This window comes from Pyrgilauda ruficollis, unplaced genomic scaffold, assembly GCF_017590135.1.
Source record: "Pyrgilauda ruficollis isolate IOZ18807 unplaced genomic scaffold, ASM1759013v1 scaffold9, whole genome shotgun sequence".
In the NCBI taxonomy this organism is placed as follows: domain Eukaryota; kingdom Metazoa; phylum Chordata; class Aves; order Passeriformes; family Passeridae; genus Pyrgilauda; species Pyrgilauda ruficollis.
In genome coordinates, this window is record NW_024531043.1 from 13,765,092 (window position 1) to 13,827,437 (window position 62,346).

At 46.9% G+C, this 62,346-nt stretch overlaps 1 protein-coding gene across 1 annotated transcript; it reads left to right on the plus strand.

Moving 5' to 3' along the window:
* Positions 1 to 6,371: 6,371 nt before the first annotated feature.
* Positions 6,372 to 57,567, plus strand: MMP17 (matrix metallopeptidase 17). The gene is made up of 10 exons (XM_041489095.1): positions 6,372 to 6,884; positions 36,177 to 36,309; positions 37,994 to 38,120; positions 44,152 to 44,435; positions 47,287 to 47,463; positions 47,591 to 47,690; positions 49,300 to 49,382; positions 52,836 to 52,988; positions 55,123 to 55,380; positions 56,596 to 57,567. The coding sequence occupies exons 1-10, from the start codon at positions 6,756 to 6,758 to the stop codon at positions 56,919 to 56,921; spliced, it is 1,770 nt and encodes a 589-aa protein (XP_041345029.1). The 5' UTR covers positions 6,372 to 6,755; the 3' UTR covers positions 56,922 to 57,567.
* Positions 57,568 to 62,346: the final 4,779 nt, after the last annotated feature.

Consider the following 62,346-nt stretch of genomic DNA (forward strand, 5'->3'; position numbering starts at 1 on the left):
TCAGTGAGGGTTTGGTACCAAATAACCACACTGCCCCTGAGTAGATAGGAAGTGCCTCTGTCCCCAAGCCATGGGAGCTGTGGGGTGGTTTTGGGGGCATCACCTGATGAACACCAGCCCTGTGGCATTTGGTAAGGCACAAAATCTTTGCCCAAAGTGCCTGGCTGTAACCCAGCCACACTCCCATTGCTGGGACAGGCTGTCCCTTCCCTTTCCTCAGTGACACTGTTCATCCTGTCTCCTGGTCACGTGCTGGCTAAAGGCACAATATTGATATTTTGGGGTGTGATAATGCCTCTGCTCCTAGTTGGCTGGTGTAAGTTTTTCCAAGTGTTTCACTTGCTGTCCAGCTGAAACAGGCTGATAAGACTCAGCCAGGTCCCTGGGAGCTCCTGGGCTCAGGTGGGCAAAAAAAACCAACCCCTGCAAATCAGCTGGTCTGGCGTATCCAGACACCACATGTTTTCCAGGGAGTGATTTAAGAGGGAGAAGGGGGAAATTAGCATGAAAGGCTAATATTTAGGCAAACTGTATGGGTTTTGGTGCTGGAGATCTAAATTTACTCACCCAGCACTGCCTAAGGAGGCCAAAGCTTGTGCTGGTGTCAGCTTCCAGTATGGGGCTAGTCAGTATGACTGAGGTGTGTGGTAACTGTGCTGCTTCTCTGTAAAACAGCACTTCAAGTTATCTGTTCCTCTAAAGCGTCCTTAGGGCTCCAGTGAGCCTCCTACTTCCTATTTTGCTACACAAGGAAAAGACTTGCTTTTTAGTTGGCTGCAGTCAGTCACTTCAGTTTATGGTCCATTTGGGAAGGTGAACGTTGTCTTCTAGCTCTCCCCTTTAACCTCTCCTCAGTCTCTCAGCTGATGGCACATTCAGCAGCTCTTCCCACTGCCCACTGGCAATTACTGATGAAATTACAGATATAACAATATAGATTGTTACTGCAACCTTTTGAAAGAAATGGGTCTATTGTAACTTTTAAATCTGCATGGCTGTCCTTTCAGTATCAGAATGAAAGCAAAGTGTTTTGTTTTGGTAAGATAATTTAAATGGAGGGGAAATGTAATTTATTATTTTAATTTCTCTAATTATTGTGGATGGTGGGTAGTTTGGGGTTATTTTTGCTAGTTTCTACAAATAAAACACTGTCTTATTCACTGTAGATGCTGTGCCTTTCTCCCTTCAAGGGACCACTTGCAACTAGGCACCAAAGGGGTCTTTTTTACCTTTAAAGTCTGCAGATTCCCCTGTGGTCCTTGGCTCTTGAAGCAAATATCAGAGTAAAAGAGGCAGGGCATGACTAAGTTTGAGAATATTTTTATATGTTCTGAAGTATGTGTCTTTATGCATATCTCTGGATCAGGAGGTGAGATGGTGTGTTGAATTTTAAATCAGCCCTCCACATGTCTCCTGTTTTGCTAATAGTTTGGGGTGGGGTGTTGAGGTGAACTCTGTGTTTGGAGACATAAGGCTTGACTCCATTTTTGTCAGAAGGCTGATTTATTATATTATATATTATACTAAAATACTACATTAAAACTATACTAAAAGAACAGAGAGAACAGAGAGATCAGAAGGCTACAAAGAACAAGAATAGAATAGAATGCATAACAAAATCCTGTGACTGCTCCCAGCCTCGGCACAGGTCGCTGTGGTTGGTCATCAATTGAAAACAATCCACATGGAGCAATGGAAGATGCACCTGTTGCATTCCACAGCAGCACACAGCTATTGTTTACATTTCTTTCCTGAGGCTCCCAGCTCCTCAGGAGAGGAAAAATCCTAGGAAAGGATTTTTAATAAAATATCATAGCTACATTGGGGTTTTTTGAAGCCTAAGGAAATAGTGTAATTTTTTTCCATATGAAAAGCTTGTGAGAGGGATATAATATTATCTGTGTGCAGAGGAAAGGATGCAAAAGATGTCAGGAGATCTTATTTAGTCAAGAACTGGTACCTAAGATGTTCCTGATCCCACAAGACATAAAAAGAGTCACCTGAGTCTTGTAGGCTAGCAAACCTCCTGGGTGGGGGCCCCTGGGCTGGTTGCCACAGCGTTGTCTGTGTCAGGTTTCTTTTGTCAGCTTTTCCCAGTTTTTTATTATTCCTTTGACTTTTCCTTCAGTCTCTCTTGCCACCCACCTCTAACTGACTGAGGATTTGCAGGAGCTAGACCCTAGTCTCCTTGTTCAAGCTTTAATAACACAGGGAATTAGTAGGTAAAGTATTGGATTACTTAAAAATAATAAAACATTTCTCTAGTGAAGCTTTAAGTTTTAAAAAGGCATTTGGTTGTGCTTTGATTAAGAGAGAGGCTGTATATAAACCATCCCTTTGAATACCTCGTGTTCAAATAATAATAAAATTTTGGTTTATGTAACAGCTTTCTATGTATATGATGCACTTTAGTCTGTGGTATAGACACAGAGCTGAGCTGTGCTGTGAGTGACAGGAGCTGTGGTAATCTGTTTTTCTTAGCACACGGGGCAAATAAGAGCTTTTCTGTAAAACAGGGAAACTTTTCAGTAAGACCTTTAATAGGGCAGTGAGATTTGGTGCTGTATATAACTGGCCACCATTGCAAACAGGGATATTTACTGGTAGCTTCAAGCCAGAAGGTTCATGAGCAATTTACTTCCAAAGCAAAGCACTGTGCTACCACATGTTTGTTCTTGGGAAAACCATTCAGAAGTTTATTTTTCTCGCTTGTCATGCTGCCATTCTGCCTGCTGCAACTTCAGCTTCTAATGCAGCACGACAGCAGTAGCTGCCTAAGATCCATGGAGTAGAGAGGAGTCATTAAAATTGTATCCTGAGAAATAATTAAATTCTCATGGTTGCTCCACAAATTACGTTGCTTATTTTACATGACTTTGACATACAGAAGCATAATCCTTCCAGTCCAAATGGAAGGATTCATTCCTCACATTCTTTAGTCCAGGGGAGAGCAAAGTAAGATAACGTCGTTCCTCCTGGGACTTGGTCTCAAATTTTCACTAGTGAATCCTTCCTCTTCCAAGAGAATCCACTTAACTTTCAAGTTAAGTGGAAACTACTAGGGGTGAGAATAGCTGCAAAGGCAAAATGACTTTTGCCACCAAGAACAGTTTTCATAGTAAGGGTTTAAGTGATGTTCTTCCTTCAGGCTTCAAGCAGGAAGGACTGATCAAGGGTGTGAAACGTTCCTTTGGTTGTAGCTTTGCTAAGAAGACAGGTAATGATTTGTCTGGATTTGATGCATTGAAATATCTTTGTCTCAGAAATGCAGGGTTTTCCCATTAGGGAAACTGGGCAGCAGTGGCAGCTGTCCTTAGGCTGTGCTTAGCTCTGCTAAGGGCCACATTAACTTCATGGACACTGTATTTCCAATACATTAATTGTTTATAGCAAGAAAAAGCCCTGAATTTGCCACACTAGCTCCAAAATATCCCTGGGTTTTTGCTGATGTTTCAAAACAGGTTCCATGGTTGCCAACTGGGCTTTGTAAGCAACTGGTCTGGGAAAAACACCTGGACAAGTAATTTGGTAAGTGTTTAGCTCTGAATGCAGACCTGTGGCTCAGACATATCTTAAAGGTTGTTTGCTTACTGAAGAAAAAGTTGAATTTATAAACTCAGGCTCCAAAATCCCATTATATGGGGGAAGAAGCTTGGACTGTATCTGTGTGAGTGCAGTAATGGCTTTAGCCTAATGGCTGATTTTCCTCACCTTTTGAACTTCTTAATGAAAATCTTAAATGCAAGAAGATACAGGTCAGATGAGGAACAGAATAAATTAAATGTAAAACAAGATTAGGAAGGCCATCAGGAGACTGTTCTCTGTTCCTACATCAGATTTGCCTGAGCTGGTCCTGAGAGCCTCTTGGTCTGCTCGTGGGGATTGCACAGCCCTTCCAGGCAATTTGGTTAAATACTTTACTATTTTTAGCTTTGTTAGCTTTCCAAAGGTTAGCTTTCCATAACATTTATCTCACATCTTCTGTTTTAACCTCCTCTCTGCCTCCCATCTTCATGCATGATTTCTGCCCCTTTTCTGATAACGTTTTCCCTGAGAATGGTGGGAATGGTCAGTCTGAAGTTCGTTCCCATAAAATGTCTGAATGCTTTTTGTCGCTCTCTGTCAACACCAAGTAATCCTTGCCTCAGAGAGATTCACAGAACTGGAAGGGGAAGGACACCAGAATTTATCCAGAGTTCAAACCCAGGGCTCTCAGCACCCTAAAGTGTTATTGCCCTCCAAAAAACTAAACTCAGTGGGGAGCAGAGTATGGTCAAAAAACCGTTTAAGAGGGACTTCACAGAAGTGGCAGGATATATATAAGAAGGGCTGGGCAGAGGAAGATTTTGGAAGTAAAGCAGAAAGAACAGAGCAAGAAGCCAATGCCGGGGATGTGCTGTTTGCAGGAGGGTCCCACAGCACAGAGTGCAGGTGAGATCTGTCCCCTGGGGCTCCATGATGAAAATTGCATTGCAGAAGAAGCTTTCCTGACTTGCTGGCAAAATCCCCCAGTTGTCTGGGCCAGGCCTCCAGATAGGTTGTCAATCAACACGTCACAAGCTGAAAGAAGAATATAGGGCCAGATTTAATTGACAAGCTGTTCTGACATTGCTAAAGTGGGTATCTGCCTCTGTAGGGTACAGAGTATGTGTGCTTATAACAGATTGCTGGCTTTTGACATAGGCCACGTAATTTGGTGTCTTCCTGACTGACAGAAAGCACAAACATGTATTAAAGCATTATAAAATACAGGTCAGAGGACTTGTGGTTCTCCCTGGCCAAAGGGCAGTCTGTAGTGTCTAAGTAGTGTTAAAATTAGTACTATTTTCCACTGGAAAAGGCAATTTAATGATACCTTATAGCTTTAAAAATTTTTGTTTGTTTTTTTTTCTTGGACTTTTTCTCAGTAAAGTGACTGTGCTCTACTTCTCGTTAATTAACCTCTGAACTTCTCATCATTGCTTAAACAAGACATCAACATCCTTTCATGGAGTGTTACTGAAAAGTGATGGGAACGAGGATAGGAATGCTGCTAGTAAAGAGAAAATTACACTTTGGTTTGCATTAACATGGCAGTTCTGACCCATCCTTCTGCCTGGCTCATTATTACAAGACCTTGATGGAGGCTTTTCTGTACTGGGGACACTGCAGCAAAGCTAAGCCTGCAGAACATGAGCTTCTTTTGTATTGTTTTATAATTCATGGGTGTTAATGCCTTAAACACTGTTCTGTGAGAAGAACATGATACAGCAGGGAGGCAGAAGTGGCCAGTGTTGCTCCAGATGGTCTGTGCTGATGTCTGCTCAGTAGCAACATGGCCTTGAGCTGAGTCTGTGGGTGTTGTTGGGTTGCCACCAACATTTCTGTAGTGCCAAGGAATTCCAGCAGCAGACTGAGATGACCTTGTGCTAGGTGCATCACAAACCTGGAATAAAGAGAAGAAGATGGAAAATGAGACATGTCTGCAAGCAAGAGAGATAGAGGAAATTACAGAAAAATATAGTTCAAATTCTTGGAAAACAGTTGTACTAGAAAAAATATACTGGGATTGAGTGGTGGTGTCCTGGCGTACAGTGTATTTATAAGAGGCAAAGGGAGGATAGCATGGCTGCCTTGAGCTTGCTGAGAAGGAAAGATTTCCATGCAGAAGAGGCAGCATGGAAGAATGTGAGTGTGGGTGTTTTTCATCTCTGTCCATTCTTCATTACCTCCACTTATTATTTATCTTAAAACAGAAACTCCAATTTTATTTTAAAAGCTCCCAAATTTAAAAATCATTTGCAAAGCTGTTGAATGTATTAACATGCCAGTAGGAACCGGGGAAGGCAGATGCGGAGTAGGAAGTACATGTTCATCCTGAACTAGCAGGAGCTCGAGCTGTCAGGGTGTCCCCTGCCATATGGCCTGTCAGAGCATGTGGCAGATTCACAGCTCTCGAGGGAGGACACGCTGTAGAGGCCATAGGATCCCATTATGCTGTTTATGGGGACAAGCCAGACATTCGTCTCGCTGAGACAGGATCAGGATGTCAATGGGGGATGCTACAACCAAGCGGTCTTTCCCACAGCCCCTTAAAAACTCGGAGATGAAGGGCGTACTTACAGAAATGTTAATGTTAATGTTTAGAAAAAAATCGAGTCGGAACCCTGAGGGATTTCAGCCAGACACAGATACTAAAACGGGAAGAGACCGAGCCCGCTCCTGCCCGCGCGGGCATTGATCGCTACCGCTCGGCGCTGCGCCGCGAGCAGACCGCGCTTGCGAGCGCCCCCCAACACCAGCTGAGCCCTGACACCGCCTCCCTCATTAGCATCCCCTCCTCCTCCGCCTGCTCCGCCGGCCGGCCGCAGAGGGGTGCGCGACAGCGGCGCCGGAGCCGCGGCGACTGCCGGCAGCGGCAGCTGCAGCTGCAGCTACCGAGCCGCGCTCTGCTCCGTGCCAGCGCCCGCAGCAACTTTGCTGCTCCGAAGGCTGCGGAACTGGGGCGATGTAACGGCGCACCCGGCAGCGCGAAACAGCGCGGAGCAGAGTCCCCCCAGCCTCCCTTCGCGGTGGGGCGGAGCGGAGCCCACCCGCTCGCCCCCCCTCCACCCTCGGCGGAGCAGCACGGAACGGAGTGGAGCTCCCCGCCTCTTTTCCTCCTTCCCTCCCCGGCGGCCGCCGCAGCCCGGGGCGGGAGCGCGGATGCGGCGCGGAGCCCGGCGGAGCCCATCGCGGGGCCGGGGCCGGGGTCGGGCGCCGCGAAGAGCGGGGGCATGCTGAGCCCCGCCGCCCGGCACCGCGCCCGCCTCCGGGAGATGCTCCTCGTGCTCGCTCTGTGGCTGGCGTGGCAAGAAGCGCCCGCGGCGCCGACCCCCGCGGCGGAGGACATCACTCGGGGAGTTGTGAGTTACCCGCGCCCCCCCGCTCCTTTCCGCTCCCCCCTTCCCCGCCACCCGACTCGCCGGGTACTCCCCACCTTCGGGCATCGCGGGCTCACGCGGCGCTGGGCGAGCTTCGGCGGCTGGAAACGCTCCCTGGCGCGTCCCGCTGCCCAGTACCCCCTTTGCGCCAGTGCCCTCCGTCCTGCTCCCGCTGATCGAGCCCTCTTACACCTGGTGTCCCTCCAGCATTATCTACGTGGTGCCGCTCGCTGTAGCTGGTGCCCCCCCCCCGCGCAGACGGAAGGGTCTGTTTTTTCCCCCCGCACCCAGTGCCCCCCACCCCATACCCTCTGTACCGAGCCCTCTGGAAGCCAGAGTCTCCCTCCCTAGCACCCAGTGCATGGTGCCTCTTCTGCACCCCAGCCTGGTGACCTAACTTTCCCCCAGCCGAGCATCGTGGGGCGATGGCCTCCCCAGCTTTCACACATGGATGGTGATTTCTCAGGCGCTGGGAAAGGGCTGGCCTGTCTCGAGGGCTCCCTGCCTGCCGTGGAGCCGCACAAACTCCAGCAGCAAGCAGGGTAAAACGGCACGTTTGGAGTCAGAGCGATCCCCTAGGACTGAGACATGCCTCGGGAATGTGTTAAGGGCTGCTCTGTACCGGCAGCGGGTGGAGAGTTGGCTTCATTGCGGGGGTCTGCACAGCGCGGGCATCTTTGTGGTCCTGCTTCTCCCCTCACAGGTGCCTGCTTAATCTGCAGGGATATAACAGGTTTCAGCAGGCATGGAGAGCGTGGGTCACGTCTCTGCCAGGTCACGGTGCCAGCAGGTCTATACAGCTTCACCCCTCTGAGAGCAAAGAAATTAAGGTTTTTCTCCTGAAGGAGGAGAAGTTTCTTGTAGCTTATACCAGGTGTAGCTCATACCAGGTGTAGCTCATAGACGCCCTGCGACTATATCAAACCTGCGTGTCGGAAAGACATCTGTGGCTGGGTGTGGGCGAGCAGTCCTGGGGCTGGACCCGCCAGTTTGTAGAAATTCCCTGAAATTTAGTGCATTTCGAAATGCTGCCGGTGCATTGCTGCGAAGGCGGGAGGGAGGAAGCGTTTGCCGCACGGTAGGGTTATCTAACGAGCAGGGCTCGCTTAGAGCAGTGCGCCAGGACGCTGCCTCCGCCGCCCAGGCTCCGGCTCCAAGCCTGTGCTTCGGCTCACAGGCTCCGGCTCAGACACCTGCCGGGGAAGACAAAGCCTATCGTTCCCCATCTGTTCCTAGGAGAATAGAAAATGTGGTGAATATTAAGTATACCTGCATCATTATGGTGCGTTCATTTTCCTCTGTAATCAGATGTTAAAGCTGGAATTAATATTTCATGCAAACAGCACACAGATTGATGTATTCTGCCCCAGTCAATTTAACTCAAACTTTGTCTTTGACCTGCTTTTACCCTCGCTACCGAATAAGCTGCACTCAGCTTTTACAGGGTAAATGTTAATACTCGAGGGGCTTTTTAGTTACTGATGACAACTTTCAGGCATTAAGGTACTTTTTTAGTCCTGGAGTAGATTTGAGCACTCTCTCCAAACCCTGCTGAAGACCTGGGGCTGCCTGGCAAAGCAGAAGGTGCTGGGGATGGTGGTAATAGAGCAGAAGTGAACTGTGGGAGACAGGAGTTACATTAAACCAATACTTATTTAGGCTGGGAATCTGACATTTAGGATGTATGATTGATGTCAGGGTGCTGTCTTCCTCCTGTTGATGGTCTTGCTGGGGCAAAGAATCTCTCCAGCTTGAGACAGCATTGGTGGCTTTCCAAAGGGGTTGAATGTAAATCAGGTTTATGCTTATGCCCTCTACTGAGCAGCAGGGAGCACAGAAGCCAGATATTTTCAGAGGTCTTGTTAGAAAACTACCACTTTCAGGGAAGTGAGAGCCTAAAGAATGATTTGACATCCACTTTATGAAGCAACTACGAAATTAAAGATCTGTGAGGCATTTCAATCAAATATTTGAAATCTAGGAAACATGACACCGTGCCAATAGAAAGCTCTGCTAACCTTGGAAAATTATATCCAGCAATTCTCTGCAGTAAACAGAGCACAATGTCAACAAAGCTTTTATATCCCAAATGCTTACCCCTTGAGGTTTTTCTAGAGGTTTTCAGTGCTGAACTGGACTCTGCCTCTGAGCTCTGTCTTCTGCTCCACTCCTGCTTGGAGTCTGTTTTAAATGAAACAGTGATGGTGGGCCAGATTAAAGTTCAGCAAAATGAAAAAGGGCTAAAATTCTAAGGCAGTTCTTGTTAGCACGCTGCCCAAAGCATGCTCATGGAATGGAATGATTCTCCAGATTTCATTACTAGTGGAATATCCTGCCCAGTTTATAAGTCTTAACTTATTAAAGTTTTTATTGTTCTCCATTAGCTGCCCTGACAAAGAGAACATAAAATAGCATGGAACAGAGCTTGACTTGAGTGATTTAATTGAATTTTAGTACACTGCTTTTGAGATTTATGACTTTGCATTTTGCACTGCTGCCTCTACAGTAAACCCCCAACCCCTCCTCACCACAGCATTCGCAAATTGCATCTTTTTATGGCTGTTGAGCTCGGACGTCTCAGGGGTGCAGGCAGCAAAAACTTCCTATACACTAGTAGTAACTTAGTAATGAGAGCTCTCATTTCACTGGGCTTTGTACCAGGTCTGGGGAGAGGTCTACCTTCAAGCTGTGCTTTTCAGAATAGCTGGCGTGTGGAGCCTGAACACTGAAGGTGCTGACGTGGAGATTGGCTGGTTTGTAAGCTAGCCGGCTGTTTCTGCCGGCAGCTCCTGCTCACTGGGCTGCATTGCTGCTGTTGTGGGGACATGGCTATGCAGGGCAAAACCAGTGGGCTTGGCGATGGACTGATGCCTGAGGCTGGGCTAGCTTGGCCCCAAGGGAGATGTTTTGCCTTAGGGAGTTGCTTTGCCTGGCACAGAGGTTGCCAGAGAGGGGTTGACAGTGGGGTGGTGATGATGGCATCACTGAGATCATCCTGTGTGAACATGGGCTCTGGCATCAGTGGCTGAGGGATGCAGGAGTGCCAGGAAAGTTTTAGTTTGGTTACAAGAGCATGGGTGAAAAAAAGAAGACTGTGAGCTGCTTTCTCTTGACTTTGTGGCCGGGGGTGAGAGGGAAGATCTGTGCATGCCCCCAAGGCGCTTCTCCAGCTGGGGATTGCTGGGCATTCCTGGGGGCTTTCGTATGCACAGCCTCCTGCTCACAAAGCCCTGTCTGTATTCCCAGAAAAGTTGCTTCCAGGGTTTGGAGGCATTTGCATTCATCGGTGGAGACCGGGACCCGCTGTCCCTCTCTGCCGTTATCCCAAGTGGCTCTTTGTTTAGGGCAGGGCCCTCGCCTTTGTGGCCGCTTCTCATTTGAATGACAAGGATGCATTTGTGGGCATAGTGTGGTGGCACAGAGCCCTTCGAGGCTGTGCCCCCCTCTCCCCCGCCCCCTTCCTCCGCTGGCTGTGGTGGGCCAGGGGAGAGACAGAAGTTCCTCTGTGTCCCCATGTCAGGGAGCTGCGGGACAGGAGGACCAGCAGTTTCCTATGAGCGTGTGCCCTGCCTCTCCTAAGTGCCAAATTTCAGAGTAGAAGCCAGCCCAAGACACATCCTTGCTGTTTCTGGGGTGCTTTCCCAGCCCTGAGTAGGGTAGGACCATCCACGTGGCCGCATCCTGGTCCAGCTGCCCTCTTGCTCCCATCTGCCCAGAGTTAGCCAAGAACTCCCCTAAACTCCTGCATTTAAGTACCCAGTGGGGCATTGTCCCTGAGACATTGCTTAGCTCCTGGTTCAAGGCTTGGGGTAATCAGCCTCTCAAAGTAAAATCCTTGTACAAATGTAGGCTGTTCCCTGTATCAGGAGAAAGTACTGTACTTCTTCTGTTTCTGCTAATGGCAAAATTAAAAATTGATAATTTCAGTTGGAGCTTCATTCAGCCTTCTAAAGTGGCGATTCTTCAAGGACAGAATACTTAATAGAGTCCCGAAACAGCCTTGGAGAGAGGAGCTTTGCTTGGCCCCTCTACCATTAAAGTACTTCATGCCTTCCCATATGGAGCAGTGCCCATCCCAGGTCCATGAATTCCCTTCAAGAAAGCTAAGCTACCATATTAAAAAAATAATAAAATAAAGTTGGTTACATTTTAAAGTACCTCTTGAAGCCCAAGTACAATGCAAACCAAATTGACAAAAGACTGTCTGGAAGCTTTCAAACAGCCAGGCTGCTGTGAAAGCATTTAATCTGGTATTAAAGCCCTAGTTGGTGTGAGCTGCTCCTTCCCTTTCAGATTTGAGACCTCCATGTACAGTAATGCAATTTCCTCCTGGGCTTGGCTGCTATTGTGGTCCCAGCCGTGGGAACTAGCCAGGGTAGTCAGGCTAAATTACCCACTTTAATGAAATCGGGAAGTGTTCAGAGCCAGTGGATGAAACCCTGCTGTCACCAGGGACTTCCCTAGAGTTGGTGCTGGGGATGGAGCAGTGAGCTCCTGCACTGGCCTCACTCTTCATCCTTGATGCTGTGTTGGGGGTAGAAGTTCCTGGCTAGCAGGCCCCCCCTTCTCTGGGGGCAGCATGTAGTGGGGCTGTACCTCCGTCTTCTCCTTTTGCCCCTAAAATCTCCCCGGGGCGAAGGGAGATTGCTGCCTGTGTGACTCAGCTTGGGTATTTAGTTATTCTTCGTCATTAAATTAAACATGCAAAGAGGCAGCCCCAAATGCAATGTGTTTCCATCCCTGCCCGGCACTGGCCAGGACTCTCCTGTTTTGGTGTTGGGTGTGACTCACCAGTGCGACCAGTGTGTGTTGGCTCCGTGGAGGGCAAGGGGTGACATGGGTGATGTATCCATGAGACTGGAGGACAGGGCTGTCTCTGACACCCTGTTTGTCCTGACAGGTTCATAACTGCCAGTGGCGGCTCACTGTGACTCATCAGGGCCATGCACTAATTTCTCATTATTTACTCATTGTCAAAAGTGCTGCAGGAATGGGGCTCTGTGGCTCTGGGAAAGGTCATGCTGTGGTTGAGGGAACCTTTATTTCTGGAATTTCTGGACGTTGTGGGAGTAGCTGTGTACCCTGTGTGGGTCTTGTGTCCTGGCTGGCCCTGTGGAGGTGACAACATGGAAGGGAAAAGCTGTCACATCTCGGCTGATGATGAACACGGGCCACCACATTGTCACTTTTTAAAGGGTCTCGCTCAGACTAGAGCAGCACTTGAAAGCTTAGGATTTGCTTTCAAAATAACCCGTGATCTGACAGCAACAGTTCTCAAAATTCTTTCTTTTATCAAAATCACTTTAAATGGGTAGATTTGGGAGTTTCGGAATCTTTTGCTGCTGCACACGTGCCAGCTGCATCTTCTTTGTCCCAGATTTTTATGAGGATTGTCTCTGTTTTCTGGGTCAGAGAATTAAGAGATTTGATGTTATATTAAAAAAACCTGCACCAAACCACATATGCAAAGTTAAATCCAATGCAAAACAAAGCACACACGCCAGGGGCGAGGGGAAGGAGCTACTGGAGGACCAGAGAATTTTAGATCAGAAAGAGAAACTGCATTTCACAACAGGTTTGTTCTGAGGGAAGACCCGACATGGATAATTGCCAACGTTCACCGAAGAGTGTGGTCTTCAGATGGGATTCCGGCTTTTTAATTAGCCATGATGATTTAATAGAAAAGAACCCAATTAAATCTGAGGAATTTCCTGCATCAGAATACACCATGTGCACCAAAAATTGTTGTTCCAAGAAATCTAGAGATGACCTACAGCTCCTGGTGACAGCAGTCCAAAGACAGTGACTTGGGAAGTGGCAGTATATTCTGGACTTTTTTTTCATATTATTTTTACAAGAGGGAGTTTCTGCCTGTTTCTGACAGTCATTGGTCAGGCAGAGTTCTTCACACCAACTCACATTCTATTTCATCCTGACAATATTGATCTTTTGAGTGAACAAAAGCAATTTTACCTGTGTCATGGGGCCCTTGCTCTAAGGTGATGTACATGTTTAGATTATATTGTCATGTAACAAACCCCAGCTGGCATCTCTGTGGTTCAGCTCCCAGCTGCCGAAGATCATCCAACAGTGCCGGTGCTGCTGTTACATCCTGAGTTTGCTCTGAAATCCAAGTGTGTTCTACACAGCCTGCTATACACATCCTTCTTTAAGGGTACAGGACAAAAGTCTTCCTCATCCAAAACAGAAGTGGGAGATAAGTGGACTGCTTTACTCACAGGTTTGTCTTCATTTGTAGAGGTTGCCTGTCATGCACTGTGGTAGGGGCACTTAACCTCCATGCAGCTTCCCTGGGGCTTGCATCCAAAACCACCTGGCTCTGGACTTTTTCACTTTAGACCAAACGCCTCTGGCTGGAGATGGCAGACTATCAAGAGATCAAAAGGAAACTTCAGGGGCTGCTTGCAGACTTGGGGGAGATTTCACTGTCCAAGGGCTGAGGAAGAAGATCTGAGAATGGTGTTGGGACCAAGGGAGCGGCTGAACCCAGGAGGGGTCCAAAGCGGGATAAAAAGGTGAAAAAGACCAGTGTGTGAGGAAAGGGTTCCCACGGGTTCTCTTTTGAGAGGAAAACCTGGAAACGCTCTTCTGAGGAAACATCCACTCGATTGGCAGCTGTAGACTTTACGAAATACTGCAAGTTCTGGGCTATAGGTCTTGTTCTTGACTGTCCACGTATCAGTTAACCCTTCATGAAGATTTGCTTTTCTCAGTGAGATACTATCATGCAAAAGTGCTACTGCTGATAGTGTGGTTGAAGTGCATCTCAGGAGACAGATTCTCCTGCTTTCCTCAAAATAGAAGCTGTGACTTCACTGAGCTGCTGGGTGACTGCTGGGCTCCTCCACAGGTATAATTACCAAAAACTTGGATGACTGCTGGGATTAAAGGTGTAACACAAGAAAATGCTCCTTTAGTCTTTCTGTAGCTACTGGCAGGTTTAGTGACTGGATCCCAACAGAAGTACAAGGAACAAAATGATACCATGACTGCTAGAGACAATCTCACTCCAGACCTAATTGCCTGCAGCACTGGAGTTGATGTATTTGGTCGTTGGGAAAGGGTGTTAGGTCTCATTTATCACCGAGCAAGAAAAAGCCAGCAGTCTCTCATGTTTTTCCTGAGTCCACCACATGCTATCTCCTCTGGAGATAGTACATCCATTCCACGTTAGTCATGTCCTGGCTGGTGCTTGGTCAAGGTTGTGTCTTTGAGAAGGCTTGTGGTGGGAAGCATGGGAGCTCCCACCCACGCTTAGGCTTGTTCCCACCTTGTTACTTGTGTTTACTTTGTCATTTCTGTCCCGCTGTCATGCTCACAGTGTCCCTCTGGTGCATCTACCACAGCAGGACAATCAGTGATGATGCTCAAGAACTATTTTTCTCCTTTGATAAACACTCTGCATTAAGCTGGCTGTTATTTTTCTTGTTTGTTCTCTGTCTTGACGCTTTTTTGAGCAAAAGGAGTTTATTTCTGCAATAGCAAACGTCGTGGTGAGTCACGGCACCAGAGTAGAGATCTCCTGGGAGATGGGCATCAGCGGCTTTCCTGCTGCGGCCAAACCCTGGGCGAGACCCCGGCCCCGGCTCCCGCCGCCACGGGGACCGGACCGGGCGGCGCCGCTCGGGGGACATCGGAGCGTCTCGTCGGTGTCGTGCCGATGCCCTCTTGTGGAAACTGGGAAAATAGCCGAGAAAATGTGCTGGTGCTGGGCTGGGAGCGGTGGTTAGAAGCCCACGCGTGGGAGCAGGGAGAAGTGCTGGGTGGTCCCCTGGGGCTGCACCGTGCCCCCTTCAGCTGCAGCCCAAGAGCCTTTGTCACTGCTGTTAATGGTATTGACACTGTAGGAGATGCTATTAACTGAGTCTGGGGGCGGGGGCTCCCAGGTCTCAAATCCTGCATCTTATGCTCACCTTTGGTGGCTGAATCCCTGTATGGTGACAGCTGTCTGTGCTTTAAATGGGTGAAGTTCCCCAGGTGCCTCTGCACTGCCTTGCTGTTGTTCTGCAGTAATTCCCATCTCCCTCATAGCAAACACCTTTATTAACGGCAGTACAAACTTTCTTCTTGAACAAGCACTGAGCCTGCCAACTGCAGCAGCTCCGCAGTTTTCTTGAGAAAACATCACTCTGTTTTGGTCATCTTCCGAAAACGTCAGTGGGTGAATGTACCCAGGAGACCACAAGGCCGACGTGTTGGCTCTTGCCTTCACAAACCCCAGCCCTGAGTCATACGCAGCAGCTCTGGCTGCAAAGGGTGGTGATGAATAGCGGCTCTGGAGCAAACCTGCAGGTGCCAAGTGGCTTCTGACTCTGCCACCCACCTCGCTCCCAAGGAGCCTCTTTGTAAGAGCTGGCGGAAATGGTGCTGTGCTGGGTAGGAAACGCCAGCCCAGCACCGTCAGTGTTTTCCATCCTCTGTTCTGGTTTTCCAGCCCTGTGGGGCACTGGTGAGCCATGTGCTGGTGTCCCATTGCTGCTGCAGAACAGCCCTGCAACCCTGGCAATAGATCTGGCTCTGCTGCCCAGGAGCCCCATTCCCACAGCTCCCCTGAGTTCAAGCTCTCTTTATCTTCTCCATGTTTCTCTTCTATTTAATTTATTAATACCCTTAAAAAGCTGCCTCTTTTAAATGTCTAAAGAATTTTAACTGTTAAAACCAACTTGTCTCCTGTATTTTCCAGACTTGGCAGCTCCTCTCCCTTCCATGTTTTCCTGGAAAGCAGAGTCTATAAAAGCCCATCTGTGTTGGGTAGGTCACCAGTACCAGCCCAGGAAGGGGCTGTGCATCATCAGAGGTGAAAGGAAGCCAGAGTTCTGGGAACTTTGTGTGGAATTCATACAGAGTCCTTGCGGAGACTTGCTGTCCCTCCTGCATCGTGCCTGTCTGTGTGATCAAAGATACTAGTTTTGCTTGTGTGTTTAGAGGAATCAGTTCTTTGGGCAAGGACATCTGCTATTTTTTTGTAGCTCTGCAATCATCTCTCAGCCTGTAGGTTATCTAGGCCAATACTGTGTCTGAGCCCTGACAGTCCTGAATTCATTTCCTTTTGTGGAGGAACAATGATATGTTTCTGATGTTGTGTTGAGGGAATTCAGCGTTGGGAGCCAGACTTGTTCAGAGCCAGGTCTGAACGGGGACAAGGAGCTGAGCTCACCTTCTCAGAGAGGCTATGATCTTATTCAGAGCCAAGAGACATAACTGCAAAAATTTAATTAACATTGCAAACCCCTTCAAAACAGAGTTTCTGGCAAAATTGCCAGCTCTGCTCTGCAGCAGGTAGGATGCTTGAATGGCTTCCATAGGGATCTGTTACAGAATAGCAAATTTTTCTTTACCTGGATGGTTGCAAGAACAGCGACCAGAGAAAATCAATATGGCATGCTCCTCTTCTCCAGGTAGCCTTGAACCTTAAGGAGCAAACTAATTGGCAGCCAGGTCCACAGCACATCACCTTGGGATGTTCCAAAGAGCTGGAAGTTGCTGGACAGCAGCAGGAGTGAGGTGACTTGTTGGCTTGGACAACCTGGGGAAGGCTGCAGGGTCTCACTGCCATCTGTGGATGATGAAGCTGGGCTGGTGGGGAGCCCTGAGTATGGGATGGTGCAGAGGAGGACATCTCAGTTTGTAAAGTGGCCATAGATTGTTTATAGCAAAAAAAAAAAAGAAAAAAAAAAAAAAGGGACTGCTGCAGCTGTGACTGAGCCTTGAGAAACTGTAGAATTGTAGTAATAAAGGCAGTGGCAGCTGGAGTAAAATATGACCCAGCTGGTTCCCTTATGAGGATGAGGGCAGGGGGAATTGCTCTTTTGAGAAAATCGCAATACCTCAATTTTTCAAGGGCTTCAGGTCTCCATCCACATTGTTCTGGAGAAGGAACTCATTCCTGGGCCACTCCATTGTGGGAGCAACAGCACTTTCTGCTGTCATTGTATTATCACAGTCCAGACAGGACATGCTCAAGCCATCCTAAAAGGAGGTGACCAGGACTGGCCCATCTTTGGCGACTGTGCAGAAACAGAGCTGCTCAGCTGAGGAACCACTGCTGGTTCTCAGCTTATCTTTTTTTCATGGGGCATAAAGGCCTATTGGCCAGTGAAAAGGGTGATTCTGCTCCTAATTAAGAAGCATAAGGGAAATTAGTTGTTTCCATAATGTCAAAACAGCAGAGGGAAGCTGGTGGACTCCAGTCTCCCCAAGCCTGACTTGCTGATAATGCAGCAGGGCAGGAAGTAACCTCAGCCCGAGCAGCAACTGAGTCAACAGCAAACAAATCCTTTAAAGACTCTCCTGACATAAATAAACATGGAAAATAAATTATGTCCCCGGCACTCTGCCCTTAACTGATGGGAAACAAGGTGCATTAACAAAGTAGTTCAATAACCTGGAAGAGCTTGAGGACAAACCAGCTTGCCAGCCCCAGGAGAAGGGAGAGTGCTGCCTGGAAGCATGTAAAGGAGGTTAGGACATGTGGTAGAGCATGAAGCTGTACAGTGCGAAAGTATTTATAAATTGAATTATGAGTGATGATGGTTTTCCTGTGAGAAAGAGCAGAAAGGAGAGTTGGTGTCTGTTGATGGTGGATGTGAAAGGGGGAGGGCAGGGGTGCCAGGTTTGCATCCTGAACTCTGGAGCTGTGAGCTGGGGAAGTCACCTGTGCTTTTATTTTGTCATATGAGCATTGATTGTTTTGTGTAGGGGAATATGCCGTGAATTACAATATGAAGTCTCCTGGGAGATTTGGTGATGTAAATGCCATTCCTATAGGTACAGCAGTAGTTCTGTGGGCAGAGGGGCTGCAGGGGGCTGCTGCTGTCATTCACGGGCAGCTGTCCTGGCTCTTTGTGGCACAGAAAACCTTGAACTTCAGCCCCAGCCCACCCTGCTCTTTCCTGCTTCCCACTACTCCAGCTATCTCCTGCTTCATCTTTTAATTAGACAGGATTGGGCATTACCCAGTATTCAGAGCTCCCTGAAAGCTTCTCTTTTACTGCAATCTCTGAATGCATCAGAGCAGTTAGCGTTTCTTTTATTCACTTTTGCATTTCTCTGGCTTCTCTAGAAAATTCCTTTTGGTCATTAAGAGACCTGGCTACTAGGGCCCAGGTGGCTGCTTTTCTCTCAGCTTTAGAAATTGCCTGCTTGATTTCCCTGGTAGTGTGCCAGCCCTGTGCTGGGGTGGGAGAAGGAGGGTGCCCAGCATGGCATGCACAGACATGCTGTGGCTGAGAGGCTCTCGCAGGGCTTCCCCACCACTGTCCCCTTGTCTACAGGGACAGCTCTGAGCAGAGGGGAGGACCAAAAACGGCCACAGTTTGTGGAGTGAGGGCTGGAGGACGCTTTCCACTCATGGTCTCCTGGTGATCCCACTGAAGGAGGCAGTTCAGCAGTGGCCTGATGCTGCTGCACACCTCTAGTTCACCTCCACCATGGCTGCCCTTCCTGGGTGTACCACCTCGTCTTCACGATTAAGAAATAATGCAGAAGATTATCTTATCTTGAATGCATCTTGATTCAGTCATGCTAAATTTAAAGCTCACCTTGTTGGGGTGGCCCAATGCATGAGTTCATTTTTTATCTCAGCATCCCTTGGTGACACCCAGGTTTGGATTAGCCTCCTTCATTTCTCACTCTACCCTTTTTGACTGATTCAGATATCTGTACCATTTTTCCTAAGAGAGGAGGTGTGTCTGACTGTCTCAGAAAGACCCTTGATGATAACATTTCTTTGCCAGGTGACGAGTACACGTATTTGAATTCCTTTACTCTAAGGCAATTGCAGGGCAAAAGCCTCTCAAGAAAGCGCTTGGCTGCAGCACGGGTGGGCTCTAATACCCTGCTGAGCCATGCTCCCTATGCTGGAGCTGCTAATTTGGGACCTTGGGGCGCTGCTGGCAGCACTGGAAAATAATTGGTGCCCTGGTTGAGATGTGATGGAATGTTATTTGCAATGTATTAGATTGCACTGAGTGAATGCATATTTAAGTATTTGTGTAAACCCATGCACATGCATTGACTGTTTGTGGAGTTTAAGAAAGTCCTTTACCTGCTCAGGTCTTTGGCTTCCCACCCATTGTGACAGGCTTGCAGTAGCCTTCCACCTTTAGCAAAATCTTACGATTTTATAGAGGAATGAGCACTGGGAGTTACTTCAGGAGCCAGTTGGTTTTTTTCTGTCATGGCTCAATTTGCTGTGCTCATCAGCAAGGCAGAGGCAGAGTCAGTCAGTGATGCCTGGACCAGTGGCTAAGCCTGTGTCAGGAAAAGATGGTTGCCACCCAGAGCAGGGAGCTGACCTCGATCCCAGTAGAAGCAACCCTGTCAGGTCTGCATGAAGCAGCGGGTGACGTTCCTGATAGGTGAGCAGAGAAACAGCTAATGCCTTCTTCCATTTGAGAAATGTTTCCTGACACTGCTGGGAAGGTCATCATACTTCCCCCAGAGCCATTTGTCTTCTTATCCCAACCTGTCTGCATTCCTGCCACATCCAGCCTTCCCTGGATTTGCACAGCTACTGGCAGATGCTGCCTGTCCCAGGAGCAAGGAAATGCTCAGTCCAACTCCGTGTGTTCCGTATTTGTCACTGTTGAAAATCCCCTCTGAGTGCAGATACCTGAGAGAAGGTGTCCATAGGAGAGAGCTTACTGTCTGCACCCTCAAAAACAATGCATCCAGATCCAGTGAGCAGCTCCCTCAGTAGCAGCAGCGCAACATGGCCTTGCTCTGCTGATGTCCCTCCAATCCAGTGATCTACACCGGACGGCGCATTCAGTGTGTGATGCCCTATCTTTAGCAAAGATGGAAGCTGCAGCCAGCCCCAGGCAGTTTTGCCTGGAAACAGATAATTTTTCCTCATTCTTTGTTAAAACAGATTTCAACCATTAAACAAAAAAGGCGAAAATGAGGCAATATACAGTCTCCCAATGACTGACTACAAGACCTCACAAACAAGATCAAGTAAGTCAGAGGAATCCGTAATTTTGATGTTGAAGGAAATGCCTTTTCCTGGGTTTCTTTCTCCTGTAAAGAGTGAAGTTGTTTCCAGACAGAACAGGGCCAGCTTTCCTGGAGAGCAGAACCTGTGGTGCCAGTATCTGTGTGGAAGGCAACAGGGAAAGGCAGAAGGTAGCCCAAGCGTCTGGGAAGAAAGGGTTGGATCCAGCCCCACAGCAAAAGAGGCAGAAGTGAGTGGGTCCAGAGCCCAAAGACATCACTCTCATTTCCTTGGGCTTCATTACTGGAAGAGCAGAGCCTGGCAATGACAGAAAGCTAAGTTGAAGTGTAACTCATGGGACAGAGAAGTTCTGATAGGGAGAGCATCAGTGCTTGAGAAACCATTGTGTGTTGAAAACTGTTTGCTTTTTTATTATTATTATTATTATTATTTATTATTTATTATTTATTATTTATTATTATCTCTTCTTGCTATTCCTTGATATGGTTGGGCATTTTCCAAATCATTCCCATGTGGGTGGAGACCTCAGGGGCCTGTATTTCACATTACATAATCTGTGTGACTTGATTAATTTGGCTGTATGTTCAAACCTCATGAAATTGGCTGATTTTTCTGAGGTTTATAATAGATTATATCCATCTCCTACCATCAGTTTTGCAAATAACCACTTGTTGGCTTCTTAAAGTGTTACAGATAGAGAACAGGCTGTGCACTGCCAAGGAGAAGTCATATTTGAAAGAGATAATATGTCTTCTGTGTGAGCTCAAATGAGGAAATGGGTGTTTGTGAAGCTCTTTAAAGCATGCTTAGGCCAAGAGCAAGATCACTTTTGTTTTTCATTTGTATGCAAGGTGAAGAAAGGACGAGACTTTTTTATTTGCCTCCTCTGAACTCTTACAGTCTTCCACCATAGAAATTGGTGATAATTGTTGCAAAATGACCCACCTGGGTCAAGGTGTAATTTTGAATCTTGAGTATCTTTCACTCTGTGAGCAATGTGAATTATTTGACTTTAACACCTTGGCAACCCATCACTGGAACAAATAGAAATCTGGCAAGCAGATGCTAGTGCAGAGCAGCATCGATCCAGGCTGTGGGAAAAGCCAGCTGCTGCCTTCCCTCACACCCAAGGGCCTTTTCCATTGATTCACCTCTGTTTTGGGTAATTGGCTTTTGCACATCAGACTGAGAAGTGCTCTACAAGCTGCTCCTTTTCTTCCCCCACTTCTTCTTTCTGGGAGATTTTCTTAGGTTTGAAGAAAGAAGGGGTGAGTTTTGAGTTGCAGGGTGAAGATGAACTTTGAACAGCAGGGTGAGGGTCCTCAGACTGCACTGGTACGGAGGAGTGGGACAGGCTCAGCAGCCTGGTGACCCTGCTCTGGCACCAGCTAGAGCCCTGGGGCTGAGACGGTGCACTGTGTTGAGATTTCCTGTTGTATGTATGCAGTCCCTGGAGTCCCTGCTCACAACTACTGCTCTGCCAACCACCTCCCCGGGACAGAAGAAACGCCTGTTTAATTACTGCGGCTTTGATTTTGACAGCACAGATTTCCCTTGCTGCCTTCTAACCTTCAAGGTTTCCTGCCAGCAAAGATAAAGTCCCTTTGTAGAGGCTGTTTGCTCCCACACCAGATAAAAGCAGGGAGAGGAACAGAGAGCAATGCCTGCCACAGCCATGGGACCTTTGCCTGAAAGTCCTGAGGATTCCAAAACCGGGAATTAACCCTGCAGCAACACCTCCTAGTTGTGTATAAATGGGGTTGGAAAGATGGGGGCTGTGATTTGGGATATCTTTGGCAAAACCAGCCAGCCCTTTTTTTTTTGGGGACAGGAAGTTTTCAGCAGGTAAGGGTGGAGCCTGCCCACAGCACCTAGAGCAGGCTCCTGCCTGCAGGTTGTAGAATTGGGTCATCATGGAGCAAGCTGGCACAGGCAGTGCCAGGATGATCCACAGCATTCTCCCTTACTGATATTAGCAAATGCTCTGGGTTTGTCTGTGGGAGGGATTTAGAGGAAACTTATCATCCAGGTGGTCATTCAAGTGAAGTTTTCCCTGCAGCTCATTTGACACCACTAGCAGCAAATGTTTTGTCACTATGTTGCAGTACCAGTTTAGACTGTTTTCTGCACTCTGCTTAATGCCAACTGTGTTTTCATTAGCATTAATGGCAAAACCCAGTGGTACTTTGGAATATGTCCTAATTTCCCATCTTACTGTAGAGCAAAAGGCTTGCCCGTGCTCCTTGCACCACACACATAGAAAAGCAGCAAATGCAGAGTGAGCCCACAGCAAGTGGATGCACTTACCTCCCATTTGCAGTACTACAGAGCTGTCTCAGCAGCTCCTTTTACATCTGCCTCTTACCTGAGCCCAAGACAGAGCACTGTGGTCTAGGGGAAGGGTTGGTGGAAGCAGGGGCTCAGGGAAGCTCTCCACATCTCTCCCCTTCCACTGAGTAATGTAAAAATTATCAGTTTAAGGATGTCTTGCCTCAGTGATGAAGAAGCAAAAAGGTTCTTTGTGACAGCAATTGGGCTGATCCTATTTGGTAGCTTGATTCAGCAATCAGTAAAATATGCACTCTCTTTGATAACAGCTAATTTAGTCACATGCATAAAACTTAAGGACCTGCTTATTCCCATTGACCTCACTGGGCTTCAGACACAAATGCTCACTGTAGCAGGACCAAGAGAGAGGAAAATAACCCAGGACAACACAGCACAGACTTCCATCTCCAGGTATGTGTTGTTTTAATGGATACATTTTTAATACAGCTTCACTGGGAGGAATAAATGCAATGAAAAAGTACTACATAAAAGCCCAGCTGTGTGGATAGCTGTGGTGAAAGTCTGACTTCCACTGGGGTGGAGGCTGTGTGGATGAATTTGTTTTTAATTTCATTTTATTGGAAGGAAAAACAAGGAGGGAGATACAAGAAAAATTAAGGTGTTATGCTTCATATCTTGTGTAATTAGCAAAGCTGACAAACAATTAAAAAAGTTGTCTGTAAAGCAAATACTGATTGTGGGTGAGGATGACTAGCAGTGTTTCCTCCAAGAACAGCTGGAGGTGAGGGTCTCGCTTCAGCTCGCCTGGGTTTATTTTGCAGGGATGCTGGTACTAAGCAGCTGCTCTCAGTGCTTAAGAACTTCTTTTGTTGATGTCGTTTGATGTGCTGTAACAATTTCTCCATCCTAAATACGGTATTGTGGCCCCAAAGGGCTTTGATAGGGGAATGTTCCTGCCCAGCCCAATCTTTGAGCTGTTTATGGGTCTCCAGGGCAGAGAGGACTCTGCAAATGGAGGTTTCTTTCCTTTCTCTCTGTGCAGCTCACAAGCTGGTATTACAAACTCAGTGGCAGGCTCTCCTTGCCTTGGTGCATGCCAAAGACTTCTCTTTTATTTTGATGATCACTGAGAGATGTTTTTCTTGCACAAGCTCCTCAGCTGCAGCTTCTAAATGAGCCTGTATAGCTTGGAGGAGCTGTGTATTGCTACCCTCTGGGTGCAATACTGGTGGTATGACATTAAAGTATCAGATGCTGAGAGTTTTCAGTGGCCTCATTCCAGAACTGCTGCTTTTAGAAGATTTGGTGTCTTGTTTTTGCATTAAATTATTTGTAATTTTTTTCTGTTGGTGACTGGATTTGAGAATAAAAATGTATATGTGAGAAAAGGTTTTCAGTAATGAAATAAGGTAACAAAAAGATAAAGCCATTATATGCATGATTAAAATTATACATAAGTGTATCTTCTTTATGTAGCTGCTTCAGTATCTCAACTAACTCATTAGGCTGAGTAATCAGCCCCTGAATCTTCCCCCTGTCTGAGTTTGGCTCCTGCTGTTGCTAAGGATGCTGCAGAGCTGCCCTGAGTAGGGCCCTAGATGGTCCCTTGGGGACAGTGGTCCCGTCTTACCCTTTTTCCCCAGTTTCTGGGCTTGGAGAGTGAGACATCATACAACAAGGCAGAAGAAGTCTTCAATTTGCTCAAGAAGCTATTTTTATCATATCACTTCACTAGTGTGTTTTCAGGCGTCAAGATGCTCAGAGCCTTCTGAGTGTGCACTAAGCGATTCAGACATCCCCTTATGAGAAGCAGTAAATCTTTTCTCCTTGTCTATTTCTTGGCATGATGTAGAGCTCAGACACTGAACTGCAGGAGGCTAGACTGGGAGTAATTTTCTTAGGATAGGGTGCTCTCCCTGCAGGCATGTAGTTGATGGGCAGTGGCTGTTGGAAGAAACTGGACCAAAAACCTCCTTAAACACTACTCTGGAGCATCCTGTAGTGGAAGATGCAATTTCCTCCTCCTGTGGGGCAGGTTTTCTGTGAGTGGTGAGGGAGAGATCATGGCCCCACAGGTACCTTCCTTGGGTAAAGAGCCCCGGGGAGCATTTGGCCACACTGGACCTGCTCAGTCCCTCCTAACAAACCAAGGGGACAGGGAAGGGCAGTGCCTGAGAATGCTGCTTTGATTTGCCCTGACGTGCCTTGGAGACTCATGGCCACAAAATGAGCTTGAATAACAGCATAGTCAGCCAGCTCTTTAATTAAAAAAGTGTGGTTTAACCACTTCTCTAGCTGGTCCCAGCTGGAGCCAGCACTGTGGTAAGTGTGTAAATACAAAGAAATATAATTTCCTCCAAACTTTCTATTTTCCCCTGAAGCCCAAAGTCCTACCAGTGCCAGACCCCATGCAGGGCTGCACGTCCGGCTTCCAGTACTTCAAGACACGTAAAAGACTTGTGAACCTTTGCATTCACAAAGAATAATTTAAGCTTTAACCTTCCCTTACAAGATGTGTGTCTGAGGGAGCCTTGCTGTAAAGTTCACCTCTACGTAACATTAAAATGAACTTAATCACTGGGGCTCTCAGCAGGGCTCCTGTCCCTGGATGCTCTTTGTTTATGTACTGCCTCATTCCCTGCAGCTTCAGCTGCCCAAGTAGTGAGGAATTTTGGCTTTACCTCTGCTGTCCTCACGTCCCTGCTGTTGTGATAGCTGATGCATGCCCAGATCCTGCCTGCACTGGCCAGGAGGGTGCTCAGTCCTGTTTTCTGGGGCTGTGGGCAGGGAGCGAGTGGAGGCTCCAGCAGCAAAAGGAGGCTGAGGCTACACACTTGAGTTATTCTTCTTGCTGTTCAGATCAAATACGTCTTGAATTTACTCTCCCTGAAGTTTGAACTTTTCTTGTCCAAAGACTTTGCTTGCTTTCCCCTAATAGTTTCAGTTTGCTATAGTGAATGATTTATTGTTGGAAATGCTTTGCTCAGGATGCTCAAGTTGGCAGGGATCATCTCTAGTGTTCTGGGCACAGGTGAGAGGATGGGTGTGGTGGGTGCAAAGGCAAGGGAGCAAGAAGCCACATGCCTATGTGACAGTATCTATAGACTCTGCAGTGTCAGGGTGATGCTGATTGCATTTCTGAACAAGGTTTAGTAGGAGATGAGATTGTTCTTGTGGTATTTAGGGAAGGAGACAGCATGTCTGGGCAGTTGGCTCCCATATAGTTAATAAATGGTACTTGATAGATATAGCCAAAGAGAGCAGTGGCCCACTCAACATGCCAGGGCATGTCTCTGCTCCTGATGAAGAGCTGTCCTGGTGTTGCAAGGGGAAGGTGTCTGCTTGTGTTGTGATACAGATGGCCACTTTGACATTTTCAATCAAATGTGTTGACAGGCCTTGTGGCATGAAGCTGTAAAAATATATGGTCCTTTAAAAAAAAAAAAAAAAAGAAAAAGGGCAAAACAAACCTGATGTGATTAAGTGTATCCAATTTACCAGATGGATTTCTGCTTTGCTGCACAGGATGCTTTCTTCCAGGAGTTTCTCTGCATTTCATATTCTGCTTATGTAGGAATGTGAGTTCTCTCCACTCAATGAGTTTGATTGGTATCAAAACATAGTCTAGAATTGTTCTTGCTGGAATGGATGGGACCAGAAGTTGAATTTTTGCATAAATCTTCCAAGCACAGAGTAGTGGCTGGCCATAACTAGAGCCATCTGCTCATCCTGCCGTCACCACCGACACACACAGCCCTTACAGAGGGGAAATGTACTTTTAGCAAGGATTCAGCAAGATAAAAACATTCATCTTCCTTTACTATTTATGCTATAGGGGTTATGAAGCAAAAGTCAAACCAAGCCAGGGAAAGGTTTGGGAGACCAGCAGTGCTGGGGCAGTCAGATGGGATCCTTTTACCTGGCTGCCAAAACAGAGACTTACACGACTGGAGGGATTCCCAGGTCCTTGGTGAGGAGAGGGGCTGGGACCTGTGTCCTTGGCTCTAAATCTCTTGCGGAAGTTGCTGTTGCTGTTTGCCAAGCTCTGATGGTCTGGTACATACATGACTGATGCTGCGTAGTTCAGCATGACTTTTAATATCTAATGAAATAACACTGTTTACAGATGAGCAGATTTATTATTCCTTAAATTAGCATTTGGGGTGAGATAAGTACCAGTAAAAGCAAGTTCTGTATTGAATGTTTCAGCTCATATGCCAAAGTCAGGCACTGTATAATTTGAATCCTTCTGAGGAGAAGTGTAATATGAGGATTTGTTTGGTCTCTGCTCTGTTCTGGTTGTTTTCTGCAAACAACCTGAGTTTTGGTCCTGGGTTATGGATCAACACCAGTTCTCACTGAAAGCAGAATCATCTGGTAGTCACAGGAAAATGCTCTGGACTGGTCATAATGGGTTAAATTATTAATTTCAGTTAGTTTGTTTTAATAATGAAATAATTTTTTTTTTTCTTTTTGTCACATTTTGAAAATTGTCCAACACATTGTGGTGATGCAGGGCTCCTTTTTCTATCTGTGTGTAATTTCTTCCAGCTCATGCAGTCTGCGGGGTGTTTCTGAAGTACTTCTGCAGAGTTCCTGGTACTTTCACCTGAGGGCTGGTCACCTGAGAATTGTGATATTATTGCTTCCTCTGGTTTAATAGACTTGCCAGAGGGATCCTTTTTGTTCTGTTCACCAGCTGCCCACAGCATCAATAATTGTTTGAGACACTTGTACAGCTAATAGAAAGAACCTGTCAACAAGAAAAGCTCATTGTAATACCACTGCTTTAAAGAGACTGGGGAAAGCAACAAAGCCGACCAGAAAGTAAATGTGTTGTTCCTGTAGTCACATAGATCTGGGGACAGGAGACATAAGTAGAGCTTAATTCACTCCCAGATGGATGTTCTATTTCACACCCCAGCATAGCTTCTAATTTACGTATTTCTTAACATCACAATATTTTCATTGCTAAAAACTAAATGGGAAGATGCAGCTAAGTCCTATCTAAAAGCCTGATATAAATACAGGGACAGTACCTGCTGTTACCAGTCCTTGGACCAGTCCTAGCACCAAGTTTGGTGATAACAGCTTTTGAATTCCCAGTTTGTAGAGGACTGGAGAATTTCTACAACCTCTTGAGAGGGATATTGAGCCATGCTGCAAGCAAATTTAAACAGGCAGCCTGTGTCCTGAGGTTATCTTGTGCTAGGCTACCAAGCTTAGCTGGCTGAAGAGAAGTGTGATGCTATGAGGGCAAGAAAGGAAGGCAGGAAGGCACTAATATGCGAACTAATGAGGGGAAGAAAAATGTGCTGCTGAGCTGATTCAGTGAAGTAAAATGTTGTTGGCTGTTGTAAATGGGGAGTAAGCTAAGCCATGCTGGAGGTGCAACTCTAAAGGCTGCGATGGAGACTGAGAGCTCTGAACAAGGACATGAACAGGCCAAGGCAAACTCTGGTTTTCCTGGTCATACTGCAGGGAGACAGATCTGGAGTCTCCTGGAGAAGACACTGTCCTAACAAAGGATCTGGTAAGTGGAGTTAGCAAGGATTTGTTTTGATGTATAGCAGTCTGTTCAGTTTGCTGCCAGATATGCTTTGTTTAGTAACTGAAACCAAAGGAGTAGGAGCTCATCTCTGTGAGACTGGGAAAGAGTATAGATTAACTGCATTGTGCTCTCTGTGTGGCACTCAGTTTTCCTACATACTGTGAGCCATGTGCTGTTCAGGTCTGGTGAGATGGCCAGGCTCATTAAACTTATTAAGCAAAATCAGAACCTCTCATGTCGCCCCTTAACCGTGGAGAACCTCCATGTGTATTCTCTTTTTGGTAAAGCTCAATTAGTACTTATTTTAAAAGAATGCATCATTCTCTTGCTCATCTTGGTCTCAATCCAGCAGGAAGATAGGAGTGTTCAGAACTTCTCTGCACAGTCTTTTTGGGTGATGTCAATAGCCCTATGTCAGATGCTGGGGAGACTTGGAGATTTTAAGTAAAAATCCAAACATCTGTGTGCTGACAGAGCCTCCCAACTGTGTGCAGGGTAGGTGTCCTCACTCTAGTGATTGAGAGGGTTCAGGGAGCCTCCTGATGCTGGAATTCCCTTGGACTTGGGCCACAGCAGCTGCCCTCCCTGGTGTATGGAGGGACAGGGTGGAGGAGCATGGTGAGAGGAAGGTCAAGGCACGTTCTGTTCTCTCAGTCCATCTTCAGCAGATGTTTTTTGAGGAGCACTGTCCAGCTGGCTCTGCTCACAGCAGCTCCCAGGCAGCTTTGGACTCTGATGACCCTTGCACAAAATTCTCCAGGAAACTGTGGGTAGTTCTGTCCTGTGCCCAGAAAACCCCAAATTTACAAAGTCTTGGCTTTCACTTTTTGTCATACAGAGAGTATGTGATTTCATAGATGAGGCAGTCACTCACTGTGATTTATTGTGTCGTGTCAGGCAGGGAAACCTCTTCCCTGGCTGCATGTGGATTGCAGCTGGGCACGTGCAGAGAGGAGTTCTGGGCATACAAAATGCTGTCAGAACTGGATCTGGTAACATTTAATATAGCCCTGTCACAGTGGATGTGAGGTTAGATTTGATCCTGTCATACCTGCTCAGAGCACAACAGTGGGTGATGCTGGTGGAGAAGGGAGATGCCAGGGAAAAGGATTTCCCAGATCTGGGCACGTGCTGGCTTCTGGTCTCCAGCACAGAAGGAGCCAGCATCCAGAACTGCCTGTCCTGGGGTTTTGTGTGAGCTGTGAACATCACAGATCATCATCTGCAGCTGCTTCGAGAGTGGTGACTAACAGGTCTTGTGGATTCCTGTTGCTCCATCTCTTAACACAGGAGTTGAGTTTTCCTCTACTCCGCTTAGCCACTGGATTTATCAAGACTTTTATATTTATATTCATGGTTCATCCTGTGTAAATGGAGGTGGAGCAAGCCTTTGAATTAACCCAACAGCTACCACACTGAAGAATGCAAAGCTGGGCACAGCCTGGGTACCAGCAGCACACATGCTCTAAAGTGAGTTTGAAAGCACATTCAAACTGATGCCAGTATTTATGAGGCATATGTTGCAATGGTAGTTACTTATTGTGCTTCTCAATAGAATAGAGCACAGGGGTTGTTTAGCTCCCCTCCAGTGACGTTACCGGCCTCTGTGCCCACCAGAGGACTAGAACTCATTGTGGTTTTATTTTCCACTACATTTTCCTTTGTAGTGAGTGGTGCTGAGGTTACTTGGGGTGAGCCAAGGTCCCAAGGTTGCTGTTCAGCACAGGATCTGACCATGAGAGCCTCCTGTGCTTGCCACAGCCAGCCTCCAACTGCACTTGCTCAATGCACTTGCTCAATAGCAGGGCTGTTTTCATAAACCAGCCATGAGTTATGTGATTTAGAGCTATTTCTGTAGCAAGACAAAAGCATGCTAATTTGGTCACTTACCCAACTTCCCATCACAGTTCAAGAGACCATTATACACCAGGCATTTCTTCTTTTCTTTCCTAGATAACTCAATGTTGACATGTTGACCATGACAGGCAGCATAGTGCAAAACTAGGACTGATGTAGAAACAGAAAACTGTTACTGTTGAAACCGCTTTTTGATGTTCATGTGGGATTTCAGTTAGACGCAGATTTTTTTTTGGCATTGTTCACTGACTTCAAGTGGAAATTTTTAGGATGTGCTGGAAAACATCCAGTGATTGAAGGACTCCCTAAAGCCCTAGTGTATTAAATCTCCACCAAGAAAAAGACATATTTATGTTGAAAATGCAGAATAAACTGTATCTTGTTTCTATGTTTTGTCACTCTTTGGTACTCTGAAAAGAAATCTAAGCCATCCGTAGTAAATACTGTGTTGTGCTGCACTGCTCTGCCCCCCTTCTATGGGTGGGAATTGGTTCTTTGATCTTCAGTTCAAAGGGGTTGATAAAGCTGTTTCTGTGGTCTGCAGAGAATTTTCTTCTGCTTCTGCAACATCTCCTGATTAAGTCTGTGTTTCTGGGAAGGCTCTGGGTATCCATCCAACCAAAGAGATGCTTACACCTTGTGTAACAGCTCTTGCATGGTGGATGAAGCTTGTCTCCAAGTCACCACAGCCCTCTTCTGTGTCCACCTTGCCAGGCAAAGGACATCCTTCCCCCAACACCCAGGAGAGTGGTAACATGAGCAGAACGGTTCTAATGAGCATTAAATTACATTCTAGACCTGACCACATCTGACAGGACCCACAGGCGGCCACGTTAGCATCCAGTTGCTGGCTGTTCCACTAATGGAACATTTGAAGCAAGGGTTAGGGAGAGGAAGTCATTAGCAGCTGCATTAACTTCCACCCTGGATTCCATGCGCAACGGTTGCTCAAATTAAAGAGAGCTGTTTGGATTCAAGCAACTCCTCTGATGGCAGCTAATGAAACTGGTCCTGCAGTTCAGCACTGGCATCAGCCAAAATCCTGGTTGTAATCAAACTGCAGTTTTTTTCTCCTAATGAATTAATCAGCTGATTGCGTGCGTGCGGTAGTTCATTAGGGAGGTGTGTGGCAACCTTTTGGAAGGGAAGTGTTGGCTCTCTGGGGCCCAGAGGCCGTTCCATTGCAGGAACATGATCCTTTGAGTACTGCAGCACCATATGTGTTGCTCTAATTAACGGGTGTTGTTCCTGAGGTCTTTTGATCTCAGGAAAATGACTGTAAAAATTGTAATACTGTAAACCTTGGATAACTTGGAATAAAACCTCAAACAGCTCAAAGCAATTTCCTTTAATCTAGCTTGTGGTGTTGGGGATGTTTTTTTTATTATTATTATTATTATTTTAAAAGCTTCCACCCTATTTAATGGTAGCTGCAGAGATAAAGCAAAGTATAATTTGGAAATCAGTTCCAAATGTTTGAGTTGTAGCTTTGTTTTACTAATCTGGTCATTAATTTCGTTGACTAGTATGTTTGGATTTTCTTCCCTTGCGTGTGTGAAGCATGGTTGCAGGGTACAACGGGACTTCCAGCAGGAAAGGCAGCTTTCAAAATACTCTTGTCCCTGGGCAGCTCCACTGAAACAAAACCTGTTTCTCTGTGGTTATTCAGAATGGAAGGCAGGAGATGAGCCATGGAGGAGCGTGGTGGGGTGGTTTGTTCTCCTGCTGCAGCATGGGGCATGGGGCAAGGTGGGTAGGGAGCGGGGTGCACCTGCCAGAAAGGTTCAGGTGAGGGTAAGGGTTTAACCTCCTAGCCATAAAAACACCCTTTTTAAATGAATAAAACCAACTTGTCATTTGATTAATGAGAAAAGGTGCAGTTCTGTAAAACTTTTCAAAGACTATTAATAAAAGGGATCTTTTCAATGGAAAACAACTTGCTTCTGCTCAAGCCTTGGACTGCCCCAAAGATTTGGAAATTGTAACGTACTAGGATCTTCTCAGTGCATGTAGCACATCCAGATTTTCTTTGGAGCTGTGTTAGTCACTGGCTGCAAAGAGAAATGTTGGTGGCCATGGACCAGGGAGAAGAGCCCACGGGTATCACCCAACACCCTCAGGCAGAGCACTGAGGGCACTGCTTGTACCCCTGCCAGCAGTGTCCTCAATTTAACCCCAGTTACCCCAGTTTCTTCATCTAGCTTTGATGGGATGGGTATGGAGACGGTCTGGGATAGTGGCGCAAAGGTCAGGGTCCAGTTCATGAATCTGCCAAGGACTGTGGTAAAGCTCTGCTCTTCTCTCGGCTTGGCAACAGACTGGGGGCACTGAGGATAATGATGTCCGTCCCTGAGCAAAGGGAATGTTATGACCTCTACAGGATTAAGGCTGTTTTTCTCCAAGAGAAAAAAAATCCTGATTGTTTGGGGCTAAGCTTTAGATGGATGGTCATTTTTATACTACAGGAGCAGGCAGAATTAATTAGTGGAGCCGGCTTGAGTATAATTTTCCTGCTTATCCTGATTTCTGTGTGGCTGTTTATTCTGTTTATCCTCTCCTTGTTATCCTGAACTGGTTTGTCTTCTTGTAAATGCCAACTTACCACCCTTAAAAAGAAATTGTCAGGAAGAAAACTTGCTGACTGAGTCTTTCCTTTGCCTGTGGCAGTTGAATAAGCCCATCATCTTATATAGCATTAATATTTGTAAAAGCAGACCTACAGAGCTCATAAATCTTCCATAAAAGAGGGGCAATATCTACGTCTATTTTAAAATGAAGCAGGTAAGTAGGTTCTAGAACAAAAGGATATTGATACAAAGGAAGTGGAGAGATGAAAGAAATGAAATTACCATTTTAATCTGAAAATTGTCTCTGCTTAAGTAATACCAGAGGCCTCACTACTGCAGGAGCCAAGGCTTTGCTCTGGGTGATCGCTTGACCCTGGAAAGCTCCAGTCCCAGGCTGCTACCTGGTATTCCATTCAGGTGGCCTTAGGAGCAAAAAAAAAAAAGTCCAAAATTGAAGCAGAGCTTGTTTGCAGAGGGGAGGACTGTATTACTATTTTTCTCAACTTTGTGCTTCTCCAAATGGGAAAAAATAAAAGTGAAAAATATCTGTAGTTTTGAATTCTGTTAACCATTTTTTATGGCAAGAAGCAGGCTTTCCCCCATTACAGATGGGAACCCAGATGAGAAAAAAAATACGATTTGTTTTTAGCCAGCTGTGTGAGTAATCTGTCTCCAAACACACATGTGGAACTGCTCCATGAAGGAACGACACTGTGGCCTTGCTAACAGAGTCCCTTTGCAAAGGCATACTCTGGTTTGGAGCAGTTGGTTTAAGAGTTTGTAAATCTTTTATTGCATGCTGCCCACGGTAGGATGGGGAAATGGAAATTTTTTTTTTCATCTTTTTTCGCTTTTCCTAGTACCGCTGTCCTGAGACAGTTGCAGTGGCTTTTTCCCCACTGCTGAGGACATGGTGCAAGTCCCAAGACCTGAAATGGGGCAAGGGGGCCCTCCAGCCCCCAGAAGGGATGTTGTTTTGTCCATAAACATCCCAGCTGTGGTTTGTAGGAAATGTGTTGCTGCTGCTCTGCACTGGGCAGCACCAGGGCTCTTGCTGACAGCTGTGTTTAGCTGATGGAGAGGAGGGGCAGATGGGTGGGTGGTTTTGGACCTTTCTGCTAGGCATGCAGTTCTTCCTTTTTGCCTTTTTTTTTTTTTTTTTCTCCTTTTCCTGGACCTGAGCCAGTGTGTAGCCTTTAATTCTGTATTGCTCAGGGGTGGAGCTGGATCAGAAGATTCATTCTGGACTTGGCTCCCAGACCCATCTTTGCTGGTGGTGATTCCCACAAAAATTGAGCCGGGATCGTGTAAGCCTCATACCAAGGTACCTACCCTGGGGCATGGCATGAGCCATGAAGTGCAGCCTCACTTGTTCCCAGCTCCTCTCAGAGCCAGAAGATGGTTAGACATTGGGTTAATCTGATTTTTCTGATGAAGCAATTTTTTAACTTTTGAAATAGTTGTTGAAGCTGAATCTTCTCATGGGAGTAGGTCAATTCATTTAGCACAGCACACTTAAGGGAAAGTTTTCATAGTGCCAGCTCAGGCAAGAAATATGTTCAATAAATTTTAGCTTTCAGCTGAAATCACCATTTCATTTAAACATTTTAAGCTAATGAGAGTTGGCGAAAAAGTGCTTTTTATTAAGATGGAAATAAGAAGGGCATGTGTTGAAGTTATCCCAATGGAAAATGTTTTCATATTCTTATTTATGGAAGCATGTAAATTTAGCCTTTGTCATTATTAAGGACAAGAAAATATCTGAGAAGCTTTCATGGGGCACACAGATAATTAGCCAGACAATTGCTGATGGTCTTTCTCATCTCCAAGCGAGCTTCGGTCTCCCTCATGAAATTTTCTGCCACAGCAAAAGTAGAATGTTAAATATTAAAGTTCAATGTTATGAATCAGTTTTGCTTACAAGAAGAGAGGAAACCAGTCAAAACCCCTACATGGAAAAGAGCTGAATGAGAGCAAGATCACAGAGGTCTATAAAACTAAAGGAGGATCTGAGTAAAGCAGGATAAACTTGACGGTCTAGATAAAAAATCACATGAAGGGAAATAGGTGCTTGAAAGGTAGATCAGATGAAGGATTTGTGATCTTTGACCACTCATTCCATCTTTTATGTAGAGAGCCCCCGATTTGCTTTGCGTCCATTCGTGTTTGTGCTTTCTCTGTCCTTTGGGGTTAGGAAGGGAGGAAAACCCGCACAACTTTTGTTGGATATCCCTGTGCTGTTGCTTTTTGCAGCCTTTTGCTGCCACCTCCATCCCCAGGAGCCCCTAAGGACAGCCGAGTTGTGCCTGTCTCCGGTGTGGCAGTGTCTCCACTATCATGAGAGGATAAATGACACTCTCTCCGTGGCCAGGGAAGAAACCAAATTAAACTCCACCATCCTCAGCAATTGATGGGCCAGCTGCTGACCTCCATGTCACAGCCAATTTCTCACAAAGAATCAAAGATGAAATGTATCTCTAATTTCTGTCACAAATGGCTTGGCTATGCAAAAGGACAAATAGTAGCAGGGGAGTAGAGGGGATGGCACTGCGCCTGGCCATCAGCCCGATGGCAGGAAAGGGCTGTGATGATGCTCACACATTCCCAGCAAGGTGGTGGCTAATGGAGTTGCGTTAATCAACAAGAAACGGCCAGATAAGCTGTTTCCTGAGCACACCATCCCACTGAAATAAGGCAGCTGTGAAGGAGGGTTGGGAAGGAAGTGAAATGCCAGTGAGAAACCCAGCACAGTAGGCCATGTTCCCCAATAGAGAGTCACACCAAGCCTGGGGAGATCTGTCATAAAGCTCTGGAAGCGTGAATCTGTTTAACTGAACTTTGCAGAGAGAGGCTGGGGCTTCTGTGGCATTCAGGGCGGCAGCTGCAGGTTACACCAAACTATGAGACATTCAGAATGTAGCGATAAGTAGCTACTGGCTTCTGGCACTAATCTGGCTACTATCAATTTGTGGTGTATTGGCTGCAGTGGAAGTCTGGATCAATATCAGTCTTCAAGAGGCTCAACAGATCAATGTTTGATACAGATAAAGAAAATAGAGAGCAGGTGTTTATGGCATCCCCTGCGTGCAGTATTACTATTCCTTGCTCATCCTTCTGCCAAGGGAAGGGAAGGAGAGAGAAGAAAGGTAAGAAAGGATTTAGAAAGGTAATTCGCTTTAAAAAGCAGTTGTAAGAAGGAGATTTATAGCATTTTTCCCCATCAATTTTAGCCTGAAGAGAGAAAGAGAAAAATCTTCATAAACATATATTGTCCTTTGAAAGGCAAATGCCGATTGAACAGTGGGTTTGCGTTTCATGAGATGCCTGTGGCACATGGCTGTGCTTGCCTAAGCTTTGGGAAAGAGGGATGCCCAGAGGTTCCACAGGTCTCTGCTGCTTTCTGGTGGTAGAGAGACCCACACCTGGCTGTAAGTACTTTAGGTCAAATGGCAGGAAGATGATTAAACCAGGGAGTGTGGAAATGCTGGAGACAAGGGCTGTTTTGTGTCAGTGCTGAGGTCATCTGCCTCAGGGCTTGGATGACTGTGTGGCACAAAGTGGGCTCCCAGACTTCATGGCTGAGTTTATTTCCAAACAAAATCCTAGTGTTGTGAAGGTCAAGTGTCTTGGGTTGCAAATGCAAGATGTGGCTGGGGGTGCGTATTCTGTTGCTATCTGTTAGAGGTAGGGCAGTTGTCTTCTGTTAATCAGGCCGCCTGTTAAAACCGCGTGAGGCAGTTTTCTTTATCTCTTCCACTAAAGGGCCATTGAGACTCACTGCATGACTGCTAAAATTACATCATCCCATTGAGAGATGCTCCGCCCAGGGGGATGAACCAAGCGAGGTAAAACAAGCCACCCCCACAGAATCATTTAAGTTGGAAAAGACCCTTGAGATTATCAAATCCAACCATTAAGCTAATGCTCTCAAACCATCACGGTGCAGTGAAGGGAGAGAACCTTCAGAGCGTCATTCCCTGTGTCTATATTTCCTTCCTTTCCTTTTCTCATTTCCCCTTCGCCTTGTTTCACAGGACTGGCTGACAAAATTTGGGTATCTGCCTCCTCCGGACCCTGTCACGGGGCAGCTGCAGACGCAGGAAGAGCTCACCAAGGCCATCACTGCCATGCAGAGGTTCGGGGGGCTTGAGGCCACAGGAGTCCTAGGTCAGTGGCTCATGACCCCTCCTCTCCTTGGTGCAGAGCAAGGCAGGGATGGCTTCTTGCAGATCCGTGAGGGAGAAGGGACTTGGTGTTGTGTTCTGGAGCAGCAGCAGGAAAAGCTCCACCGTGGGTGGAACATACGGCCCAGTTTGCAGCTGTAAGAGTAATTACATGGCTCAGGTGTTCTGTTGCCTTGTGTTTTCAAGAACCTGAGGCAAGCAATTATTTCAACAGACCCACAGACCCTTGGGGTTCTCAGTGTGATTAAAATTAGCTCTTGGTGTGTTCAAAAAAAAAAGTAAACCAACAAAAAATTTTAAAAAGACAAGGGGAAAAAAGGGGAAAAAGTTGTCCTGTTCAAAGCCTTACTTGGAGCATCAAATTGAATTGAACAAAAATCCTGATTAAACCTCCCAATTTGTATGCGTAGATATTTTGGGTTCCTTGCTGCTGGGGCACAGGCAAGGAAGGGAGAAGGATGATGTTGCATTACCCCAGCTCTGTTTGCTCCTGCCCACAGTGCATAGAGCCAGGAGGCTCTTTGGGGCTCTCCTGGGATCTCACTGAGCCACAGCAGCTCCGGGTACTCCCCAGTCATGCCCAGCCAGCTGGGAGCCCATCACCAGCTTCAGCAGCTCCATTGGCCAGCAGAGGCAGGCAGTGGCATCTGTGTGGCAGGCGCATCTGCCTGGGAGGGAGAAGTCCAAGGGCAGGCTGAAGCAGCACAAGTTCACCAGCGTGGTTGGGGTAATTCCTCTCAAAGCTGTCAATGAGGGAAGGAGAAAGCCAGCATTATCCCGGCCTGCAGAAGGGTGCCTCTGCTCTCCTTCCCTCCGTGACCCTCCTGCCATTGGCCCAGCATACTTCTGCTGCTCGGGACACAATTAAGTAGCTTATTAGCAGGCGAGTCTCTATCCATCCCAACACCCCAGCATCCCTCTGCTGGTCCCCTGAAGGCACAGCTACATCCCAACACAGGGACTTCCTTTGTGTGGTCTTAATTGAGCATGCGCAATAATTTCTCTTCCACTGCACCACAAGCTGCGGGAGACCCCAGAACAGGAGTGGCCATGCAAATTGTATTTTCAGAGGGGGTGTGCAAAACAGTCTGGGGGTGGGAGGGATGGCTGCCCTGCGCAGGACTTAGTTGTGAGTTTGTTCATGGAAACAGAGTTTGAGAGGTAAAGTCAGCAGGGAAATGAGTGAATGAAACAACTTTTCTGCATTTCAGCTGGTAAGAATAGGCACTTCAAGCTTTCATTCATTAAAAAAAATTATTAAGAAGGACCATGGACATTCTTCAAATAAGCTCCTAGCTGAACAGATAGGGAGTTTATTTATATGTGAATGTTTCTCCTTGATAGAGGAATACTTGGAAATCCATCAAGAGAGACCAAAACAGAATATTTGAAAAAATATGTTTAAAAACATGATCAAAGCTGGCCAAAGGTGGGCTTCCAGCAGGAATTGCTGTCCAGTGGTGGAAGCAGCTGTGGGACATAGGGGGTCAGTGTTTTGTGGGTGTCACCACAACATGCTGGGGCTGGTGACATGCCCCAGTGGGCTCCTGAGTATCCACTTTTGCTCTTCTGGTTCAGTCTTAGCACTTCACTTCCCATCTCTTTGTCCCCCTGGGATTTCTTAACCCACCATTCCCATGATTTCTTGTTTTTTTCTCTAACCCTAGATGAAGCCACCCTGGAGCTTATGAAGACCCCTCGCTGTTCTCTGCCTGACCTCACCATTGAAGAGACCAGGAGGAAGCGATTTGCCCAGGCTGTCACCAAGTGGAGCAAAAGGAACTTGTCCTGGAGGTAGGAATTCATCTACCCCTGCTGAAATCTTGCAGCAAAAGACCAATTCCACAGTCACCTTTGTTAAATATGGCTTTGAGATGAGTTTTAGGGTGATGGTTAAAACATGTCCCTATGGCCTCTCAAGACCCCACAGACTATTTATTTTAACTCTTCTCCTGACAGTCCTAGCAGTGACTTCTTAGACCCACTTGGCAGTGCCTGAGAATGATACAGATTTGGCTGGTTAATTAGCTGGGAGCTTTTTGATGGGTTGCAATGATTGTTAGAGCATCTTTTTTCTTGAGTTCATTAGTTCTGTGATTTCTCAGACAGCTGCCAAGCCTGAAGCTTCTTCTCTTGTCCCATCTGAGTCCAAGGGTAGGAGCATTTTCTGGGTAATAAAGTAATTTTTTTTCCTCCTAATTCTTGCCACAGGTGAGTACTTTTCCCTCAGTGTCAGGTTCCCTCTGCAGTTTTGACACACAGAAGTTCAGGTCCAGCTTTCAGAAATGTGCTGCAGGTCAGGGTTGGCAAGCAAACTGATCCCTGTCCCACCAAGATTTGTGCTTTTTGGGACTCATTTTTCCTCCCTCAAATATACTGTGTGCTGCAGTGATTTTTCCTTTAAGAACAGTGTGCAGCACAAGGTTCTTGTACCATCCTGAAAACACATGTGGATCTTGCGAAAAGTTCTCCTTATTAATAATAAGTTTTTCTTTTGATCGTGGCATAGCCCCTGGAGAGAGTCCTCTTCCTACTGCAGTAGCAAATCTCAGCCTGGTTGTTGCTGTCAACACATGTTGAAACTTAGCAGAGATTCGGTCTTATGTTCCAGATTCCTTTGAGACTTAATTTTGAGAAAAGATAAACATAATTCAGTTTCAGTAAGAAGCAGCTTTGGTTCATAAATGGTTTCATGTCGTGAAGTGACCTGTGTTATTAAAACTCAGTCTGTCTCCCTGTTGCCCAGGCCTGATTTTATGGGGAAAGAGGAAGAACTTCACATTTCAGAAAGGAGAAAAATCCTTTGGGGATAAAAAGAAAACCTGCCCTGGTGTTCTGGGAGCTGCCAGAGCCAGTGCAGGGGCACAGCTTGTGCACAGCAGCTGACCCCAGCAGCTCCTGACAAATCTGAATGACATCCCCGTGGTTGGGCAGCATGGTCAGGGAACTGGCACTGCAGGTGCCATCAGGACTTCAGATGTGCTGATACAGTATCCCCAAATTCTGGCTGGAGGGAAATGTGGAGGTGAAATGGGGTCCAGCTGTTCTGGTGGATGCAGCCCTGGCATATCCCCCACCTCCCACCCCCTTGGAAACTGATGCTGCAGCAAGGATTGCCATAAAAAGGGGTTGAGGTCTGAGACGATATTATATGTAAGGCATAAAAAAATCCATCTCCTGACAACGTAATTTCTGCTTTCTATTCTTCGATCCTGTCAAGAATCTTGTCTTTTGTCCAAGAAAGGGCTGTATTTTACAATGGTAGGTTGTAGCCAGCAGAACACTATAGCATTACAGAAACTCCAATGTAGTATTTATATCCAACACTTGAGATTAAACTGGCTTTTTGGAAACTGCCCTGAAAGTCGGCCAGTAGAGGCACAAAAGTTTTACTCGCTTACCTTTTACACATTGTTTGAAGATTTTAAAAGGGGAAAACAAAACTAAATGCTACTCTTACATGGATTTAAATGTTGATGAAAAACCTGAACAGCTGCAAGGCTGAAATAAACAGGTAAGCAGAGCTGTAGGAAAGGAGGGCCTCAAAACAGGCACATGCACTGATTGAGAAGGCAGTTTTGGGCAAACAAAATTGTATAGGTATACAGGTCATTCAGGGTTCTTTTTACCTTTGAGTACAATCAACCCGTGGGACTGGAGGGCCCAAGGAGCAAAACGATACAGGCTGCATCCTACACAGCTCACAGTACAGCCTTGTAGTATCCCATTACTTCATCAGAAATAGATGGTTTTCTGTGCCTCATCTCCATGTAGAGTTTCTGGGATATTACAGCGTATAAATTTTCTTTTCACAGGATTGTTTTTGTTATTATTTTATTTTCCCTGTGCTCTCCCCAGGTGCCTAGGCAGCTGCTGAGAGAGTGGCGTGCTGCGGATGCCCTCTCCCGGCAGCAGCGCCGGAGCTGCCCCCAGCCACTTCCCCCTCATGTTAGCAGCCTTGTTTTTCAGTTGCTGATTTTGCTTTATTGCTTCTGGTTACGCCCCACAGAAGGGGAGTTCATAGCTGGCACATCTCCATTTCTTCCCAGTGCTTGCTGTTTCTCCACAGTCCTGGGAAGTGCAGCAGCAGGGCCATGCCCCATCTCTGCACGCTTCGAGCTCCCTGGGGAAGGGGGAGCCATGGAAGCTCAGCTTTTAAAATTGCCCAGTTTTTTCCTTTCAGTGCTGAACTGAGCTGGCTTTCATCTGTGTGTAGTTAAGGACTACTCCCTTGTGCCATCTGATCAGAGCTGCAGTCTTTGACACTGATGCTCAGGCCGTGGGCTGCTGGATTGGGAGCAGAGCCCACTGGCAGAGGAGCAGTGACACCAGTCAGTCAGTGCCCACCATTGCTGTGAGTGTCCTTAGCCATCCCCCAAGGGGAGGTGCCACTGCCTGAGCCCAGGTGGATTTACTCAGGCGTGGAGGGTGGCAGTCAAGAGAAAGGTGGTGCAACCCCCAGTTCTGCTCTCCCATCCCCACAACGGTTCTGATCCTCCTGCTTTCCTCCTTTAATCAGTGGCATCCTGCCATGGGGGCCTCCCATCCAAAGCCCAAACTGCTTTGTCCCCCATGTCTGGGGCTGACAGGTGCCCAAGGTGGGCAGACTGTCACCTGTCAGTGTCAGGCTTCCTTAGGTTATTGTAATGCCCCTGACACAGGCAACTCAGACCCTCATAGGAAAATCCCCGAGCAGTTGAGGCAGAGAGCAGGCAGGTGTGTGGAGGCACAGTGGCTTGGGGGTGACTGGTGTTCTGTCTGTGATAAAGGGCAGGAGAATGAAAAACTGAACATTTTTGGTTGATAGTCTAAGTGCTGGGAGAGGGTTGATGGAGGGTTCCAACACGTGCTGCCTTCTTCCTGCAGACAATGGCAGTGTTGCAGCACTGCCAGGGTAGCACTGGATCAGGGCTGCTGTGCCATGGATGGCTCTAGGCAGCTGGAAAAGCACCTTTGCCAAGGCAGCAAGTATCTACCTTTCAACTTTCCCCTCTTCCTTCCCCTTCCAAGAAAAATCAGTGTGGGTTTATCAAGCACTCCTTAGCTTGCCATATTTGGTAGTTCTGTGCATTTATTTTATTTGTCTGTGGTTTCAGGGCTGGGAAAGTAAAGGAGTGCCTTCATTAATGAGCTATTGATTTCTCATCCATCACTGATACTTTCCCACTTTTGTCTTTTGGAGGACAAAAACCAATAAGGAGCCCAGAAATCAAAATAGGTGGGAGTGCCCCTCAATGGCAAAGAGAGGCAGATCAGTCCTCTCTGGTCTCTACTTATTAACCATTCTAGATGGTCTCTGCTTATAGTACTTATAGTCTCTTCTTATAGTCTCTACTTATTAACCATTCTACTTATTAACCATTCAGTCTGTTTGGAATGGATCAAGCAAAGGAGGTGACTCAGGGGACACACGAAGGGCTGGCAGCACTGTGTGAGAGTCAGCATTCATTTGTCTGCATGGCAGTGCTGCTGCCTTGCTGAGCGCTAAACACAGAGGGGAGATTTTCTCCTTGGTATCCAGTCATGTCCCTGAGCACCACATCCTGCTCGGCAGCTGCCAGTTCCAGTGTTGTGGCTGATGCTCCCTCCTGCAGCCCCATCCGCCACAGGGATGGACACTCCTCAGGAGGCCCCAGAGTGTGATTTGCAGAGGGATGTGACTGACCCTACAGTTTAGGGCAGTGTTGGTGGGATAGCTGGAGGGACTGAGCAGTCCAGTCCTTATCATCCTCCCTCTGGCTGGCAGAGGCTGTCTGGAGCAGAGAGCTTTCTCTCCAATTACTCACATCAGGCTTTTGCCCAAGATCTGAGTTCTGTAAGAGGAATCTCAGAAGCGATTGACATCCAAGAAGAAGGAGTATTTCTCTTCAATGGAAACCTAAGCACCATTTACTACTACTAGAAATAGTAATAATTTAAGGTAGGAGGAAGCTTTTTTTATCTGCATGGTGTTAGAAATGCGCCTCCTTTTCAGTGAAATTGGGTGACGCAAGGCCAACAAACTATTATCAGCATAATAGTGTTTTCCTAATCTCATTGAAAACAATTAGCAGAGCTCCAGCAATCAAATTAGATGGTGAATTAAAAAACCCTGATGGGATTATCTTAAAAAATGACAGTGATAATGAATAAAGGATGAGGGACTTTTCACTTACACCTGCAGCATATGAATAAAATGTGGATCAGCTCAGAGGTGTAGGACTTTTTAGAAGAAGTAAAGTAGGTATTGATTCTCTTTCTGCCTTAATGTAATGCTTCTGGAGTCAGACCTTGGGATGAATATTAATAATATTTGTTTCTTTAGACAGGGTTTTTTATCCACCAACCTTGTACAAGGGAGATCTGATTTATCATCTTCATTCTACAGCTGGAAAGAAAAGGAAAGGAAAATAGCTCACATGGTGAACAGGGCTTAGGGAGGAAAGAGCAGATAATGTCCCTAAATGTGACTCTGGCACTCTGCCTTAGGCACCATGATCCTGGAGAAAGGTCATAATTCCTGGGCTAAACATGGTGTGTGTTACATGTATAATAACTTAGTATAAATTGAAGCAGCAAAGGTTTTACCTAAGTCCCAAGGAGTGTTATGAAAGATGAAGACAGCTATTTAATGAATATCTGGAATCCAGGTGGCCTTTTTCTCTGTACTATAGAGGATTACATCCGGGCACAATGTCTTCTATAAATTAAAAATTGCCTGAAAATTGTCTTTTCTAATCCCACGCTAATACTGTTCATACCTCTGTGCTGTCTCCTTTACAAATGTGTTTTCTTTGAAGCCCTACAATCATCTGGTGTTACATGCATGTAACTCCTTTAGATTAGTCAATAAGGTTTTTCTTTGCCCTAAGAGTCAAGGGGGAGCAAAGGCAAAGATAAGAATGATTTTTTTCTCATTTGGCTATGATGTGTTTTTCCTGATTCACCCACTCATTCCCACTGTCTCTAGGATGAGCTTCCCAAGTGCTTCAGAGGAACTGTTAGTGAGATTTCTGCTTATTTTCATGAGTCCTTTTTTGCTCTATCAGAGAGTCAACCCTGACTAGTTTTGCGCTAGCCCGAAGGTGGTGCCTACTTTGGGCTGCCTGTCTCTTGAGGGTGTGGGATGTGTTCCCAACCTCAGCAAGCAAGTTGCTCCTACTCCCTTTTTCACATCCATGCTGTCTCCCAGCACTCAAATCACTGTTCAGGAAGAGCTCGAGTGGTGTGACATCCCCTTCTGATGCTTGTAATTACCTCGTGAAGTGCAGTCAGGTCATCACTGCCCGTTGGTGACGGGAAGTGGTGTGGTACTGAGTGATGCTGTCACAGCCATATTACGCAGCAGGGTAAGTGATGTGGTCATAATTGTTGCTTCAGCCTTTAAAAATCTGTCAAACCATGAAAACACTTTGGCTGGTATGCTGGTGCACAAAATAGAAAGTATCTGTTATTACTGGGGTAGAGCTGGCCAGCAGTTATCCATCCAAACAGGCTTTTGTCAATCATTACTCAGTCAACAGTACATTTGCTTGGAAAGTGTGTATATTTTTGTCAAAATTGCCAATGAAAGATTATCTAAATATACTCCTTTAGAAGCCAAGGTGCCTTGTTGCATCTTTGTCTTTTCATCTCCTCTAGTAAATCAACAATATTAGGAATTCTTTTTCAAAGTTGGGTTATACAGGAAACATTGACTTTTCTTCAATTCCAGCTCAGCCCAAAACCGCAAAAAACTCTGAAGGCCTCACTGTTGCTCTGAGGCACCAGGCACCTGCAGTTCTGGTTGTTCTTGGAGATCTTTTGTGCTACTGACTCATCCTCTTTTTTGCCCTCTTTGTTTCAGAGTTCGCACCTTCCCGAAAGAGTCCCACCTGGGCCATGACACTGTCCGAGCCCTGATGTACTATGCCCTGAAGGTCTGGAGTGACATCACTCCGCTGAATTTCCATGAAGTGGCCGGAAACAATGCTGACATCCAGATAGACTTCTCCAAGGCAGATCACAATGATGGCTATCCCTTTGATGGGCCTGGTGGGACGGTGGCACATGCTTTCTTCCCCGGAGACCATCACACAGCAGGGGACACTCATTTTGATGATGACGAATATTGGACCTTCCGATCATCAGGTAGGTCAGGGTGGGAGAGCTGCAGCCAAGCTCAAGGGCTCATCGTTTCCCTCTTCTGCTCTGCTCTGGTGGCTCAGAGCGGTTTAGCCTCTGCCCCACCTTCACCCTAGGCTTCAGGATCCCTGAAGTCATCTGATTCCTCTTGCAAGCAAAATCAACCCAGGCAGTGTTGAGGACACTCTTATGTTCCTGGAAGCCTCAATGGCATCTCCATATTTCTCCTTATCCTGTCAGCAATTGCAGAGCTCCCCATCGCCCAACCACAGTCCCCATCTCTTCTGAGACCTGGAAGGTTGTAGGTTAGGTATGCGGTTGCTGGAACTCTTGGATGGGGACTGCATTCTCTGCCTTTGACACCTTATGGGTGCCTTCACTGCCACATGTCCCACTTTCCTCTTTTTAAAGTATACTGTTAGCTGACCTACGTATAAAGGGCTCTGTGTTGTGCTGGGAAAAAGGCCTAGTTTTTTCCTGCCATCTCCTGTCTATTACCTAGCATCAGGATGGTTACAAGCTACATTTCTTTTCTTTTTTATCTTCATCTCATCTGGCCAAAGCAGAATTTTAATTAGCAGAGAGAGTATCAGAGGCAAGTGCTCCTCAGTTGCAAAACCATCTGTGGGGATCAGGTCCCCAGCCTTTGTGTCAGGCGTGTTTTGACAGAAAGTCTTCTCTGCAGCCACCAGCTGCTAATTTACTTGTCATGCCACCTCCTCCACCAGCCTCCTAGTGGGATCCTGCTGCTTCAGCTTAATGGCTTTGTTTAAACCTAACAGTCGTCTCTGAAACAAGCTAATACCTTCTTCCTGCCCACCGGTTGACCTGCATCCGTCCCCCTGAGTGTTCATGGGCAGGAGTGTTCACCAGGGGTGCCGTAAGAGGTCTTGAGATGAAGGTTAAAGGTCTGGACAGGCTGATTCTTGAGAATTACACCTGCTCCTTGTTTCATGCTCCTTGTTTCATCTTTCTAGCCCCAACTGGTGGCTCTTATCAGGAAGGAAAAAAAAACCCAGCAATTTTGATCTGCAGACATACAGGGCAGAGGCAAGCACTGCGGTCAGTAGTTTGCCACAGGGAATGTCTTAGTGATGGAGTCAGTTTTGCAGTTAGTGGTTGGGAGTGCTCACTGTGAAACAAACTCCAGTGAAGGAGCGAGCTCAGAGCCAGCGCTCCCGTAGGGAGTGCCCCTCCAAGCTCCACCAAGGGATGAGGGGATGAGCCTGCCAGCAAAAAGATGCCCTCTATTTTGAAGATCTTGGAGCTATCCAAGCTTCATCTTTTATTTATTTTGTTCTCTCCACTGATTCAAAAACAACAACTTGGTAGGTGATATAAAAATATCCCCAAGGTTGTCAGTCTGGCATTAAAATGTCAGACAGCATATGTCTTGTTCTCTCTTACTGCCAGGAAAAACAGCACAAGTTATAAAAATCTCGTCTGGTTACAGACACTGTAAATAATAGTCATGAAGGAAAAGGCAAAATTCAGCAAAGGCTATCTCCTCCCTGCTCCAGCACCCTGAGCTGGGTGAGGAGCACTAAGGACTGGCCAGGATCAGCCATGGCTACTTTTGTGCAAAAAAGCAGCCATCTCATATCTTTCGTCTCCAGTCATTCTCAGGGAATGTGACACTCCCCCGAGCTCCACAGGGATCTTTACAACTCACTGCTTCTTTATTACAATACTTGACATCATGATCTTTATAAGAACCACACTTAAAATCATTGCTGCCTTCTGGTATCGCCCTGCAGGACATTGCTGTGCAGAGAGGGGCAGAAATTGCATGGACATGTGGCCCAGCCTGTCTGGGTGGTGGGAATGCACCAAGCAGGCTCAGTCCTATACAGTTCCCGGGAGCAGCTCCTCCTTTGCTTTGGTAGCAGTGGCGTGTGTTTGGAAATGAGCATTAATCCCTTACATGAGTGTCTCACTCTGGAGAGGTCTGGATTGGTCTGTATGTGGGGTGTGGTGTGAGGCACTGGGGGTTGGACTGCAAATAAGGAAATGTGGGGAAAGAGAATATAGTAGAGATAGCCCAGACTGAAAGAAAAAAGCCACCAAAGTCTCGAGATATTGATGTTGAACAGTGTCTCCCTAACACCCATTGTGGTGTGTGAGGATCAAAGTGTTCGCCAAAGGCAGCAGACACAAGAGCTGCAGCCCCATCAGCACAAGATGTGTAACAGGAGAAGATGGTAAATCCTCTAAAAACAAGCTGGACACAGTCACCTACTTGTGTCAGGGCAGCAGTGAGATGAGCAGGTTGGTGGTCGATAAGCAGATGAACATTCCTGCGTTTGTGTGCATACAGGAAGGCTGAGGGATGGATTTGGCCGGGGCAGCATCATGCGAGGCCAGGCAGGGAAAGCCCCGCAGAGCGCCGTGGGCTCCTTGGCTCATGGCTTGGCTCATTGTCACAGGATGTGACGAGCTCCTGGCTGGTGGCTGCAGAAATCTGGTATTCTGGGCAATGCAAAGGCTGTGTCAGCAGCTGCAGCAGGCATGAGACGCAGGGAGTGACTGCTCTGGCCCAGCTTCTGCAGTGCCGCTCAGCAGATGGTGGCGATGCGGTTGCTGTCTCAGCCCTTTGTCCAGCTTTTTCTCAGGTGCCGACAGTGATCTGGAAATAAGAGGGGTGATACCCAGGCTGGTGTAGGCTGAAGTCTGGCTTGCTTTCCATTTTCATATGTTCTCCAACTGTAAAAAAATTTTTTCAAACTTTACCTATTCCAAAGCTCTTCTTTGCAGTTTATGTGAGATAAACCTACACTTTCTCTTACTGCCCCTGCAGCCCACCCAAATTACTCTCCGCACTTAGTGACTTTTACTTCAATTTTATCCTTATCTCCAGACACTCATGGGATGGACCTATTTGCTGTAGCTGTCCATGAGTTTGGCCATGCCATCGGCTTGACCCACATCTCTGCCATAGAGTCTATCATGAGACCCTACTACCAAGGTCCAGTGGGGGATCCTCTGAAGTATGACCTGCCTTACGAGGACAAAGTCCGGATCTGGCAACTCTATGGTAAGTTTGTGTCCCTCAACTGGCTACAGCCTGTTCCTGGTAGGACGCACTGGAATAGCTGTTCTCTGGGGTGAGTAGAGCTGGTAGGGAGGATGGTGTTCCCCATTAATGCTTCTTTTCTGCACAGGAGTCAGGGAATCTGTGTCCCCCACAGCCAAGCCTGAAGTAAGCAAAATAGATGACCATCCAATCCTGCCAGAGCTGCCAGAGAACCGCTCCACTGTCCCGTAAGTCAAATTTCTTCCTTTCCTGCAAAGGATGTATAGTAGTGAAGCTCTGCTTCATCCGTGTCTTGCCTGCTCATTCTGGCGTTGGTATTCCTCTCTGGATCTCTGGATATTTTGCTAAAATTCAATTTTTTTACTCATATTAGTGGAAAGTTGTCACCATCACCCTTAGGTAAATTCATCCTTGCTGGAATTTTAAACAAACTTCCTCGGCAGTATCCTGAATTGCGCAAACATAACTTACCTAAACTGTACCACAGTGAGCAACTGCCTAATGTACCTGAGGGAGTGAATATTGGAACAAGTGGACCGATAGCCCGATTCCAATGCTGGTTAGCATTGGCAAAGGGCTGCTTACACTGAGTGTCATCAAGTAACCAGCATGGCCTCATTAAGGGAATTGCAGGACATAGCTCATTAATAAATGTTGACCAAGACAGCAGGACAGTTAAGAGAAGAAGGGACACTGGACAAAAAGGCAGGAGGTGATGGTCACACACATTTTTTGCCAGACACCAAAAGCATCCCAATTGAGAGCGGCAGAGATGGAGCATGTCACCTTCACCTCGTGCTCCTTTTGTTTGAACATGCCAAATGCCATTAGTTACATTTCTCCGCACGTAGCTTCTAAAGACACTTGTCCACCAGGCTCCTTATGGCCATGTTTGGACCCAGATATACAAGAGCCTTTCTCCCTGCTGTTGTAAGAGGCCACCACCTCATACCAGCAGCAGGAGCAGCAGGAAACTTGCTCATGCTATCCCCTTGTTCCTGCCTTGTATGCTGGGAGAGTGGATGGGGTTTGCCTCCACATCTGTCCTTTTGTGGTCAAAGAGCAAAGAAGCTGCTGCTGGCAGCCCAGCACAATTTTTCTATCAGCAGAATAGATTCATGCTTCCTTGTCACCCACAGCAGCTTTTCCATGAGTATTCCCAGCATCCTCTCCTTGTTCCTCTGTCAGTCATAATTTCTTATGTGGGCTTTGTGGCTCTCTCAGTCCTTCGTACTCTGTGCCTTCCCCACCCATCTTGTTAAAGCAGCTCAATATCTCAGCTGCCACTTGCCAGCTGGCTTTCACCCGGTAGATTTCATGGGACATCACATGGCTCCTCCAGGTCCCTCTGTTTAAGCTCAGCTGCTTTCTCCTTTGCAACTCTGTCACCTCTCACTGGCACTTTGGAGCTCAGCCCTGGAGCAGTGGCATCCTGAGCTGATGGAGTGAGAGGCTGCTTGGCTGTTTTCCATGTCCTGCTGCCCTGGGGCAGCTGGCCCAGCCACGCTGTGCCACTGGGAGCAGGAAGCCAGCTCAGCCCTCACCAGCTACACGAGCTGGCGGATGCAGAGCGTGTCCTCACTCGACTCCCAGCAATGGTGTCCAGTGGCTCAGGGTTGTCAACCCAAGCTGTCTTCAGGCTGAGGTTTGGCTGACCTCGCCTTGGAAATCCTTGTGCACGTGGCTGGGCTTGAGCATGAGGAGTGACAGATGGGCGCAGCCTGTAGTCTTCTTCAGGAGCAGGGGTGATTCAGTCTCTGGGATGGGAGGCATGGAGGGGGGACACGATGCCTCACTGCCTGCCTGGGCCCTGCTCACCTGGGCATCTCTCCACAGGCTCAGGCGGGACGTGCCCAACAGGTGTAACACACATTTCGATGCAGTGGCCCAGATCCGGGGAGAGGCTTTCTTCTTCAAAGGTGAGCGCCACGGGTCTCTGCCTGTGCCACGCTGTGGTGGCTTTGATGTGGCAGTACCAGAGGCAGTGCAGTGTGGGATGGGCTGGAGTGGGTGGTGAGAATGAGCTGGCTGGGGTTTGTGGGCTGCTTCCACAGACCCAGGGAGGCATCTCATACCTGGGTGTGTGGCCAGACTGGTGACAATCCAGCACAGCAGTTTTTACTCCGATTCATTACACTGGACTGCTCAGTGAAGGATCAAAATCTGATATTTGTGCTATCAAAAAGTCAAAATTGAGGCTGAACCAAGGATGAGCAGAGCAGCAACAACACTCCACTGCTTTCTTCCTGGATACCTCCAGCCTTCCTTTCCTCCCACGCTTCACCTTCCCTAATTCTGCTTGCTGCACATCTCTCAAAGACAGTGTACACACAATTGAGGACCATCTGGTTTTGTGCCAGTGAACACTTGCTGGCACTGTGTTCCTGAGATGTCCAGCTGTTGATGAGGATCCCATCTGTGCCTTCTGAGCTCAGCAGAGCCTGTGTAGGCTGGACTCTCTGGGCTTGCTTTCTCATGTTTCCAAGATGTAAACATGCCCATGGGAGTTTCTTTGCATCCCTGGCCACTGTTTGGCCACCCCAAAGCCATCCACCAGGTAAGCAGAAGTATTTTCATCTCCAGGGATGAGCAGCAGTGTCCTGGCATCTGGGTATCACAGCGCGAGCCTTGGGTCACAAGCAAGAACAGCAAAAGTGCTCCAGAGAATTTGTTGTCGCCTGTGCTCTGAAGCACAATATGGGGACTGTTCCACAACATTATTTGTTCAGATGCCAGCTCCAAAAAGACACAGTGAAGAAGGGAAACTCAAAGACATGAACTGGTGTCAGGATAAACGGCTGTCTGTCCCTCAGAGGAGAAAAATTGATGAAGTAAAGAGAAATACATCTCGGTGTCTATTTTTGGATATATTTATTGCAGGCCAAAAAGCAGATGTAAAGAGCACTGGGTCAGCGGATGCCAACTGCACATCTGCCACCAGCACTTTACTTGCAGCCCACGTTGTTGCCCCCCCGAACTATCCTGTGCACCAAGGAGAGGGGATGTCACCTTTGGGGCAGCGTAAATAATCTCTAGTGCTGAGCTTTGCCCCTCAATAGGCATTTTGTTCTGAGCTGGTCCTGCTGGCTCCCTAGATGGAAAGAAGCCACCGCAAAGGCACCGGGACTGGAGCTCCCCAGACCTCACAGGCTTGTTGTTTCGAAGGCAACGGTGGTTCTCTGCTCTTTGGAATCACCGCTTACTTTGACGAAGGTGCCTCACCACAGACTCACAAAGTTTTAAACACCTTTGGCCTGTGTGTGCATCTGCATGGTGTGTGCAGCAGTCTTGCCAAAGTCTCGAGAGTGTGGAACACAGCTGGGATCAAAATAACCTGAAACTAAAGGAAGCACATCGTCCACATCTTGGTGCAGCAGGACCTCACACTTGGCTTTCATCGTGTTCAGTTTTTCAGCTCAGAGAAGGGTTTAAATTGACCTTTTTAAACTAATATGGGGTTGGGCTTTTGGTTTTTAAATTATTCCTGCATGCTAATGGCAGCAGTTCTCCAATGGAGCTGGCTTCGGCTGATGATCATCCATGCAACAGCAGCACTTTGGTGAGCAGGCTGGGCCGTGGCAGATCATGAGCCCAGGCAGACTGGGGCTGTCTCATTCAGAATTCCTTGCTACTTAAGTGCTTTATTTTCTTTCTTCTTCCTGATAGCCAACCAAAGTCACCAACCGCTCAGGCTATTTATTCCTGACTTTTGCGGTAGATTTAAGGTTTCCCTGCTGCAGTGGCTAACCAGCTGAGCCCATCACTTACAAAGGGACAAAGTGTCAAAAGTACTGAGGCTTCCCTTTGTGTCTGCGATGAGCCCAGGGCACTTGGAAGTTTAGGTGTTGATCTGCTAAAGAAGGAATTAAGTTGAGCTGTATTTCTTGCTAAAAAAGTGGAAATCTGACCTTGTCTAGTGCCTTGCTAATTACAGATGCAGCAATTATCTTGATTTAATTACATATGTTTCCATTGATGTAAAAAGGCCACCAAATTTGAATCCTCGGGATATTTTTATATACTTAAAAAGAATCCGTAATTATGGCAATTCCTACCATATTGGAGTATATTATTAATTTCTGTTTCAGTAAGACAGAGCAAATAAGCACACTGGAGCAGAAGAACGAGACTATGATAGAAAGCCTTATAATTAGAATAAAACTCCCTCTCTGCAGATGTTAAAGTGTTTTGCATCCTGCATTATTAGGCTAAGACCCAATTTCTGTAAAATTTTAAAAACTGGTGTCACAATCTGCCAGCCCTGGAGAAAAAAAACCTGAGTGTGTGGGGCATAGAAATCTGAAGATGCATCTTTGGTTTCTATTGCTTATCTCCCCCCAGAAATTCATGCAAGACCAGACGCAAATAATGTGCAATAATTTCTAATGGACAATAACAAATACAAGACAAAGTTGAGAGTTGCCTCCTAAACATCTTGCTCTGGCTCATGTCACTCTGTGGAGCTCTCTGGAGACAATACAGCGTGAAATGTGCTGCAGAAAGGCTGAGAATCCCAGAGCCAACACAGAATTGGGTTTGGAGTTGCCCCTGAAAACCATGAAGACTCCTCGGGAAATCCCGTATAAGGCTCTTTTAGCAGGAAAAAGTTTGTCATCCTTCCCACAAAGACTAAATCTGTTTTCTTTTACACTATCCAAAACATTTCAGAAATCCCCAAAATACTCTTTCCTAGCTGGGGCAGTGCTGCTGCAGGTGTTGAAGTGCATTTGGTGGCACCACCAGTACATTTGTCCTGGAAGCTCCACAGGACTGCAGTCTCTGTTTAGTATCCTGCACTTCTAGATGGTACTAAAGTCCTTAACTGCCTCCTTCCCCACCTCAACCCTGCCAGATCTATTCAGATGTTTTCCTCCTCCTTTATTTTCTCACTCCTTTTCTTCATTACAAAACAACCCGTCTGGTATTTCTGTGTTTCTTTGTAACATCCTAGACATTTCCAAACATGAAAGCAGCTGGACATTCTGTGTGCAGGAAGCTGTGGCTGCTCCAGGAGAGGAGGAACAGGGATTTTTTTTTTGGAAGCTCTTGCTTAAGGCTGTCAGTGCCTGGTCCCACCAGCTTGCAGGAGGTCCCGAGCAGAGAGGGAGGTAGGACCCGCACGCTGTGGCCAGGGGTATAAGAGCTCCAGCTCAATGTCCAGAGGATTATTTTAATCCAAAAAAGAAAGGGATTTCTTCTAATGACTGCCAGAAATAGAAAGCAGTTGCAGCTGCTGCTGGAAAGTAGGATGACTCTAAATCATGGCTCCCATGTCACATGCTTTGCTTCCTGCTGCTGCCACCCACCTGACATTCACCCCCCGGGGAAGGTGGGTTGAGTGTGGTTCAGTAATGTCCAGTCTGTCCCTCCAGGCAAGTACTTCTGGAGACTGACTCGCAATAAGCACTTGGTCTCCCTCCAGCCGGCTCAGATTCACCGTTTCTGGCGGGGCTTGCCGCTCAACCTGGACAGCCTGGACGCAGTCTACGAGAGAACTAGTGACCACAAGATTGTCTTTTTCAAAGGTGAGAGCAAACATGGTGCTGGAGATATAGAATGTGGTCCTAGGCAGGAGACACCAGTGCCACATGTTAAACAACTCGAGTGCCAGTCTGAATCCTGTTGTCCGTGAGCAAGGCCAGGAGAAATGAGCTGGCAGGGAGGGCAAGCAAAAGGTAACGGTCATGTTCCCCACAAAATGAGGGAAATGTCATTGAAGATAAAGTTCAGCCAAATGTAAAAAAAATCTGAGCTTTTCGAGAATGAAACAGAAGCAGGAACCACCCCTACACACTCACAGGTGGTGCATTCCTCCTTTGACCTTTTCTCTTTTCAGTATTTGTTGCTGAGAAAAGAAAAAGCCAGAGAGGGAATAAAAATGAAACGGAAGACCTTCAGTTTTAATAATTATATTTCTGTTACTGTGGTTTTTTCCTTAAAATTACTAGTATAATTATCTCTTTTTTATTTAAAAAAACTTGCAAGCTTTGATTTCAGAAGAGCTGGAGGGACAGTTTAGCTCTTGGTTTCTGTACAAATGTCCGAGACCATCTACCTGTGCTGGTTAGATGCCACCCATGCACTCAATGTCACCCAAGACCCTGGCAAGCCCTGACTCTCGTTTCACCAAGGTTGTGCACTTGAAGTGCTAAACACATCCCAGCCCTCTATTCTTCCCGTTTGGAAATTGCTTTTTGTCTCCTGTCCGTTCTGCTTGAAACATGGTGCAATTATCGGTTTCAGAAGTGCTGAACCAAGCACTTCTGGAAGCAGTAATTTGGTTTCAGTTCCCCCAGCCAGGCCAGAGAGATGGCTCATGTCCCACACAAGCCCCTAGGCTTGCAGAAGGCCTTTCCAAGTGCAGCCAACACCCTCCTGGACCACCGGCACACTGAGCCCTGCATCTCTCCGTGGAACAGCCTATGGAAGGGTCTGCCTCAGGCAGGCTGCCCTGCTCTGCTTTCCCAGAGGGAATGGGGCCACCTTAAGGAGTGGGGCCACCCTTTATGCCTGGCTCTAGATCCTCCCAGTCAGGTCTGCAGACCACAGCGGTCCTCAGTCACTTCCTTCTCTCCCTGCTGGGAATGAACATACAACAAACCAGGAGCACAGGTCTCCTGGGGGCTCCTCCAAGCTGCTCAGGAGGCTGGAATTCCAGATGTGCCACAGCTGACATCTTGTTCCAAGACACACATTCTCTGTGTGTGTTAGTCCTGCCTGGCTCCCAACATAATCTCAGAATTTTCTTTCCAGCTATAAAATATGACTCATTCTCTCCCTCCAGCGCTGTTTCATTGATCCCTGGACTGAAACCAAAGAACACAAATTACCTTAGCCTCTAAGGTCCTGCTGCTGATACATGGGCATCCATTTAAGGGCCTCCTCAGATATTTTAGAAAACCAAGGAAGGAGAAACTCTGTTCCTTATGCGATACCCAAAAGGGCACTGCATGTTCCTAAATAGGTGTTGTAAAAGAAGAAAGACTGTCCCAGTGGTTAGAGAACTATGAACAAATTGAGACATCTGGGTTCATTTTCTTGTTCTTTCTTGTCCAAAGTCAGGCCAAGGGGGCAGCTGTGTAAGACCCTTGAAGAGCAGTGAGCTGCTTGTATGGGATGTATCCAGTCCCTGTGCATCCTCATAATGCACAGGTCTCTCAGCCCATCTGGCCCTAGAAAGCGGTTATTTCTCTTCCAGAGTGGACTGCACTTGGCTTCTCAGGAGCCATATAGCCTGCAGAAATTGCCCAATTTGCCCACAAAAGCTGCTTTGTTTCTTTGGATATCAGGCAGAAATCCAAGGGGCAGAAAATCAAATGCCTCCATGAAATATATAAAAGTGACAGCTGTACTGATGTTGTCAGTGTGTTCTTGTCCTGGGACAGTCACGCTTTCAGCAGCAAAGCAGGGCTATGTCCATGGACAGCCTGACAAAAAGTTATTCAAAGCCAGAGGTTCCCCCCATCGAGGGGGGGTGGAAACCAGAAACCCCCACGGGCTGACCCCTTCTTATTTCCATCCTTAAATGCCCAGAGCTCAACCCCGAGACTTTGTACCGCAGTAGATAACAAAATATTAGCTCACCTCATCTGTGTGGAAATACTCGTTTAGGCTGTGAAACAAATGTGATTTTTTTCTGTGCTTGTTTCCTTTCCACAGGAGACAGATACTGGGTCTTCAAAGACAACAATGTGGAGGAAGGGTACCCACGGCCCATCTCAGACTTCGGCCTGCCTCCGGGAGGAATTGATGCTGCTTTCTCCTGGGCTCACAATGACAAGACTTATTTCTTTAAGGACAGTCTCTACTGGTGCTATGATGACCATGAGCGGAGGATGGATCCCGGCTATCCTTCAGAGGCCATTCCGTGGAAGGGAATACCCAGCCCTTTAGATGATGCCATGAGGTGGTCAGACGGTGAGTCTGTATGGCAGTTTAAAAAAGCACAGCAAAGAAAATCAGTGCTCTATTGAGCTGTAGCCCCTTCTACCCTGCCTGCCAATGCAAATGATGAGCCCCTGATGGGATGTTCCTGGTGACTGGAAGCTGAAGAGAGAGGTGTGATTCCAGCCAGAGCTCCCCATATTGCTCACTAGAGGACTTTGTTATTTTAAACGGGCAACAAAAATATTGTGGGGGGATAATTATTGCACTTTGTTAAAAGAACACAGTTGACATGCAATGTCACTGTTTTGCAGTGAGTTTTATCCTAGTATGGGCTGATTTGTTCCTCGCCGGTCTTGTAATCATTGGATTTTTAGCTGCATATATGAGGATGCAGACAGAAAATACTTTTAAAGATGTTTTCCCAGAGTTACAACTTGTTTTCTGTTGAGATTTCTCAGTGGTTTCTTCCCCCTGAAAAGACCACAAAAATTTTGTCACAGGAGATATTTACAATCAGCTATTCACTCACAACAAAGTGGCACTTTGAAGGCTTATTTACTGGCTACCTAACTGTGTAATGGCAATCACTAAACCAGGCAGAGGGGAAGGCCACTTCCAAAGACTTTGAAGCTGAATTTCCAAAGCTATTGAGAGTGACATTCCCATAGGTAGGAGTCCTCCTGAACATGGGGCCTGCTTAGAGAATTCACAGCCTCCTGGTTCAGAGTGGAAAACACGCACCTGAAAGCAGAAGGTTCCCAGGGCCCTGGCAGGCTCAGGTTATTTCTCTGAGCCCAGGGTCAGAAGCACACACCCCAGGTCATTAATGGATAGTGGGGTCTCCAGCTTTACCATGCCCTATTACAAGAAGAAGAGTAGGGCATGATGTGTCCAGCTGTGGGTTCACAGGGCCTTGATCCTACACACCCACAGCACTGGGAGGCATATCTGCTCCTGGCCTCGGCACAGAACAGGTGGCAGCTCACCATCCACCTCCATCCGCTGGTGGCTGCTTGCTGACGTAAGAGATTCTGGGCAGGCGCAGCATTACCTTCCCTTTTGGAGCATCCCTCCTGCAGTGAGAGGGGATATTGACAACAAGCAGTGATATCTCATGTGCCTCTGCTCCCCGGGCCTCAGCTGGGGTGGGAATGCTCCTCTACTGCTCCAAGTGCTCCTTTGACCTTCCTCTGGGATGGCATCCACCGCTACTCACCTCCTGTTTGGGTTTTGGTCTCTTTGCAGGTGCAAGTTACTTTTTCAAGGGCAAGGAGTACTGGAAGGTGCTGGACAGTGAGCTGGAGGTGCAGCCCAGATACCCACAGTCCATCGCCAGGGACTGGCTGGTGTGCAGCGACATGCAGGCTGACGCCCCCGAGGCAGCCGGGAGCAGCAGGACAGGAGCGCGCTCCAGGCCAGGACAGCACAACGAGAGCCGCTCGAAGAACGGCTACGAGGTCTGCTCCTGCACTTCGGGCACCCCATCCCTGCGCCCTCACCCCATACCCAGACTGACTGCCAGCCTCATGCTGGCTGTGTGGACAGCAGCACTGGTCTGTGTGGCCCTCTGACGGCTCATCTCACCAGCAGGACAATGCCACGGTGCTCCGGGATACAGCTCTGTGATTGCTAACTGGTGCAAGCAGAAAAAAAACAGTCCTAGGAACATACCAGTGAAAGATTTGAATTCTCCATGAGAAATGAACAGTGATTTTTGTTTTGGGGTTTTCTTTCTTAATTTTAGTTTAAAGGTCTAATAACAGAGTTGAGTTCTGCATCTTCCTATTCCCCCATTCAGTTAAAGATGAGAGCAGCCTCGTGTTGAATTTAGAAATGCTTCATAGAGATGTGTTGCTCTGGATTTTTAAACACAGCAAACGAGGGAGGGGAGAGCTCCCGGGATGGAGCGGGGACAGAAGAGATGCTGCTGAGATGGATGGTGACAGAAAGGCAGCCAGCAGGAGGTAGTAGTTATGTGCGGATACAATGTACACATCCCATTGGATGTACTAGGTAGAAGACACTGACTCCACTAAGATGAACGGCAAGGTGATCATTATTTACTGTCAAGCCTGTCACTGGTGTCTGGGTAACCTGTATCAGTTTCTATGGGTCAGAAACACCTTTGCCTTTCAGAAGGCACCGCAGCTTATCTTTGTATACAAGTCATTGTAATTTAACAATTTCTCTAATAAACCTTGGCCGCCTACATGGAGATCTCCCAGTCCTGTGCCAGATCAAGCCTGATACCTGCAGCAAGGTACTGTCTGCTGAGGCTCTTAGCAGCCTCTCACCTCTGGATGAGGTGAGGCAAATGAGACACAGTTACAACCACTGCCCCAGACTAATATGTGCACACAAACTCCTGGTCTCACAGAATTCCTGTGTCGGGTTGGCTTATGTTTTGGGAGGAATCAAGATGTATTGCATTTGTCTGTGACTCTGCCATACCTGTGCTGCAAAGGATGGGGTAGATCAGGGAAGATGCTGTGTGATCAGCCCAAATTCCTTTTGATGCCTCTGACAGGAGTTTGGAGTGGCAGAAGCCAAGGTCAAGTGCTGCATTAGGATGTTCCTGCTTGGGTTTATTCCTCACCGTTTATCAATTTTCTGTGGTATGATTTGGGCATCTGAGAGTCCTTGAAAATAGTGAGTGAGAACTTGGATGACATGTCAAAGAAGCCAGGGTCCTTGAGTCTGCTGTTGTCAAGGTGCTGTTGTCATGGGCAGAGGCCGCTGGGACGTAGTCTTCATCTCTGCCCTGCTTCTGCAAAGCCCCTGCACAAATGTCTTTTGCTGCCCTGCTGAGGCCAGCTTCTCGGGGAAGCACAGAGCAGACAGTGTCACTGTGGGACCCAAGGCTGCTCCAGTGGCCCTGGTGCCAGGTGTAACACAAAGCTCTCGGTGGCACAGCAAGAAAGGCAGAAAAAGTACACAGTTGCATTTGGACAGAAAAAGGAGGTCACCTTGAGTTTCCCTCTGCTATTTGCATTTTTAAATAGTCCCAAGCACTCACAGGTGTGCCGCAACGTGATTTTATGGGTCATGAGTCAATGAAACATCCCATTAAACCACTAAAGAGCCTTTAAAAACATACAAGCAAAAAAATCTCAGGCATAGCAGCTCCCTCTGCTGAGTGAAGCTGCCTCTGTTGTTCACAGCAGCTTCCCATCCCACCTCTACCAGTCGAGCCAAGCAGAGGCTGCTGGGGCTGTGGGAGATGTGAAGTTCCTTCGATTGATTCCCATTGAATTTCTCTTCAGTCACGAAGACACGGCTTTTAGTCCCTCAGTCTTAACATCAGCACGTTGCAGATTCCTCTTGGAGCTGCAGCCAGGTAGCGGAAGACACCCTCTCTCCAGCCCTTGGGTACTTGATTGTTCATCTGTTGAACTTGGAAGAGACACGCTGGACATGAAATTACAGGGAAGCTGAACTTGCAGTAGCAGCTGGAATGAAAAGCAGTGGAAGCTGTTCACTGTCTGCTCATTCCCCATGTTTACCTCAATCCTCTGGAGCTCCAGCTCATCAGACATCAGCTTTGCGTTTCCAGTGTTTTTGCTGAAGGGTTTCTAAATGCAGTGGTGGGCTTTGCTGCAGCTGGAATTTGTATATGTTTCAAGAAGCATCTCATAGTATATCCTGCAATTTAATAGTTCCCATGCCAGGTTAATTGTAGTGAAAGAAGTTAAATGAAACCAGGACACTGAACTAGGATGCCCCAAACCGCTGCTAATCACAGGTTATCAAATAAACCCACAGGTTACAACAATGTTAAAAGCCCAGCTCACAAAAATACCAAACCCCCAGCCAAAAAAACACTGAAAACTTGGCCTACAAAAATACCAAACAAACTGGCCTATAAAAAACTAAATTTCAAAATGCCAGAACAACCTAGTTTCTAGGGAACCCAATTTCAAGATACCAAACAAAACCAGGTTTCAAAGTTTCAGATTTAAAATACCAGAATTTTAACCTGACCCAAGTTCCAAAATACCAAAGTAACCTAGTTTCAAAACACCAGAATAAGAACTTCAGATATATCAAAATACCAGAATACCAAGTTCTAAAATACTAAAATAATTCCATTTCAAAATACCAGGATATTAATTTCCAAAATATCAAAATTACCCCATTTCAAAATATCAAACTGCAAAACACTAATTTTCAGATCTCTTATATAGGCAGGATTCCCAAAACCAAACAAATTCTTATTTTCATTTATAATATAGATAGCCCTAATTAGAGGCCCTAATGAGACTTACACCATTCATATCATTACTATTCTTCTCCACCCTACTTAGTCACATGTGGAGATGTACTTAGTAATCACTAAGGAATAATTATTTAAGTCAACAATAAATTATCCAACTTACCTGACTATGTTGCCAAAGCACAAAATTTTATTTCTTACTAGTTTTCTGCCCTGTTGCTCAAAGCTGTTGTAGCAAAAAAGAAAAGGCTGTCATTTTGCTGAAGAGTTTTCCTCAATATTGAGCCCATTACTCCCCTCGAATTCAAGTCAGAGGAGCCAAACAGCTATAACCCCTCTGAGAGCTTTCATACCCGGTGGGATTTGCCCGCCCCCGCCTTTTCCTGGGTGTTGTGGGAATGAGAGGCGGACACAATCAGGGGTATATTAACCCCAGCCTTTGCTGAGGCACTTCATTCCCTCTCTAGGATCTGCTGGGGTAAGAGCTCTCATTTCAGTGAGGGGGCTTTTTCAGCTTATTTCTAAAAAGAGAAGAATAGGATGGGGTGGGGAGAGAGAGACACCGCATGCAGGGTTGTGCAAGCAGGCCTCTCAGACCAGGGTCTGCATAAAATGCTTTCTTCATATTTCAGCTTGTTTTCAGCAGGTGCTTTTGGGCATCTAAAGAAACAGAGGTTTTGAAGACACTGTGAAGAAAACAGCATTGAACACAGGGAGTATTTAAGTTCATGATTTAGGGTTGTGTGGTCAGGGATGGTAAGGTGCTTTTGTAATTTCTGGGTTTTTTGGGTTTTTTTTTAGGAGGAGTGTAACTTCTAGAAATTTCAGGTTGTGTCAAGTACAACCCTTTTTTAATCAGATTCATCATGTCACAAAAGGAAACTGCCCTGTATCAAAGATGATGTTTGAGATTGAGGCTTCAGATGAGTTGAGGTTTGTGACTAGGAGAGGGAGGGTGGGCAGGTATCTGCTTAGGAGTTATTGGTAGGGGGGGTTTAAAGGCAGTAGGGTGAGAAATAGTGTCTATTTGGGGGCCCCCCAAGGCTTTTCACAAGCCTAGTAGGGGCATTTACGTGTCTTATAGCACAAAAGCTCATCCACTGCAGTCACAGAAATGCCATGTAACTTTGCTTCTCTCTGACCCAGGTGCCACTCATAATAACAGCCACAGCCTTGGATGCAGGATGAAGCTGGGGACTTGAGGACCCACGCACATTCAGGCAAGGGCAAGTAGCTGACTTGCTGGGATTTGGCCCACAAACTCATACATTGTTTTTTGTTTTCTTTATTGTAGCTGACTGAGAGGCTAACAGGCGATCACGGGGCTCTCCGAGGCAGACTCATTTCAGGTCCAACATGGATTCACATCACCGGTCATCCAAAAGATAAGCTGGGGGCCACGGCCTGGAGATGGGATGATAAGAGAGTAGGGGGTTGGAAGTTCCTGGGACAGATCTCAAAATTAGCAGAGGGTAAAGGGATGTTCTCTAAGGGGCCTCTTAGGACAGCTAAAGGGACAGGCTCTACTTTTGATTGCAGTTGTAGGGTGTGCAGTGCAGAACAGTTCTGGTCTGTGTTGTGTTGTCTGGTGTATTGTGTTACCTAGTGTGTCCTTGGAGTCCCTTGGATGAGCTATCTCTGCCTTTTCCAGTCAAGGCCCTTACCACAAGCATCAGCCACCATCTCTAGGTTCTCAAACCTAGGGCTTATAAGATCGTACAATACAGAGAGCATTCTAAACGTGTCTCACAGCCATCTTGATCATCGTGACCAACAGTTCTTATAGGAGGTCACACTGTTCCACTCTTTTCTTCTGGTCCTTAAAGGAGCCCCCTCCATCCACTGTCGCCTTAGCATCAGTCATCCCTTTTGGCATCCACTCAGTCCCTGCCATTATTAATCTTGCCAGGAACGTTTTTCTCATCCTTGTGTCACATTGTTTGTAGCATAATGTGTTGTTGTGTTTAGCGTCCCCTTGTTTGTCATGTCCTGTGTCACGGGGGTCTGCACATATTAATGCTGGAGCTGCTCTGCCCTGCTGCATAGCCTGGTCTAATAGGAGAAATCCTGGGGGCTTGAAATTTGTAATGTGGGGTGTAGCTGCATTCTAGATGGGATTTGTAGACGGACACAAGATGCCTGGTGCTGTGAAGTTATCCTGTAGCCCTTTGACATTTGTCCTGACTTTCTTTCAGATGCAGGCAGATAAAATCCATGGTAGAGCAGCCCATACCGGGTGAGGGGGTTCCTCCAAGCAGGTCAGTCACAGTTTGTCTCTGCAGGGGAAATGTAAGTGGTGACTCTGTTACAGCACTGTTCTTTGTTTTTGTTTTTTAGGAAGAATGCGAGGATAGGTAGAGGATCCTGACTGTAAGTAGAACAGGATGTGTGGAGGACAAAAGTGAGCTGCAGCATGGTACCTGAACACTCCAGCGATGCTGGGATGTTGCTGGGTCTCTGATGGCACTTCCAGGGATGGAGCCAAAATCACTGTGGGGCTGGGATTGTGGTCAAAAATAGAAAAGACCAAGATGCTGCCCTGTGAAGCGGGAGAAGCGCAGAGCTGGAGCTGCAAGAACAGAGCTGCCTGTAAAATAAAGCTTGTGGGTCAAGAGCTGAAAGAGCTGAAATCACTGGGGCTGGAGCTGTCATTACTGCAGGGCTGGCACCGGGACTGCACAGGGGAATGAACCGTGGGGCCAGAACACAGACCCTGGGGTTCTTGCGCCAAAATCACTATAGGCCCGTAACATGGATGCAGGGGCTGGGTATTGTGACTGTAA

What these genes read in the sequence shown, in the direction of transcription:
- MMP17 (XM_041489095.1), top strand. Translation starts at nt 6,756, where the DNA reads ATGCTGAGCCCCGCCGCCCGGCACCGCGCCCGCCTCCGGGAGATGCTC. An exon ending in AAAAGGAACTTGTCCTGGAG is followed by an intron (nt 38,121 to 44,151) that starts GTAGGAATTCAT and finishes TCTTTGTTTCAG; the next exon opens with AGTTCGCACCTTCCCGAAAG. An exon ending in CCGGATCTGGCAACTCTATG is followed by an intron (nt 47,464 to 47,590) that starts GTAAGTTTGTGT and finishes TTTTCTGCACAG; the next exon opens with GAGTCAGGGAATCTGTGTCC.